The 72,089-nt window shown below is 40.7% G+C and overlaps 1 protein-coding gene across 1 annotated transcript; it reads right to left on the bottom strand.

The window, feature by feature from the left end:
* Positions 1-18,161: 18,161 nt before the first annotated feature.
* On the bottom strand, positions 18,162-57,045 carry PIK3CB (phosphatidylinositol-4,5-bisphosphate 3-kinase catalytic subunit beta). Its single transcript, XM_010223055.2, has 22 exons — positions 56,846-57,045; positions 52,740-52,965; positions 50,988-51,211; positions 47,470-47,652; positions 47,032-47,202; positions 46,379-46,456; positions 42,944-43,195; positions 42,273-42,369; positions 41,248-41,378; positions 40,924-40,977; positions 38,838-39,026; positions 34,931-35,052; positions 33,691-33,834; positions 32,669-32,768; positions 30,436-30,614; positions 29,640-29,749; positions 29,322-29,400; positions 22,003-22,170; positions 21,508-21,631; positions 20,073-20,218; positions 19,614-19,746; positions 18,162-18,800 (listed from the first exon to the last, which is right to left on the bottom strand). Exons 1-22 carry the CDS (start codon positions 56,996-56,998, stop codon positions 18,663-18,665), a joined length of 3,201 nt encoding a protein of 1,066 aa, XP_010221357.1. The 5' UTR covers positions 56,999-57,045; the 3' UTR covers positions 18,162-18,662.
* Positions 57,046-72,089: the final 15,044 nt, after the last annotated feature.

Here is a 72,089-nt window from a genome sequence, read left to right as displayed (position 1 = left end):
CAAATGCAATGAATGTGCTGCTGCAAAGGTCTTTGCTTCAACTGGAATCTCCTTTTCTGCTGGAGCCATTCTGTTATGAAGATGAAATACAAGACCTTATGCTGTTTTACTTACATTAAGTAATTGCAAACTGACATGAAAAATGCACAGTTCAGTGCCAACTTGCCAATATATTCTTCCTTTCTCTCCTCATCTCCTAGTCTCCCTTAGTGCTAAGACAGGATTGCATCAAAATGTTAAGTGACTTGAGACATTTTTTGTATTTATATCATCTAGTAAACAAAGTTGCTGAAAAATGTCACTGTGTGATCCTGGTGTATGTGTGGGAGACATCACCACAGTTGTCAGCGAGTCGCTGCACAGCTCCTGGTTGGGAAGAAGATGACAAAGGCTCCAGCACGAGGCTTTTAGAGCCAGGTGGGATCTCTGGGGATGTCCAGACTGCCGAGGGCTTGCAGGGAGGCAGCCCCTGACTCATCCCAGCGACACCGTCTCAACACCAGCTCGCCCAGGCCCTGCTCACAGCGAGGCCCAGCAGCTGCTCTGCTGCCAGCTCCAACCTGCCCCACGCACGGCGTCCTCGGCTGTCGCCTTGTGATGGGAACCAAGGCCCACGTGCACATGGCCTGGCCCTGCAGCCTGCACCAAGAGCCAGCCTAGCTCATCGGGCCTGCAGCACCCATCACCCCCAACCTCACCCGGGGGTTCATAAACAAGGGCTTGTTTATGCAGGCTCCACTCGATGCCTGTTGAGGCATTTTTACCAATTGGCAAGTCCATGGCTTCAGAATCACAGAGAGCAACAAGTGATGTCCAGGCCATCCCAGCCTTTCTGCCAGTGCTACAAAACAAATGGAGCTGCTTCCCAGCCCCTTTGTGTACAGATCTGCATGTGCTCTCATATAGTGAAAAATCTGTGAAACCACCAAACTAATCCTTCTTCCCTTTGCAGGTCCATCCCAGAGTGGATGAAAAGTTGAAACCTTGAATGTCTGCAAAGGAGTTAGATGTTAATGTCACTGACTTCAACACGCTCGTTTTTGGTGTTGACTGACCTTTCCAAGTCCACAGCACTGCCTCCTCATAAACGTGAATTGTCAGCTATTTGATGCTTCCAAAACAAAAGCTAACTAAATGCACCGTGACAGCGTTCAGCTTAATAATGTCACTAGCCTTCATGTGGAGAACAGTGCAACAGATTAGAATGCACTCAAAAATATTCTTGAAACCATGTGGTTTTGATCTTCCAAATCATCACCATTTTCCATTCTGCAAAATTCCCATTTTCTGGAAGAGTTTCCTATTGACCCAGGGACGCTGAGGCCAGCAGGTGTAAGTTGCCACCTCATACATTACATTTATTTCTCATTTACTGTAAGATAGAAAGATTTGTCCTTTTCTGTATATTTCTCATTAAATTCTGCATCTGAAGAGATGAAGGAGCTTGGTCAGGTATTTTGACCACGTGGTCAGGACTTCCATCCCAATTGCTTGACCCAGTGTGGCAGCTGTGCTCTAACTGCACCGCACTCGCAGGGGCACAGACACATCTGTTTTGAGCAGTTACTAATTGACACAAAAAAACATAAGGTTGTCACAAATCAGCAGTTAAAACAAAGTATCTTGTGACCCTTTTGTGGTTGTTCAAAGGATAATGGAAAACCATTTCAAGGGCTCAAGTGCAGCACCAGGGAAAAGGCAGTTGCATCATTAAAACGCACCAGCCTAGTTAATTGCTGGTAATGGCTACGAACGCTGACAGCAGAAAGCACTGAATGACGCTAGGCAGGAGGATATTCTCTCTGTAAGCCACAAATACCTAACATCAGCAGGTCAGTCAATTTGTACTTATGTTGGACAATTTGTACTGCTCCTTGCAGGGCACACTTGGATAAGGCTGTCCCCAAGAGCCTTCCACACACTCAGGTCCCCACAGGGTGGCAGAAGGGTGGTGGAATAGGGGGCAGAAACAGGCCAGACACATCTCCTTGAGCTTTGCCTCCTCATCCTAGAAACGTTCTGTACCTATACGAGTGTGGATTTGCCTGCTGCTCTCCTGCCTAAACATCCGTTTTTCCAACAAGAGCTGAATCCTGTGCTTGCGTAAATAGCCTCTAAAATGTGGCAATGCACCTGTGACAGCCTGATTCAGCTTCCACCACAGCGCTCGGAGTGTCCCATAAGTCATTCTGCAGCTAGAGCTTGGAGGTCAGCACGAACAAGGTACAGCTGATGCACAGCAGAATGCATCAGCACTAAGTCACAAACAAAAGGACTGCTCAGCTAAATGTGTTTGCAGGTCACCTACCTTACATCAGCCTATTTTCAAGAATTTTTCTAAAGAAACATAATAACTTGGTCTGTTCTTGTCACAGACAACTCCCAACTCTGGGACTATTTTCTTTGCTAAGGTCATAAAGACATCAGTCTGATCTTTCTTCTGAATGTGCATCATCCAAATTCCCAAGAAGTTCTCCAGCCTACTCAGGCCCTCCTTATTTCTAAAGGCAAGGGACTGTACCAGGAATAACACTTAAGGTGAGCTGGAAGCCTTTACTTCTGATGCAACACGTGAAGAAGGTCCCTGACTGCACGGCACCGCAAAGGGCAAACCAAGGCGAGCAAGCAGCAAACCAAACACACGCCTGGATGTCTCCAAGCTGCAGGTTAAACAACAGTTCCTCAAGTCTAAGTTCAAGGCTGTCCTTATGTAGTGCTGCAAGCCTTAAAGGCTCACGAGCAGCAGCCAGGGCAGGAAAGGCAGCCCTACCTTCTCTTTCAATCTCCTCTCTTTGTTGATCAGCAAAAGCTCCTTGACAAGTTTCATAAAATCACACCCCCACAAGGCAGGCACAGGCCGGGCTCTAACAGCAGGAGTCCAGAGCCACTCGCTCCTTCCAGGGAAGCCGAAAGGAAATTCGGCACAGACAGGTTCTTCACAGCTGCCCGGCGCCATTCCCTCAGGAGCGGCTCCGGGCTGCGCTGAGCCGGGCCCAGGGCTCCCCGGGCAGCGCTGCCCAGCGCGGGATGCAGCCAGGCAGCTCTGCCCCGGGAGAGCCGCGTGCCTGGCCCTGCCGCTTCCCTCCCCGAGGCTGGACACGGGAGGGCTCATCTGGACCGGGTTAATGCAATCAAAGGCACCCTGCTGTCTGGTCGCCGACCTGCCTGTAAACAGCAGATGACATGATGCCGTGAGCCTCTACTATGCATAATTACCCCGTGAGATGCGACCAGTGTAACACAAACAAAAGCACACGCTTCACCTGCCACTGCTGGCCTATTTTCCACAGCTAAACAAAGCTTGCAAGCACCTCTGTTTGGAGCGCCACTCCCTTCTCACCTCCCTTCATTGCTCCTTGTATTTCTCTCCAAGTAAGTTTGGGCTCCTTTCCCTTACACATGGAAACCCTTCCCAGCCGCACAGGAAACAACCCTTCCTTTAGATCCCTCTTACATCCCTTTCTCATCATTTAACCTTTCTGTACCCAACTCTTACCTGCTCACACCACGGTGAAAGAACATGAGAAGGGTGCCAGTGCTCCCAAAGCCCACAGAGGAGGACAAGAGGCAACGTTGTCTCTACAGAGTTTTTGGAGCTCACTAGCAATTACTTTCATAGTCCAGTGGTCTACGCTGTAGCTGCTGCTACACGTTGGTGGCCAGGCTAGATTCCCTCTGGTGTGCTTACTAATCCCATAGCTGCTGGGACTAGATATTCCTGCTGAAGCTCCAGAAGAGTTTTCCTTACAAGAGTTGGCAATGAAACAGAAGCCAACTGACACTTCCAAATTACAAGGACTCCATCTGACAAGGGGCTTATCTGTCTTGGCTTTGTTTTTACTATCAAACTCCAAGTCTTTATCACCAAAATAAGCAAACATTGCTTTCCCTTTTTTTTCTAAAGCCTGCATCAGAACTCTGATGCAAGTCATCCACAGAAAAAGTCAGATCAAGTCCTATTAGCATCAGATCACCTCTTCTGCTATTAATTACAACCAGCTTTATGAAAAAGGACAAGATGGAAACACACGAGGGTTAAGTTAAACACTGCCTTGTGTTTGAACAGTTGGATCCTGCAATACGGCAAAACTCGATACTAATCACTGAAGAACATTTCATACACAAATACGAGTATTTGATACTATTCTCTGGCTCTTGCTATGCACACACCAAGGCACAGCAACCAAAACATACAATGAATTGGCTCTTGCCAAATAAAGTTCAGTGCCTACATAAGGCATCTTCCTTCATGTGCTGATTTGACTTCTGAACAGCTTTCTGCTTTAAAAACGTTTTCAGCCCTCTACTTAAGAAACATTTTAGACAGCACGGACTAAAGCTTATTTGCTAAAATGTGACATAGGAAACTGCACTGAAGAGCCAACTTCCAGAATGCGTGACTGCAGATTGTATTTTCAGGAGCTCCTTAGAAGGGCTTGTTGCAAACACTGAATAGATTTTGAAAAACGGTTCTACTGCCCACCTTGTCCGAACGACCAGAGCTCTGGCTCCTCCTGCACCGCACGGTACCCGCGGGTACCGGCTCCGCGACACGCACCCGAGCAGCAGCTTTAGCTGTTTTCGCTGCCTATCCCTTAGGAGCTGCTGGGAATGAGTGATGAATCCGGATGAGGATAAAATCATGCCTACCCGAACTGCCCAACCCTGCTGTGGAAGACCAGGGGCGAGATGGCTCCCACTTCCCTTGCAGGTCCCCAGCCCAAGGGGGGACGCGCGACTCTGGGGACTCTGCCACTGCCTAGTGGAGAGCGTTGACGGTTAACGTGGAGCTCCGGGACTTGCTAACCCGTTAACGCGGGGCTGCAGGACCCGGAGGAGCCGTTCCAGGGATGCAGAGCAGCAGCAGCGCGAGGCGGCGCCGGGCGGCAGGAGCGCAGGGCGCGACCCGCGCGCTGCCTCAGGCCGCCTCAGACCTGTTGCTCCCGGAGCGGCGGCCCGCGCGCCCCTTCCCCCCGCGCCGGCCCCACTCACATGTCCGCGCTCCCGGCGTCCGCGCTCCCGGCGTCCGCGCTCCCGGCGTCCGCGCTCCCGGCGTCCGCGCTCCCGGCGTCCGCGCTCCCGGCGTCCGCGCTCCCGGCGTCCGCGCTCCCGGCGTCCGCCGCGGGCACTGCGCGGCGCTCTGCGCGCGGGGGCGGGCGCGCTGCCCAACACGCCTGCGCGGCGCCCCCTCCCCTCCCCGCCGCGCCGCCCGCGGCCCCGAGGGAAACGGGCGCGCGGGGAGGCCGGGGGCGCCGCTGCCCCCTCCGCCGCCCCGGGCCGCGCTCCCGGCCCCCGCGCGCAGCACGGCCGCCCCTGGGGCACAACGGGCTCCCGCCGCTCGCGCCGAGCCCACCACAGAGTCACGGCAGGGGCCACAGGGGAGCAAAGTCGACCCGGCTGCTGGCTGAAGAAGGAGAAACTCATCTCGCTGCCCCACACCGCTGCCCTGCTCCACCCCGCACGGCCACCACTTCCAAGGACAGCTTACACAAGCCTTTGAAGAACCGGTATTATCCGCTGTGCTTCCCAGGTGCTGGGAAAGCAAGGAAGTGAACATTTGCTCCCAAGAGCCACAAGCAGAGGTCTCTGAGCAGACTGAGCAAAGCACCACAGACAGTTGCTGAACTTCACATCTGGTGAGGGTTTTAGTGGAAAGAGAAAGCGAGCAGGGAACATCAGGATGCCTGCAGCAGTGGTACAGGGAACATGGCCTGATTTGGCTCCTGGTGCCCAACCACGAGCTCCCAAGGGCAGCTGCACCCTCAGGAACCGTGGGACACTCTTGGAACAAGTCCGTGCTGACAGCCTGCCCAGCCAGGCCCAGGCTCTTCCCCCCATCTCCACTCTCCATTAGTTTGTTTGCTGCATTAAATACCGCTATATCTACTACTGCTGAAGGCTTGGCCTGCCCATGTCTTATACAGGAACTGCTTATTTACATGAATAACCATGTCTCAGGGCAGGGCTTTCAGCCTTGGTTTTCTAGACCCGGCCTCATGCCCCAGGCCCTGGCTATGACATACAGTGGTCACACCTGTAGCACCCTCGTCCTGAGAAACTTTCCCCAGTGTAAAAAACAGTTCAAACTGTGCTGTCTCTGTGAAAAGCTGAGTTTGAGCAAATTGATACAGTCCAGTGAAAAGCAATTTTGGCAGGATTTCTGTCCAGCTTTAAGCTTGATCCCTCCTCAGACCTGTCAGCTCAGCACTTCTCAACTCTTAAACTCTTCCACTGTTCTTTCCTCCTGAGGAGAGTTTACTTTTTGGATGCTTTAGATAACGAAACAATTAACGGTTACGTGATATCCCAGTATCAACCCATGCTTTTAGGCTTAAGACCAATACTAGGACCACCAGACACATCATTTTCCAACTCCTAAGATGCGAAGCCTGTTTGGGGCTGTGGAGGTGAAAGACCAGGAGCTCCTGGTACACGAGGACCTGCTGTCTGCATCTTCTTACCCCCTTCTACTGCCTCCCTTCAAATTGCTCCTATATGGAGTGCAGAGCAAGCAACTATTGAGACTACACAACAAAGCCAGAAAAGGTAAAAAACAATTCTCCGTAAAACACTAAACCCAATCATAGAATCACAAAATGCTTAAGGTAGGAAGGGGCCTCTAGAGCTCATCTAGTCCAACCCCCCTGCAGCCTTCTCTTCTCCAGGCTGAACAGGCCCAGCTCCCTCAGCCTCTCCTCATAGGGCAGATGTTCCAGGCCCCTGATCATCCTTGTAGCCCTGCGCTGGACTCTCTCCAGCAGCTCCACATCCCTCTTGTACTGTGGAGCCCAGAACTGGACACAATACTCCAGATGTGGCCTCACCAGGGCTGAGTAGAGGGGCAGGATCACCTCCCTCGACCTGCTGGAGATGCTGCTCTTAACGTACCCCAGGATCCCATTGGCCTTCTTGGCCACGAGGGCACACTGCTGCCTCATGGTCAACTTGTCATCCACCATGACACCCAGGTCTTTCTCTGCAGAGCTGCTCTCCAGAAGGTCAGTCCCCAGCCTGTACTGGTGTCTGGGGTTATTCCTCCCCAGGTGCAGGACCTTGCACTTGGCCTTGCTGAATTTCATGAGGTTTCTCACCGCCCAGTTGTCCAGTCTGTCCAGGTCCCTCTGGATGGCAGCGCAGCCCTCTGGGGTATCGGCTACTCCTCCCAGTTTGGTATCATCAGCAAACTTGCTGAGGGAGCACTCTGTGCCTTCATCCAGGTCATTGATGAATAAATTGAACAGGACTGGACCAAGGACTGACCCCTGGGGGACCCCGCTAGCTACAGACCTCTAACTAGACTCTGCACCGCTGATCACCACTCTCTGGGCCCTGCCATCCAGCCAGTTCCTAATCCATCTCACTGTCCACTCATCTATCCCACACTTCCGGAGCTTGCCCAGGAGGATGTTGTGAGGGACGGTGTCAAAAGCCTTGGTGAAGTCGAGACAGACGACATCCACCGCTCTCCTCTCATCTATCCAGCTGGTCATTCCATCCAGAAGGCTATCAAGGTTATGTAAAGTGTAAAACAGTTTTAATAGACAAACAGTTTTTGAGGGTTGGCTGTAGGGCTGGGAGGACATAGGTTTCATTTCAACCCTTGACTTCATCTTCTTATGTTATTAATGCAAAGAAAACTCTACCTAGACCGTCTACTCCTTTTTTTCCATTCCTCAAGTAGTTTGACATAAAAAAGGTTGCAGCAGCAAGGCTGTACTCTGGATAAAGGTAAATGTGTCAAAAACTACTAAATTAAACACTATTTGACTAATATTTTAGAAGCAGTTAAAGAGGCAAACTAAAGTGTAATGCACAACACTTTTATCTGTTCCAGCAGAGTTGCTCGTGTGAGCTTACTGCATCGCATCACGTAGCCACCACTGTCCTGCTCCTGGTAGCGAGGAGCACTTAAAACCCAACTGGACACATCACTGCACCGTGGCCTTACTTGCTGGAGAAGACATTCCCACCAGCTGATGGAGGCATTATCACCCCAACACAGGCAGGCTTGTGATCCTGGAGAAAACCCACTGCTGAGCTGCGGGACATTTTCCTTGAGCCCTCCTTTCCCTTGAAAGGGATTGCAGCTTGTCTTTATAGGCTACCAAAGCCTTCCAGTGCACAAAGTGATGCAGAGACATCCTGTGGTGACAAAAAGAACATGATCAGAATTAGTCCAAGCAGCTTAAACTCCTACATACCTTTAAAAAAACAAAACAAAAACAAAGAATAACAAAAGCAGAGCAGCCTCAGCAAAGCTGGGTCTTGGGGATCCAGAGAAGCCTGGCACAGACTTTCACAGCTTGCTAGTCATGTCATTTCCTCAATCCAGACCACCTTTCCCCTCATGCATCCTTTGCACGACAGTCCCTGGCACAGGCTTTGCTCCTTGTTCCGCTTCTTTTACCTCAGGGAATCTCAGCTGGGCACTGCTGCAATTGGAGACACGGCTGCAAAGAGGGTCTCTTTCTGGGAAGAAGTTTCTTGCCTTTTAAGCCTGCCTGGGTAGCCGAAATGGTCAGTCTCACTTCTTGCTTTTTTTCCCCACGCATGGCTCATTTTTGGTGCTGTGATCATATTTGCAAATATGGCAGCAGTTACAGAGGGACCAAGAGGCTGCTCCTGCAGTTCAGGGATAAAGGCTTCTTTGCCAGGCACCAGTGCTGATCACTGTTGACACATGAAGTCCTGCACGTAACTCACCTTCCTTCTGATTAACTAGAGACAACCTAGACACAGCACTGCAGTGCCCCTAAGGGCTGTCCATCATGTGATGGGATCTTCAGCTGTTTCATCTGAAGGAAAATCTTCTCCCAGATTTTCAAGTAGGATCCCTGTATTAAAGAGTCACTGTTGATGCAATAAAGGAAATCTTGGGACTAGCTCTGCTATAAGATACTTTAACTCACAAAAAAATAAGCACCACTTAAGTATTGATTGAAAATAATAGTAGTAAAATTTCACAAGATTTAAGCAGGGAAGAAAAAAAAACAAGATAAAGAAAACAATTATTCATATTACCAGGTACTCAAATCTTCAGATCAGTCAACACATTTAAGCAAATACTTCAAGTAGAGAAGAAATTTCCTTGACACTAGAATCACTAGAATCAATTGCACTAGACACTGAAGTGAAGCTGCACAAGTACATCTATAAAACACAAATTAAAGAGGATATGATACATAACCAAGGCAGTTTTTATTGCCTAACAGACTTTAGAAAAAACCTCTTTTGTGCATCTTCTGCTCCCAATCAGCAATTTCCATATACTTACATCTGTACTTTCAGTGTTACATATTCCTCTCTTGATCTTTCACACAAGAGGAATTGATACTGAAGGATCCCGCGGGGAGCAGCCTTTGAAGCTCACTTCTGAAAGGTGAGGTGCATTCCTGCCTCCTCGGCTGCTGCTTTTCATTAGCCAAGATGCATCTGTTCTGCAAAGCTTACTCACCTCAACATTAATGCACACCCAAAACGGGCCTCGAACTTGCAGATTTTGTCATAAATAGACAAAACTGCAGGCTGGTCTTAATTTTGATGTGTGTCACTTCTATTCAAAACTTTTGTTCATTCTTCAATAGTTAAGTAATTCCTCAGTGACTGCTCCCTCATGTGGGTCAGGGAACTGTCTGCAATCTTCCATTAAAAAGTGTTTTCTTTTATGGGAGAAGTCGATGCAACTTAGGTTCTCCTAGAATGCTTGGTGTCTCCTTACTAAGCACAAGCAGTGAGAGTGGGTCGCACTTGGTTCCTTCCAGGCATTTTCATCTTTTCGTTAATATCTATCCAAACACACTTTGGGAAAAAATTGCAGCGCAGGGAAAGACTGTTTTACAGTGCAATCCCATGAAGAATTTGCATAGCAAGATCCTACCTCCTGTGCATCTTCTGTAAGAATGTATTGAGGAGAAGTGTACTCACAAGACTGGTTTGAAGGCAGGGGGATGAGATGTGGATGAAACCAGAAGAGTACACAGTTCAGAACGGTTGCTACATTAGCTTTGAATCCTGCAAAATATATTTCTTTGGCTTGTTTTAGAGGATGGTTCGTGGAATATATTTTGAACAAGAAATAAGCAGAAAGGGACCAAGTGCTTCCAGTGGTCAGGCAGGGATGAACACTACCCTCCAAGTCAATCCACCAAAAGTTAATGCAATTACTAACTATCAAACGTAGTGCAGAGAGACTAATTCAATCAGCGAGGCCAAAGGGATAATGCTTGGAGACAGAGCAACACAACGCGGAAATGCAGACTAATCAACTGCTTTATCACAAGAAAGAGGAAACAATTTCCAAGCTTTAACTAAAATCTCCCAGTAGGTTCTTCATCTTCTGGGGTTTCTGGCTTTTGCCTTATGATGTTTGTTCCATCTCACATTTGTTTGACTGCTTCTGTTCTCTGCACACAACAGTTTCATTGGCTCCTGGTTCTTTTCTTTCATCAAATGAGCCTCCTCCTTTCTGTTTTTTCAGCAATTAGCCTAATCATGAAAGAGCGCATGTAGAAGAAAATATTTATTATATTTAATGTCCAAGCCTACTTTCCCTAATTATGTGGAGCACAGAGTAAGAACACGCAGAGTCCGTTTGTGGCTGCAGGATTTTTCCAAGCAGGTATTTGCTCCAGCTGATCAAAAGCGGCTGCCCAGGGATCTCTCCTAAGCCTCCTGCTTAACCAGGAATATCCAGGTTTGTAGGGAAAGAGATCCCAACTTTACCCCGTGGAGAGCAGTAAAGGAGACACCATTCTGAAAAGCTGCTCAGACTGGTGCTCTCACCTAAGCAGGTGCTGCTGTTATGACAGACAAGATGAGCTGGCACCCAGCAAAGAGAGACCTTAAAGAGGAAAGCAAAGGAGACGGGAAGCACAGCAGGAAGAAGCGCGAGCGGCTACTGAAGAAAAGGTTTTCTGCACTGAGTCTCTTCGCTGGGTCTCCCAAGAATAAACTGTAAGTACAGCTGATATTTTGTGTATATTTAAGAGCCATACCCTTTTTGCCTCTGCAGGTTTATCCCTGTCACTGACAAGGAAACCATTATGGGATAGTTCAACAACTTGACCTAAAAATTAGCGAGCCACTGCTAGATGCATGTGTGAAATTCAGATCTCTTGACCTTGCACATCTACATTTTTTTTTCTTTTAGCAGTTTCCCAATGTTTCCTCCCACCAATCCAGGGGACGGACTGGTGGGAGCAGCAGTGTCCCTATACTCGTGTGTAGTCACTAACCCTGTCCGTCGGGACAGACCAGGACAGTGTTGCCAGCATTACGGCTCTAACATTTGCATTACACCAGTATCCCTAGTGCCACGGTACAGCACCGTGTTGAGAATGGATGGGCAGCACCCAAAATCAATGTTGAACTAGCCCATTTTTTGAGCCACATGGTAATTTTTGCTTATTTTCTGTAATGGTACCTTTTATACTTACTACGTTTCAGACAAGCATGTAATGCAAAACTCTTCCTTTTTTTTTCCCCCCTCCACCAAAGCAAGTAAAGAGGGCAAACTGAGCTTGGGATTCCTGCTTGGCCCATGCGTTAGCATCAAGGTAGCTTTGCATTCTCACAGGGCTTGGAATTCTCTGTTTAGGTCTGCATGTTGTTAGTATATGCACCATGCAAAAATTCGGGCTTATTTTGAAAAAGTCTCCTCCCTTAGTCACCACCAAAGCTGTTTTCTATGCAGATGTCCTACAAGAAGTCTGTCTCGGGCAATTAGCACAAAATTACCATCTTAGCAGGAAGCACATGCACATCTTAGCTAACTACATTACACTTGATATCTACGGCAGCCGGTGACAAGCTCGACCCAGACTGAGGGTCACTAGCCAGGAATGACACTGAGACACAGATTTGGCTCCCAGCGACACCCATCCCGGTGCAGAGTAATGGGCACCAGGCACTTTGCTCTGGAATTTATGCTGCTGTGCTGGAGGAAACTGGATTGGAAACGAAGGCAAAGACCATGCACAGAGTTAGTGAATTAGAGCTGTTCGTGAGGTTTCCCCTTTCTCCATCATGTCACTGGAGCACCATTCGGGATGCAGACAATCTAAATCATACTTGCCAGGCTTTGCTCTTTATTTGGAAGCAAGATATAAGGATTTTCCTCAGCTTTATATATAAAACAAAACAAATAAAACCCAGTAATATAGCAGCCTTCTCCCATGGACCTCTCCTGCTGGTGGAAACAGAGTGAGACTTCAGACTTTACCGGATAGATTTCTACAGAGACATTGTACAGTAGGGTTTTTAAGAACATTCAGATGGTCAGGGTCTATGCAGTCTTGGCAGTGCAATTCAGCACTGATTTGACAGCTCTTACAGGCAAACATCCAGATCCCAGTCTTGACTTTTAAGAACTATTCAACTTTTTTTTTTTTTTTTTTAATGTACAGTTTGAACAGTGTTTTTTTTTTCCCCCCAGTCTTTCCATCCCTCTTCAAAATCAGAGTAAAACTGTGCTCATCTAGTAGCCAGCATAACTCTAGCGCACAAGAGTGCAAGAAGAATGTTTGTGATGGTGTAGGTGAACCCTGCTAGGTCTGAAGCCTGCAGTTTAGATATATTCATGCAAGCATCTAGCACTTAAATGTCACGAGCATCCTCAGGAAGGCTGCACAAGAACGAACTGAATTGAAATCTCCTATCTACCTATCTGGCTTAGGAGTTTTTACTGTTTTGTATTAACTCCGGCTTCCCAAACTGAGAGCTGGTCACTGCTGCCACAGCATCTGACTGACAGTGACAGTCACTCTGGTTTTTCTGTCCACCCCTGTTCCCTGCAGGTGACCATACACTGCACTTGCTCCAAGCGTATCACAGACAAAGTCTCACGGAGGGCTCATGAGACACCAATTGCTTCTGCTCATCTCATTCAACTAGAGAATTTATAGGTTAAACTTGTCACCTTTCTTTCTGTTGATGGTTCTAGCCCTCAGGGAAGGAGTCAGATTTTTGAAGACAAGAGAAGATATTTACACAGGAAAGGTTCCAAAAAGCTGAAGCCAGCACGAGAAGAAATATGCTCATTAAGGCAGCCCCACTCTGGAAAGATGTGTCCACGATGTGAAATCCTGGTTTGCCGCAAATGCGAGACCCTGCATTCCGAAAGCAGCTTCATTGCCCACAGCCTGCTCGATCACTACGACAGAGGAGAACGTGTCAGCTCTGGGACCTGGAGCACAAAAAGCCACCAAGGGCACAGAAGTCATTAAAGACTTTTTTGTTGTTACCTGAGTGCACCCCAAATCCTCAAGCTCTGTCTATCATCTGCACCCCTGTACGCAGTGCTGACCACTATAACCTTAACTGCAGTTCATGTTTACTGTATGTTGCACATGTATATTCGCTAATTTAACTAATACAACTCTGCAAACCAAGATTCATAAGTATCAGCTAAGTTTTCAGCTCCTAAGAGCAGGAATGGCTCCAGCTACAGCTTCAAGGAGTTTTCCTTTTTCTCTAATGGAACTACATTATTTGTGCTGCAAGAGAATCTTAAATGTGGAGCCAGGGGATGCATTACACTTGGTTGTGTAGGTATATTCTAATGTTGTCTGTGGTCCAGAATATTAAAGTTTTTATTTTTAAACTAACTTGAGTGTGCAAATTGATTGGGAAAGGTGGGGTATCTAAACGCTGCCCTAGCCATACTATTTGCAGAACATTCACATTCTCTTCAGGAATTTCTTAACTTCTATAGACATTCAGCATCTAACTTATTACTCTGCATGTCTCCCTAAGAGAAGCAGTAATGACAGCAGCTCACCAAAGCCTCCTTCAGGTTTAAGATCCATGAATTGCAAAACTAACTAAAAGGGGATTCCCATTTAAGCATGCTAGTAGAAGAGCCACCTTGGGACATCTGCCCCTGCCCCCTGCCCATGGAGGGACAGACCCAGCAGCCATGAGGACAGCAGCAAAGCCACTAGCCAACATACAGCTGTAGGCAGAGGTGGCACTAGAGGGATGCTCCAAACTCTGTCACAGCCCTAGAGGCCACGGGTGGAGGAAGGCGCTGGATGAGCCCGGAGCCGGGAGCAGGCGTCTCTCCCACGGGAAAGCAGGACCGAGCTCCTTGCCTGGCGCGGGCGGGCACGCTCAGGCAGTGCTGCCAGGGCACAGCCTGGCAGGTGGGATAAGCACGAGCAAGTCTTGCCTGGGACTCGGAAGCAGCAACCAACCAAGCCCTCGTCCCTCGCCTCTGCAGGGTTCGGTGCTCCCGGGCACCCTCAGTGAGAGGAACACAGGCTTCTAAGGCCAAAACATAGACCCTATGAGCATCCTTGCAATACAAGGGTTATTATCCCTCCAAAACCATGTTTCCATGGTGCCCAATTATCATTTCCGCTCATTTGCTTCATAAAAGCCAAATGGTGCCTAGTAAATTAGAATTAACCTTTTATGTTTCTCTGAAACTGCAATACCAGCAGTGTGATCTTTTACAGACTTCCCAAGAGTAAACTTCACAATTATTCATGGAATAATGTGCTCATCCAAATCCCAATTTGTCAAGCAGTTCCAGAGAAAACTTTTCTCCAATTAATTGCCTGAGAGAAACCCAAGCAAGAGGCTGGAGGTATGAAGGACTGACTCACCACAACAGCATCTCTCTAAATTTGATAGCGCAATAGAATAAAATCTGTTGAAGAGGTGAGCTAGCTTGAGCCAGATGTTCTAGAGGTGGCATAACAAGACAATTTATGCCAGCATCTGCCTGGTAGCACTTCCCTTGTGTTTTATTAGAGGACAGATGGTAAATATGTAGTGCTAAGTTTCTGAAGTAGGTTATTAAGTTGGAAAGGCATCTAAGAATAGTAGTATGCAAACCTAACTCATTGCAAGGAAACACTTTCTCTGATTTCCGCCATCAGTGATTACTATTTTGCCACAGTATTTGAAGAACAGACAGTAATAAGAGCAGTGTAAATAAATTCCCTAGACAACACTGGGAAACATACCTTCTTCTTGATTGTTACAAGTCAGACACAGCAATTTTTATAATGCACTGTGGTAGCATAAGCAGTATGGTCCTCAAGTTTGTTCCATAGTACGAAATGTTAAAATTATCACGTATTTCCTGTTTTAGCTATTAAAATCTTGGATGACATTCCATCTTCCTAAGGCCACATTCATTCCTTACACCCACAAAGTTTTAAATGTAAAAATGCCTCAACCTCCCACGAATTGAAGAATACAGCTCTGCTGACTCTGCAGTGCCTGAAAGCAACTGATATTTAGCTGTGCTCCATACACGATCCACACGTGGGCAGCAGGTTATTCATGCTGTTCCCACAGGACATGCTCAAGAGATTTTGCACCTTCACAATTAAAACGAGTTTCCTAAGAAAAGGCAAAGCTAGCTTTCTGCCCAGAGAAAGCAAGAGATCAAAGATCTGCAGTTCCTAGGTCCACTTAAATTTCTTGGTATCCATTATGATTTTACTGTGACTCTTTTGCAGAGATATTGCAGTTACAGAAACAATTTCACTACTAACCTTACCCTCAGGGTACATCTACCGATGATGAGTGTGGTGGCCTGGTCAGGCAGTTCAACCTCTGCTTTGCCTTTAGGCTGGCTTTTACCTACCTGGTCAGCCCAGCCAGACAAGGCCCATGTGCTACAGAAACGCACACATGTGTCTGCTGTGAGCACAGGACTTCCACTTCAGTTTTAAAGTCATCTCAGACAAAATTATATTAATATAATCACAGAATCATTAAGGTTGGAAGGGACCTTTAGAGATCATCTAGTCCAACCGGATGCAACTTCTTATCCAAGCAGCACCCTGACATAAAATTGCAGTGTTTGTGTATTATATTTATATAATGCACTGTAAAAGGGTAAAATAGAAATGCTGGTTACATACTTGGAAGATTTAGGCTTGAAGTCATTCTTAAGGAATAACTGGAAAGCTGTGATCATAGTCTAATATGTAAAGAATCTGTACTAGTTAATTATCTGTTTTCAATAACTCTAAGAAATTAAAGAAGATTTGGCTCTATAATATTCTTAGTGAGCTCAGTCATGGACATTCATTGGAACATCAATGATCAACACCCAACTGCCACCTAAAATTATGATAAAAGCAATAAAAGATAAAGGGAAGCAACTGCTCTGATGAGGCACAAATCAGTAAGAGCTTTTTCCTTGAAAAGCAAGGATACAACAAGGCATCGAAGGCCAGCAGTTGTCCTCATTTGTCACAAAACAAATAGCAAGAGCTAAGACAAGCAAACCCATTAAGTAACCAAAAAGAGTGAGACAGACAACTATATATAATATACACTGCGTACATCCAATTTCCAGTGACGCCATCTGAAAGTGTTTTATATCTTATCTGTTAACTTGTGGTTAATTTTTTCTACAGTTGTATAAAATCATCCTTTTCAAAGCTTTCGTATTATTTAAAAAGATTGTTTTTACTCACTGTAATCATGATCCTCTGGTATCTTCTGGATTCTGCAAACCATCTGAAATAACAGCTCTGAAGAAAGAAAAACATTATCTCAGCACAACTTAAGTTACCTTTTTAACACTATAACTCAGTGCTGGTTCATAAGTACAGAATAACTAATGGACTGATACTATAAAATTTCCAGCTTTCTCTTCTTGGACAACTACTTGGTGGGGGACAGACTGTCTTTCCTGTTACTTTTTCCCCAAAAAGTTTTGCTTCTTTCAAACACCTGCAAGCTACAAGAGGTAGTACAAATCACAGACCTGGGGAAAATGGTCATCTACTAATATAACTGAGCAAACCTCTACACCACTTTAAATTGAAGCGACGTTTCCCAAGATGACTTGAGTTACCTGCTTAGCACAAGGTTCTTCCTTGAAAAGCCAACCTGGAAAAAGAATCTTGCTGGGTCTGTATCCCCTGAGTGATGTGAAGTCCATGTGAATTCAGTTTCCATGAAGAAAAACCACTACGTGCTGTAAGCAGAGCATATGAGAACTTTCGCAGTTGAGAACTGTGAAGTAGCTTCCTTGTACCCTTCCTCCCATTTGCTTCTAAAAATTAGGGACATGGAACACTTTAAATGCTACTACATCATTAACAAGGTAACACAATTAAAGGACTTGTTCCTTTTACAATATTCTAGAAGCAGAGGTCTTTCAGACAGATAAACCCCAGGAGTGAGCACAGGAAAATCAAAATAGTGTGCATATTGCTATCTTGGTGCCAGATAAGCCTTTGATCTTCCAAAGACACCAAAAACAAAACAAAACAAAAAAAAAAAACCACACTCAGAACAAAGTAAAACCACCTTTAATTAAATTCCTACATAAAACAAAATTTCTATGTAAAACAACAGTTTAGTCAAAAGGTAAATATATATGTTCCATTTTCTTTCAGATATCAACAAGAATTGAGAGCTACCAGTGTTCTTTGGAGAACAAGCAGTAGTTAAAGTCTGTTTTGCTGATGTTCAGAAACAGTATGTTACATCTTTTAACCAGCAGTTCCTATTGCACGTAACAAATTTGCTCTCCATTTAAGCACCTAAAGGCCTGGTACCTCACAGAATAAATTAAAACAAATCCAGTTTCTTCAGCAACCGCATTAAACAGAGTTATCTTTGTAAAGTAATATTATTGCAAATTTTAATAAATACAGAAAGAAAAGTTTAATGAGTTCTCATTGGTGTCTTATGGCTAGATCTTTTTCTATAAACACTCACTTTCCCAAACACTTCTGTTTTTGGTACACGTGCTCTAATAATCACTATGTGCAATAATATTTGTGTAAAATTTCCCACACGTATTCATAACTCAGTAGATCTGCATGGCACAACTAATCTGAGATACGAATTTTCACGTCAGGCTTTAAGGAGCTCCTCGCTGGACACCAAACACATCTGCCTCTTATGGGAGCTGACAACAAAGCCCTAGAGGCTGAAGGGGAAAACATTTCCTCGCAGGGGTTTTTGGACGTGTATGGAATTTGCCTAACTTCCCTCTGACTAAAGGGCATGTGTTGGATGTCGGGGAAACAAAATTGGGCAATTCTGAGCACTTGCACGCTGCATTATTTTGGAAGACATCCCCCCTGCTCCTATTTCACCCATACCTGTCTACTCTTCTTTTGGCAGCAGTGTAAGACATTAAGCAGCTCCCTGTAGTACAACGATACTGTGGTTGCTATTTACAGTAGAATTAATGCCTCTGTGCCAGTATGGCAGAATTCATATGAAAAATACACACAATATGGCCATTATTAGCTAGATTAGGATATGAAGAAAAATTTTTACTCTTCTTTCAAGTCCCAATTTTGAAACAAAAAAATGAGTCTTTCAAAGGTCTTTAAACCTCTTGAGTGTGTTAGAGTATATTACCCTAACATGTAAAACAAATATTTACACCTCCTGAAAAGTACCAAATAATTTTCAAAAATGCCTAGTAGCTCTCAGCGTGCAAAGTCAGCAGGAACTGATTATCCAGGATGTTTACTATCTGTATGGAAAGTCTTGGGATCAAGCATTCACAAGCAGAATGCAAAAGAATCAGGCATTATTTCAGGCCATCTCTTTGTGTTGTTCTTTTGTTGTCTTTCTTATTTTAAATAAGTTTTGTTGGTCCAGGTTACAGATCCCTTTTAAAAAACACTTATCAAGGTAACATTCAGATTAGTGCAATTCCCAAATGTCTTCTAGGATCTGTAATCTTTTCGAACAGTGTGAGCCATCCAATTCACTTTAGTAGTCCAACTTTCCCGGAGCGCTTCATCAAACTTTTGCTTAAATTGTTTTAGTGCTTCTTCTTCACTTTTTCCTAAGGCGAGAGAGTCCTAAGACAGCAAGAAAACAAATACTATTAGAAATTTTAAACCCACAGTTACTGCTGCCTTCTAGATCTTAACACAAATCACACTGTGCTTTTTTCTATTTTGGGTCTTTTTCCTATTATTCATTTATGAATACATTAGCAGTAGCTTCTGGGTTTAAAGATAAAACTGAAAAGGAAAGCAGATGAATCAGAGGTTGTTTTGAAATTGTTTTTTAGTCACCAGCTAACATTTACTGAAAACACTGAGATGAACATGCTAACAGTCTGCAGTTCAGCAGCCTGTAATGATGAGCAAAATGACACATACAGATGATAACTCTTCAGATTAAGGTAATCTGAAGACGGTCTCTGGCAAATTTTTCCATGAGTTGCTCAAGTCGCAACATTCTATCCTGCTCTCTTGGTCCAAAAACCTCACTAGATCTTTCACTTGCCATGAAGCTGTTAATCCACAGATTGCTTTTTACGACTTATTTCTGGATCCAAATTAAGCAAACCATTTTCTTCCTTACAGCTCTGTGCTCCTGCATTGAGCTGTCAGGTAAAACACCCCTGGACCAACTACACATAAGATGCAGGAACACTGCACTCCTTAAAAGATGGTTGAGAGGAAGGCACATTTAGAGCTTCCTTTGATACCTAGGACAGAGTACTGACTTAGCTCTACAGTGCTGAAAAAGAAATCCTTTAGACCTACATGGAAATCCTGGGACAACTAGCCTAGGGCAACAAATAAACTTTATTTCCCTTTGACTCGGAATTCACATTCTGGATAAAACATGATGTTCTGAAGGGCTATAAATCTTATTTTTACCTTGAGATACTGAATGTCCTTGACAGAAGTTAGCTCTGGAAGCCCTGCAGTTAACATCAGTGCAAACAGTGTAATAAATAGGTTCCCATGTTTCCGCAGAATCAAGTAAGCATCTTCGCAACACTGCCGGAACCTTTAAAAGCAATGACAAAACACACACAAGGGGCACAAGGCATGAGAAACTACACAACCAACATAAATATATCCAGCCACTTCCCAACCTGTTGATTAAGTCTAGTGCTTCAGCTTGCTTGAACAATATTCTGTGGAGTCCCTCCCCAGAAAGGAGTTTATGAGGTACAAAGGCATTTGGCTCTATCTCAGGTACGAAATTAGAAAGTATTGTAAACATACATTAGCACACTTGACGCATATAGAAGAGAGCAACGAAAGCAGACTTGGAAATAAAAGATAAACTCAGTTACAAAAGAAAAAAAAAAAAAGGTAAATAATACTCACCGACCAAATTTTTCTGTGTTCCCTGTTTTTCCTTGTTGAATGACATGAATGAAATCATAGGTGAGAATGAAAGGTACCCGTTCCCTTTTAATTCCAAATTTGGACTTGAAGTTTCCAAGAATATGCCCAAAATCTATATGAAAGAGCTAAAAAGCAGATGTGAATATTAGTTTCTCCAGTGAAGTATTTCTCTCTTATAAAATAAAAAACTTTTACAGATATTATTTTATTTATTTATTTATTTTATCAACAGCAGCTAATTCTTAACACTACTAGTTTCAGCAGGTGCTTGCACAAGATGCAACTCTTTGGAAGTATGTTTACAATGTTTCAAAATGTATTTTTTTAAGTCAGGGAAAAGATCCAGGCTTTTATGAGTAACTGCTGCTACAAAGCAAGGTGGAAAAGCAAACCTCACTTTCAAATTTGTCTACCAACAGACATCATACTGGTAACATGAGACCAAAAAAACCCTGAGCCCACCGCTGAGCTTGTAAGGCTCAATATCACAATATCCAAAGGCTTCCTCTAAAGTCACAAGCAAAGCTAGTAGGAGTTCCTGTTAATCTCAAGGAATCTGCGACAGTTCCCTCATTTCAGAATCAGAGAGAAAGGCATATTAACCTTTTTTTTCCAGTAGGTAAAAACTTAACTGACAAAAGAACAGTGACATGGATAAGAAGATGGCAAGCAAATCTAACTACATATAAATATATATATACACACACACATATACATACATATATTTGCATTTTTTAATAACCTAGTCAGGAAGCATTTTATGGGCAAAATAATTTCACTAATATCTGACAAATAAAATGAAAAGAAACAATTAAAAGGAAAATATATTACCTTAGTTCCAGGTTTTGAGTCACAAAGCTAAATTGTTACCAAGTCAGTTGCCTACTTAAAGCTCTGCAGAGCTGAGAGTAGAGCCTGTCTTTAGGGAAACAGTGCTGTTCCAAACTGCAATTCATACAGAGGTTCAACCCTTTCAGGATCTCAGCTTATGAGTTTTACCCAATTAATCAGAGCACTACCAGGCCTTTGGGATGGTCTGAAACAGTAGGTTTTATAGAACCACCTCATCTATCTAATATCCTAATCTGCAACAGTCTATTAATTTGAAATGCTTCTTATAAACAATATTAAACCTAATAATACAGATACATATAGTGCAACCAATAAAGTCTATTATATACAAAAGTCTAAGAGCCTAAGCTACACCTCTTATGAAACACATTTTTGTTATTCTTTCCACTGGTCTCTTGGATTTCAATCTTCTATTTACTGAGAACTGAAGCCAATTTTAAGGGCAGTTTTTTCAAACTAACTTAGATTTAGATTTGATTTTACTGAGACACAAAAAAAAAAAAACCCCAAAAAAAACACCACAAGATATTATAGTTATTTTAGTGACTAACAGGTTTTTTACCTGACCATTTTTTCTGACCATGATATTGTCACTGTGTCTGTCACCGATCCCCAGAACATAAGTAGCTACACAGTAGCCAGCACAAGACAGAGTGAATTCTTCAATGGCTCGATCCAAGTCCTCTCTAAAAATACAAAGACAAAAATTGGTGCAGATTATTGGTTATCCATCTCATGTCTTGACATGAAAAAAACATGTTGTTTGCTTGAACCAGAAGCCCACTGGGGTGTTGAAAAAAAACTTATTTGAGAGAAAATAATAATAAAATGAATATAACAAAGAAATAATAATATAAAAATAGACATGGAATTATGAGGGAAATGAAAATATTAGAGACAATAGCATCAAGACATGAGACCTGTTTAGTTTTCTAGAGTCCTTCAGCATTTAGGGCTGGGTTATTGTTTAAATTCCACGGGCAATCTGAACCTGAGCAAGACTGCACATGCCTCAAGCACCAGGGAAATTTGTACAGGTAAGTATTGCATTAATTACCCTAAATTGTATTCCTTCAGCCAGTTTAAGAGAGCATCCTTGTTGAAGGCAGCAGCAGCAGCAACATTGCTACTATTTAACTGAATGTCAGCAATGGTTTCTGAACTAGAAACAGCCTCAATAAGGCCAGAGTGATCTCCAGTTGCTAAACAACCATATGGCAATATCCTGAAACAAAACAGAGAATAACATTAAACGCAAAAACAATAGGACTGTTTCTTTGCATATCAGTATTGTGAGAGGCCTGGATATTCATGTTAAGTTAAACACTAAGCTCTCAAATGCCAGCACACACAAATTGCTCTCAAACGTAATACAACAGCAATCATTTGAAAATACCTGCTTTTCCAATTCCATAAAAATATACAAACAAATTGGGCAACAATTATTTTTGACTTTTACTTGTAATGTGGTAAGAGAGACTATAGAGGGAGCTATTTCTTTTCATTTGTTAATTTACCAGCCAAATGGGCAGTAAAGTTTCACTTGTGTTCATTCTAGAAATAGATTGTGTAAATGGAAAGCAGAGTCCTTTATGTTTTCTCCTATTTCAGTGAAAAAAATCCCAGAAACTGCTTAAGTATATATCTAAAAATAATACTTTCCAATAGTTCATAGTTTTAAACAGTTGTGCAATGAAAAACAGCGATGAAAAACAGCAATGTACCTTAACTGATTTTTAAGAATTTTGTTATTTATACACTATTCTTAGTAAAAATATTTACAACAATATAACTGCACTAACATAATGAAAGAAAAATAAGACAAACATCAAGGAGAGAGATATCTGTATAGATAGGTATATTATTTTTCTAAGGCAGTTCTTTCAGTTTCTGAAGAGGAAAAAACATCACTTGGCAGAGGGTGAGGGGGGAAACCAGTGCTGAGCCTCCACACAACATCTCACTTCAGATGTCTAGAAAGCAAGATGGAATTTAGATTTCACATCTTGCTCTATATAACGGAAACTTAACCTCTTCAGAGGTGCTGCGTCAGAAGATGCAGCCTTTGCACCTGCACTAGACCCGACCTTCTGTTTATGGGTTCCCTGCATTAAGAAGCAGTTGCCCACATAAATCTGATGGGGGGATATAAGCGATAGGCCAGGACAAACTAACTTACAAGGCTGCATAAAAATTTGTAGGGCACAGTAAAGGTGTGGGTATACACAGATAGACAGGAGGAGGAAAGACAACTGACAGTACAGCGTCAGTACAACTGACTGACCTGCACCAGCATTTCGGTGTTTTATACATACTCTGTATCATATTTGTTGGGTACTCCTTCACTGACATAGTCAACTGCTCCAAACTCTGAGGAGGTAAAAATCTAGATGCCATTAATGACAACTTTTTGACTTAACAACTATTAGATAAATGAACATTTTCTCCACAGTGATGACACATTTCTTAGCACACCATTGGAGTGGTTTAAATACTAGTAAGTATATAGTTGGGGTCCTTTTAAATGGCCAAGTACATTGAAAACTGGATTCAGTGGGTTATTTAGAGAACATGCACTAAAGAACGAAAAAAAAAATCTGTTTCCATCCTCATCTATTTCCCAACTGAAATGGCAGCTCCCTAGGCCAAGGGGTCTCGCCACGGCCACAGGAGCCCCGGCAGGGCCTGGAGCAGCGCTGGTACAAGGAAGCACTGCCCATCCTTATCACGACAGGACAAACGTGAGCGGAGCAGGGCCAGGCTAAAGGGCACGCTGGCCCCCTTCCACGGCCCCGCACGCCACCCTGCGCGCGGCCCCGCCGGGCGCGCGGCCAAGAGCTTCCCCTTCGCAAGGCAGCGACGATGAAAAGCCTCCCGGCCCTGGGGACTGTGTGCTTACAACTGCAGGAAAAAACATCCTTGTCAGGGAGACAGTTTGACAGGAGTCAAGTTAGGGACAAATCCTCGGGGGCCTTTCCATCTCATCCTGGTCCTTCTGACTTCAACATCTGTCACTGGGACACGCTCCCTGCTTTTTGGTGCCATTCAAAGACCCCTGACACATATTCAGACTTCACACACATATTAAGGCAGGTGGAAATTAAAATTCAGACTGCCAGTCAAATTACAAAGAACCTCCTCTACCTGTGCCAAAAGTAACTGAGTGCTGAATACTTTTACAACAGTTTACCACAGTAAACATCACTTGACATAGATCAAATTTCTCAAATCTGTCAAACTTTTTTTTTTTAATGTTGCTTTTTTACTTTACTGATTTCTCTCCTTGAGCCCAGCTGCAATAAAGCTAAAGCAATGGAAGCATCCCTTGCTACAAGGGTTACTCTCCTAAGAGCTGCAACACCACAGACCCACAAAACTTGCTTGTCAAAACAGATGTTATGATCCTCTGATGTGACATATTCTTTACATTTAAACATTTCCCATAAAATAATGGAAAGTTATGTCACCTACTATGACTAGGCACACATGATTTCAGACAGTGAGTTTTTTCAAGCAATAAGAGCTTAAGTTGTATCTCTTGAGGGGATTTGATTCTCAAAGTCTTATTTTGTCAGTTGGTAGATGCAATCTCAATATAAATACTGTTTAGCTGAAACTTTTCTTCTATAATTGCTCATATTTAAACTAATCATCATCCAAAAAACAAAAACAAAAAACAAACAAACAAACAAAAAGCAAGCTCCCACCACCTCAAGATAGATGTTTTGCCACAAGCAACCTGAGGAAGTTCGATTCCACATTGTTACTAACTTCCTAGGCCAAGTATTTCCTGCTGAATTTAAGGGTAACAGTTTGTCCTAGAAACAAACAGGTAGGTTCTTTTTCTCTTTAAGTACTGGATTACTGAAGCATGTGGGTTTTGTGCTTTTATAATTGCTCTCTGGTAACTGACTGACTAATGTCTAGGGTGACTCCAATTCTGACTCTAGCCTTTTCAGGATAGTGTTGGTGGTTCGTGGCCATCTGATGGGTGGTTTGCACCGAGAAGCTGATGCTCCTGCACCTGATGTTTTATTCGATTACACGCTGCATAGGTCAGATCCTGTGAGAGCCCAGGGCAAGGATCTGCTGGAGCAGGTTCTTGCTGCCCCCTGCACACAGGTATTGCCCTCTCCTCTGATCTTGTTCCAATATCCAACCACTTGTGCACACCAAAATCTATACAGCAGAACACAGCACGCACGAATGAGACCAGTGTATCCAGGGGATTGATTAGCTGGCCATCACAAAAAATTTCCTCCCTACTTCTTTGGCTTTGCACACGTCAAGGACATTTGGTGCCTGTTTCCCTCTATAGCAGAGGAATCTCACCGGAACACTGTTCTTGTGTTAGAATCCTACCGTAAGACAAACTGGCTAAGATTTCATTTAAAAATTTTGCTAAAAACAACACCCGTGGATTGCAGTGGATTGTAGTGCAGTTAGAAGGAAACAGATCCTATCTCGGACTCCCTGATGGCAGCGTAATTAGTTCCCACTTGATCCCTGCTTCACAGAAGCTGCAGATCTACTGTAGCAAGATATTCCCAATTGGAGGATCTTCTCAGAGAAGCTGACGTAAACAGTTACGCTTCTTATGGTGGAGAAGCGAAGTAGAAGTCCTGTTTTTACTAGCACAGGTATATCAAGCATTCGGTATTGGAAAAAAAAAAAAAGTTGAAAGACATGGACCCCATTATGCATCCACAAAAGGAAGAAAGGGAAATGGGTTTCAGTATAATCTAAGCTGTGAAAGGCTGGCGAGAGGGAATGACTCCCATTTTGGAACAGATGACTGAAGTTGTATTTTTCAGGAAAACAGAACTAATCAATGCTACCTTTTCTCCTGACACTGAAGTCGCCTTCCCAAATGAAGGGAAGCAACGCAACAAGCCCCCACTCATGTGCAGTGCAACCCAACTGCAGTAATTCACAGATTTTTAGACAACTCTTCTTTAGATGCATGAGGATCACAGCCTTATCCCTTCTAGCTAGATCCTCGTGCTTCAGGTGCTGGGAGAGCTTCTTGCCCAGCTCTGTTGCCATTTTGGGCTGACTTGTTACTATCTTTTGGATCTATGTAGAACTGCAGCCCTGCCTTAATCTAAATTTTGTTCTACAGTCGTATTTAAGAAAAGATGAATGGAAGGAAAAATGTTCCCAAGTTAATAAGGAAATGAAAGAGGCCAACTATAGCAGTTAAATTCTCACTAGGAACTGCCGTTTTCTCCTGTTTTGTTCTTGAGAAAGCTTAAGGAAAATTGTGGGACACAATAGCCACTTTTTGGTTTCTCTTTGTTGAGTTAAAAAAATAAAAAATAAAAAAAGCATTAGTCAGGGAAAGCATATTTAATAACTCCCATGCAGCATTCCTGTTTGCCAGGCACAGTGTGTGGGCCTGGCCGGAACCACAAGCTGCACTTTGGGGAAGGCAGCAACCAAAAGAATGCCTCGTGCGGGATTCCTCGGCTGCCAGAGGTTGTCCTTGCCCCGAAATGCTGCATCGGTCTCCTCGTAGTCTTTTTATAATGACATAAATTATCTAAGTTCCCTCAAATCGACGTTCAACTTAACTGCAACCGAACATTTAGCTACCTCTTAGCAAACGTACACTTCCAGAAGCAATTTATTATTCACATTCTTACTATATTCCATACTTCGTTAGAAGGAATCTTTCTGTGAGTAGCATTTTTTCCTGATGGATAGCTAGTTTATAATTTTCTTATCTGTGTGGGCTGATGTTATGTGTCTTGTGAAACTAACACTATTACACTTCAACCAAATTTGAAAAGATAAGCTCCAGAAGCCAACTGAAACATCTCCAAAAAATGAGATGAGTACTACTAGCCTTATAAACAACACTAAAGTTGCAAAGCACAAAGGATTAGCGCTCTGTGTGGCACAAGCGCACAAGACTGCCTTTATAGCCTACAAATGCTTGATTAAAAAATGTGAATTCCACCATTTCTTTAGAACTGTATTTCTAAAGAAAATTAGACTTGAGAATTGTATTAGGCAAAAATTGTGCACAGACTGGGGAAAAGCTCCCTTCTTGATAGAGGTTGCATTAAAATGTTGAACGCTGCCTGATGCTATTACTTTTTCCAAAACTTCAGTATTCCTACAAAGGAGTCATGCTTATGCTAGCATATAAAGAAAGCTGTTTTGCAAGAGATTTTGGAGAACAGAAAGCTATTTCTGGCTGAAAATTGTTTTCTGATATCCAAGTATTGTTTCAGCAAGGAAAGAATGCTAAGTGGGACTTAAGAAACACATTAAAGACGCTCACATTGACTGTAGGTCTTTAGCAGTAAATTGAAATGAGGACTACTCACAGCAGAGGGAAAAGAAGTGGCTATCTGATAAAGTAGCTAGTTCACTGCTGCTTGTCCAGCGGATTAAAAAACGACTAGCCTCCACAGCAGAACACATACCCCTGAGGCTTAACAAAGGAACTAAGAAATGAAAACCCCACAACCTTCTTCATGATTATCTAACATGTTCACAAACACTGCAAATTCCTATGCTGGCAGTAGCTTGGAAAAGTTAGCTGCTTCATTTTGAAAGAACTGGTTTTGCAGAAGCAGCAGTGCAAATGAGAAGACTCTTACTGAACTGAGTACTTTTGCCCTGAGAGAATTATTAGATAATGAGTTTCCATTCCTACTATGAGTTTACATTCTCACACGGCGTGCTCTGAGGAAGCAGAAATGGAAGCTTCTGCTTAAAAACAAAATCTCGCAGATCACACCAATACCATGAAAGTCTCCGTACTACTAAATACTAGGATTCTCTTACACTTCTCCTCCACTGATTTTTGTAAGAGTTGGCTTATAAATACATTACTTAACTGGCACCTGAAAGTATTTTCTCAGTCTGTCACAAACAAAAACCTATTTGACCATGGCAAACCTCAGCAGTGAGGCAAAAGAAAAAATATAAGAATTATGAAAAAGAAAACAGTTAAACCAATATAGAAGTGTGGAACACAGCAGCCTGTAGTAATTAATGAAATTATCAGGTGGCAGGCATATTTTGGGAGATGGTGATAAAAATCTTGCTGAAGCCAAGTAAGGACATCTGCTACTCTTCCCCCTTCCTCAAATCAAGTCATTTTAACATAGGCAATGAGGCTGGTCGGGCATGATTTACAATGCTGATTACTCCAGCATCATCTCCATCTTGCTGCAGCCCTCCTAGGGCAGGAGCATAAGCAGCTCTCCTGCTCTCATTTTCATGAAGCCCTTCTGTTTTTAATATGCAGAAGGCAGACATTTCTCTATTAAATTTTCCTAGAAATAGATATCAAGCATGAAATTTATTTGGACTGGAATACATTCCCTTGTGCCCATGGCTGCAAAAACCATATTTTTGCATGAAAGAAAAGACGAGTAGGGTTGAAGAGGCAAAAGAAAAAAGGAAAAAAAGATTCTGATTGCTTGGGTCGTCCACAAATCTGGTAGCTCTCAATCTGACAGTAAATTCTATTATGAGGAATCTCAAATCTCCCAAACCTAGTTCCAGTGCCCATTATCTTCCGCACTTCCTCCACCCCCAAATCTACCAATAGTTAAAATTTTCTGATTGCTTGAGAGGATTGGCCTATTAGAGCTACGTACTACAGAATCTAGACCAGGAATTCAGCAGCTATCTTCTGGGCAGTAGTGCTCAAGCATCAGACTATGAAATGTCTTTGCACAAATGCTTCTTCATTGGCTGGCAGATTGGTACTCCACGAGGATGTGTATTAGAACCTAGAGGAGGACTGAATTCCCTTGATTGCTAATTGAACTCCCATTTGTGCTTATGGCAGAAAAACCAACACCAGTTAACAGATAAGTTTCTTACATGAGGAGCTGATAGAACCCCTCATTTGGGAAAGATCACTCTCAACACTACAAAAGTCAAAGCCTGCCTGCACCCTTAACTCAAAAATTTTATCTTTACCTCATATAAGCCTTCTTATCTGGATGACTTTCAAAAGAAGAAAATGGTATACCAGAAATAACAGTGCAGTTTATAATAAGTGTGATGACTTATATGCACCATAAGAGATATGATGCACCAGGACAAACATCCTGTTTGTACAATAAATAAAATCCCCAATGTTTCAATTCACATCTTCCACTATTTCTTTTCAAGGTTAAATTCTTTTGTAATGTGGGCCATTTGCAAACTGCACTGCAAAGAGAAGCCACGTGATGAGTTAAGGTAACTTCTCTCCAGCCTGTTCACCTTGGCAATGGAAATTTTGTGCATCACTACATAAGTTTAGAAAGACAAGAGTTAGGAAGAGGGATTTAAAAAGCAGAAAAGCTTTCCTGGTAGAAGTGGATTCTCCTTCCAAATAAACAAGCCCTGAGAAGAGACCCTTACCGGAGATCCAGACCAGCTTCTTTCCAAAGTACATCCATCAAGCGCAGTATTTGGAGTGTTAACATGTCCTGCCGGAGATCTGTAATTAAAAGTTGAAAACATTACATCAATTCCTGATTTTACTGTAGGGAAACTGTCTACTGTCTTTATCAGTCTACCTGAACAATAAAGTGTATGCTTTGGAAGCCAAACGGGAGAAAATTTGCTCATCGGTGCTAGAATAATGCATGATTAAACGATGCTAACACAGAGCAACAGAGCATAAGTGTGAGAATTTAAGAGGAGAAGGAAAACTATTGAATTGTTGACATTTCTTACCATCACCATTTTTAAAGATGATCCCTACAAGATCTCCCCCAAACATTTTATTGTTGTACACTATCCACAGAGGTTTCATTTTAGAATCCATGTATTTACATTTTTCGACACTATAAGAAAACATAACACAGATTTTAGTCAAATAAAAATAACTCAACAGCATTAAACATTGTTCAAAGCAGAATAGAAAATGCAGTACTTCCAGTTTGGAGGTACATAAATGTTATTTCTGCTTTTGTTGTGCTACTGTGCTCTCAGTGCTTATCAAGTAACGAACATACTTGTTATATATCAGATGAATTATAGACACCATGATGACTGGCATACATTCATCTTAAATCTAAACTAAGCATGCATTATTTTCAGAGAAAATATATAATCTTCCTCACATCCTGTTGCACCTATTTTTAGAGTTTTATGTTTAAGTGCTGTTATTTTTTTTTTTTTGGGGGGGTGGGGAGCAGTACTTATTGTTGTGAAAACAGAAACCAAGAACACCGTCTAAGTCACTTTAGGCTTTTATTTAAAAGTATGTTTTTTTATGAGAGCATTAAGTATAAGGCAAACTGCAAATATCTTCAGTCTGAACCTATATCTTAACCTTAATAAGCTGAAGATCTGCTCAGACAGCTGACAAGATACCCAATAAACTTTCTCTCACCCTAGAAAAGGCATCTTGTTAACACATCTGCTAAACAATACAGTCAAAAGACATTAGAGCATATGTACCTTCTGATTTACTATTTCCCTAAAAAGGCTACTGTGAGCTGTATTGATTCAATTACTCCTAACTTACTGTAATTCTGAAAGTATAACAGAAGGATTCAGAGGAGACTGGAGGTCAGAAAGTGCTTCCCTGTATGCATTTTGTTTCAAACACGTGTGCATTGCATCTTTTCCTTTTGCTTTGCTTTGTTTCATGGCATTCAGCTTAATGAGACTATTTAAAGTCTTCATTTTATTAAGGGCTTCCACCTGAAAGAGATTATTTTTAAAAGTTATCCCACACAACAGGATGCACAAAATCCCATTTCAAAACAAATCTTAAAGTAGTTAACCAAGGCATCAAATAATCTTACTAAAGTACTCATGCCTAGAAGTCTTACACTTTTAAGCAGTAATCATAAAAATAAGTACAATAAATTCATGTCACTTTTGAAAGTCAGACTTAATATTATCCAAAAGTATATGAAATCTTTTCATGTACAAAACATTTATACAAATTCCTTCTTCAAAATACAAAGTCCTTTTTTGGCCACATACAAAATCAACAGAGCACCTAACATAGGTGTTACTATTCATACTGAAGTCAGCTCTCCTCAGTAAGCTCAGAAACTCTAATCAATTAGGCCATTCATAATCATAACGTATTATCTAAGCTATACTTTCTCAATGTGTAATAAGGCAATTATTTACAGGAATATAGGTGGGTTTAGCCCTTTCTTTCCCCTTTTCCTGTTTTGAAAAGTTCTTACTGGTACACAGCATGAAAGAAAACAACCAAACTAGCTGCACACACATAAACAGACATAACATTAGCACAGCAAAGCCCCTTGGCAACAAACCTACTGCACACACAAACATCATCTCTATCATTTCTACATTGCATCTACATAAGATAGTTGTTAGCTGATTATAAAATAGTCGTAAGTCATACTTAAAGGAGCCACTGTTAATATGCTCAGGAGGATGCATTTTCTCTCTCACACAGTATCAATGTAATACTTGCAAATATTGATTTCTATACAAGGAAGCTTCAGTCCATCTTGCAAGGTGCTGAGTCCAAACCTACCGCTTTTACAGACAGCCTGAACCGTGTCAGGCAGGATGCTGGGGAAATTGAATGCAGTTTGATTGTGAAAGCGAGGCAGGGGAGCCCTGCCAGGTCAGCCATCTGTCCAAACCCAGCGCGCTCTGCTCTTGCACTATTCTAGGAGCTGTACAAACACCACTCACAAGGGAACAAAATGGAACCTGTGCTGTGCAAACAGGAACTTTTTGAAGTATTTCTACTTTGAATTTCTTCCGTGTTTTCACAGTTGGGAATTTTTTTGCCCCTTCTTTGATTCTAGTGACATTTGTTTCCTGTGAAGTGCACAAAAACTTTACTGACCTCAGGTCTATTACTTAAAGCATTTCATCACCTCATCTTTTCACGATTCTGACAATACTAACAAGCACACTTCTGTAAGAGACATCTCTCCAATGCCCCACGAGTTGCAGTAGCGAAGAGCCAAGTGGTACGTTCCTCTCCTGTTCCCTGAGGCACAGTTTCAATACAGGCAGTGACAGAACTGCCATAAACTGTCAGATACCACACAACAGCTGTATTTTTTTTTTGTGGCTTTATTTTAGCTGATATAGGAAATTGATTAATTTGAGAGCTCTTTTCATGGATTTTATTGTAGCAACTACATTTGCTAAAACTGTATTAGAGCCTTCAGAAGAAGATTTTTGAGCGTGTCTATTAATGACCCGCCAATACATTTACGTACTAGTGTGTATTGAAAAGCAAACCACTCTCCTCTTCCCTTTGACTGACACATCTACATTAGCACTAAAATAAATATTTGCTTTACTTCAACACCTTGACTTTCAGGGAATACTACATTACAGCACAAACTCAGTTTGTGTGCATCACCACTTTTTAACAAAAACTAAAGCTATAGGGAGTAATCCTGCAGTCACCTAGCTGAAGTTTATATTAAACAAGTAACAGGTTCTCTTAAACGAGCTGTTCTTGATGAAAAGGAAAAAAAAATAGCTTTAAGGGTCCTTCTTTCAGCAGTTCTGCAGATAGCCCTGCCCCGAGCACCCGTTTCCTGCCTACTTGTGCATCAGTCCTGCTCTCCAAGGCCCAGCAGAGCTGACTGCTTCTGTGCCACAGGCGGCTCCATTACTGCAGCCAGTTCCTTCTCCCTCCTTTCCTTTTCCTCCCCTCACACCTAACTTTGTTCAGGGAAACAGGATCATTATCTGAGTTACAAACTTGGCTACGTGAAGCCTGCGAGGCCAGGGGGAGTCCCTACCTGCTTGGCAAGCACCTTCATGTGCGCAACGCTTCCTCGGCAGTAAGCTTCCAGGATCAACCCAAACTGCACCGAAACAGCAGGGATATGAACCTCTGACCTGGGGGAACAAAGCAGGACAAAAGCTGCTCATTTGCATCATTTTACAAATTTGTATTCTTTAAGACATTAACATGGAAAAAAATTACTGAAAACTAAACACCTCATTGTCAGTTAGATAAAAGGCAAATTTAATAAAAAATAATGTAACATTTATGGACCACAAGAAAGGCCTAGTTTCAATGCATACCACTTCTTTCGAGATTTAGAACTGCTCTAGAAGCAACGGTCTTCAGGGGGAGTGATGGGATTTGTTTTCAGGAACCCCTTTCACTGCAAAAATTCATACTGATAAGCTAAAAATGATGATATTGGGAGGCAGGGCTCTGTTAAACTGTGTAATCTCAATATTCATAAGGGGAAAAAAATAGTTTCCTGAGGAAGAATAACTTGAAACAAGCCTCTGTACATCACAGTAAATGCTAGTCATGCATTTTTGTATAGCACTTAGTCTTTTAATTTGAAAACATTAAAACAAGCAGTTGCATTTTGTGTGCAGAATCAAGCTATAGCCCATGCCACGAGGCATCTGCCATTCATGGATTGGGTCCTTAAAAGGTAGCAACTACTCACTGAGCTGACTCCATTTTCTGTTACTCTCTCAATATGTATTTTTTCTCCCCAGTGAGAAGTATGCATTTTGTCTTCACACTGCATGCACAGCTGAAAACATCAAGATTAAATTCACACACAACTAATCAGTTAGGTAGGGCTGAAGGCACTTTGGAATACTTCCTTCAGACAAAGGATGGCAAAATACAACATTATATTTTTAATTACAGGCTTCCTTTGATCTATAAAAGCCAAATGTAAAGGAATCCAAGAAGTAAGATTGCAACCATTTTTTTATAGGCAAAAAACTGCCCACTGCAGCTCCAACACAGCATGACAGGTTTAGCAAGAGGGAATGGAGGAAGTCTTACCTTAGATGCCAAAACAACATCTGCCCTATCCTCCTATTAGCGAGGGCTCTCTCTAGGAGGAATCTGGAGAGCGCACAGTCCAGGAAAGGTTCATATTTCAGGACTTGCACGAGTTGAAGAAGATACTGGGAGAGCTCTTCATCACTAGAACGAGGCACATCAGGCCAGTTAGTAACATAGGACTTAGATGAATGACTTGCTAGGAACCCACAGGCACAGGACAAATCCAACTATAACAGACCTAGTTTCAATAGCCAAAGTGTCACAGTCTTTTACTCACATGGCAAAGAAAAATAATGCACAGCTGAGTGCAAAATTGCCAGGCAGGTTGGTTTATCAGTCAGTTTTGCCTCTGACAGAACCCTACGACCATCACACCTTAAAGGAAAGGATCCCCAAAGTGTCCCCTTTAGATTGCAGTTTTTATCAGCTGGCTTCAGCAGACTTTTTAAAAAAACTCAGAAATCAATTTTTTGATACTCACTTGAAGATAATTTTGCTTCAGAGATGGAACTAAGAATACTAATTCCAGATGGAACAATTCAACATTATTAGGCTAGCCCAACAGCTAAATTACTTGTTTACATTTGGAAGAAGTCAAAATATTTTTTTTTCCAAAAAACCTAGCCTTGACCATAAAAAAATTAATCATTAAACTATTCACCATAGGGAATTTAGAATTCAAGGACAGGAAATAAGCAGTAATACTGCAAATGATAAGGTTAAACAAACCTTGCCTCAGGTTACAGTGAATGGCAAAATTATATATGATAAAGTAAGAACTGCAGATAGCAAAGCCTACCCTAAAGAACAAATAGTTCTCTCATTTTATCATCGCAAGCTAAAGCTTACATTTCTATTAAATGATGCAGATAAGAGCTGACAGTGAGTGAAGGGTGGTTGGGTGGCAGTTGTTCTATTACCTGATTCCTGTAATATTTTATCCCTTCATTATGAAAATATTCACACAGTCCTGCCTTCCCTTTGGCCAGAAAAGGTGAGAATAGACAAACCCTCTCCAAGAAAAAATACATGGTTTGTGTCCTCCTAATAGTATGGAACAGCAGAATAACACAGTTTTATTTGGCTGCCATTTTACTTATCTAGAAAAGATGCTTTACTTGGGCACCTGTATGTGGCAGGCAGCCTGCTGAAACCTTTCTCCTTCGGGTCCTTTTCTTGTTGACAAACGGAATTATGTTTTGCCCCCAACAATTCCTGAACTAAAGCACATACTCACCTCATTTGCTTTAAACAACTCACTGCATATTCTCTCACATACTGGTCTGGGTAATTGAAATCCAACAGCTCTAATGCTTCTCTAGGCAGAAGTTTGGGCCATATCTGAAGAAGAGCCTGAAGCTTTTATTAAAAAGAAAAATATTAGGTTACACATTAAGTAACTACTAAGAAAGCAACAAGCATAGCTGCATTTGGACAAAGCACTCATACTAACAGAAGGAGATTATCAACTTACCAAAAAAAAAGTCTCATTTCTGATCAAGTTACTTGCCCTTTAAATTTATCCACGTTGTTTTGGCAATGGGTCTTATTTACATTTAGTCAGAAAAATTCATTTCTTCATACACAGACATGGTGCACAGTAAACAAAAATTAGGTAACCCCACATGCAAATGTTTTATAAACAGTTTCAATAAAATTTAAAGAATGTTTTGTTAAAGCTTTCATGAATATACATAACATATATAATATATGTAAATATTTTGGTAATGTTCTTTTTTTTTTTTTTTTTTTCAAAAAAAATTGTAAAGAGTTTTGTTTAGAGAAGTCTTTACCAAAAATATTTAGCCTCCTTAACTGGTACGGCCTTTTCCCATATGCACTATGAATAGCTATTGGGTTAAACTGCAGAAAGGGTTATTCGATTTAGATATGAAATAAATCCTAACGTTCAAAAACAGGAATGTGCTGGAAGATACACTCGTGTATTTTTTTCAGATTACTAAGAATAAAAATATGCAAAGGTCTCACAAGACCGAATTATTAACAAAGTTACCCACTAAGGAGATATCTGTACATAGGTACATATATGTGTATGTATATATACACATACAAGTATCCAGGCATATTTAATAACATAGTCCTATGACTGAAAGCAGTACACAAAGAGAAAATCAACAAGTCTGCGTGTGCAAACATAGTATCAATAGTGCAAGATCTTTCTTCTTTAAGTAGTAGTCATAATTCACTATAAAAACCTCCTTTCCTACAAATTTGATAATGTATTTTTACTTAACTGACAAAAATCTAACATCTGAATGATTAAAATGACCTTAGTAGTTTTATCCCAAGTTGGTAGCCCTTTTACACTCATAGTGAAAATCTCCAATTTCTGCTCTATGTCACAATGCAACTAATATTTCCAATTCAAGTATGAGAAACATATAAGTTCTTAATATTAGGCTGTATTTACTATGCAGTTTCATAATGCCGTTTAAACACTAAAGGGACCAAATTCTAAACTGCTTCATCTGTGCAGTTTTGTGAACTTCAGAAGAAAAAGGTACAAATCAACCAAACTGCAAATCCAGTAGCCATGCTAAAATTCCAGAAAGAGACAAAAGAATCAGTGCAACTGTCTTCATGAGCCAACACTTATTGAAGCAACACAGGCAGGATTCATCAAGATATGAAAGATGTTTCTGAATATAGATGTCCTCTTCCAAGGAAATATGCACTTAAAACCTATTTAATCCGAAGCATGGAAGGATCAGTGACACCAGTCCTTATGTCAAGAAGCACTATAGCCACCAGCACCTACGTATCACGGAGTATTAGTCCTCAAAACCTACAAACAAAAAACCCTTGACAGACAATACCATAAAACAGATGCTGAAACTGCAAACAGCAATCATGCTTGCCAGAGGCAGAATAAGAAGCTTCAAAACAAACAGAGCAGGACTCCTAGACAACCCACTTGAATTCAGGTCCAGAAAAAAATACAGAAATATTCTGTAAATGATGGGTTATAACAATCAACTCATCAGTTTCTGGGGCATGGCATGGCATGCCACAAAGTAGGCAATGAACTCTGAAAGTCAGTCTAGGGCATGAACATTCATCATGAAGCATATCTGAAGGGACAAATCTCATTCTGACTGCACCACCACTCAATTGCTAAAATTACTTCAGAGATGATTGAAAGGAGAAATCGTTAGGTGATGCGACCTGTGAGAGGCTAAGAAAATCTCCCAAATATGCACTGCTCTGTTCACATCCTGCCTTGGAGCTTTTATTACGAGAAAACTGCAGCCCAACTGGCTGCACATCCCTCATCCCTGCACATGTCTAGCTAGTACTCAATATATTGAATATGAACAGGAGGTAAAGCATAAATCATATCAGCTTGGAAATCCATTTAAAAAAACTGCTGTCTTTCCTCACCAGGAAAAGTTAATGGAAGTACTTCAATGACTTGGGCATGTTTCAGAATTGAGATAACCTATCACTAGTGCCCAAAATCATATTCAAGCACACCACACTACTGTCTGGTCACAAAGAAACAGAAAAACAGGCCTTGCAGAGAGCACCTAGGAATAAGCAACGTGGCTATTTTCAGCCATTAATTTTGATAAAATTATTTATACAATTGCATCGATATTCCCAAATTTAAAGCACTTTTTAAACTGTAAATTATCTATATTTGACATCAGTTTTCAAAAAATTTTTTTCAAAGGCCCCAGTAACAGATTTAACATTTTTAAACGACAAATACCTGCTTATATTTTTACAATTCAAACTTCTGGATAACTTAATAATAAACAAAAAAATTCAGAAGCACATACAAGAATTCATTAAGAACAAGGGAATTCTTGCATATGAAAAACCCGAGAGAGAAACATGTGTTTCATTAGCGTAGTGCTCGTTGCACTGACACAGATGAAAATCCAGTTATTTTGCAAGTTCTCAGAGTGTCTAATTGGGGGGATGGATTTAGTAGAACCTCCTATCCTGGAGGCAAAAACGACGAGTGAGTCTGAGCAATCACAAAGATCCTATGATGAATAGATGGAAGTTAGGGTTTTCACCAAGTGGTTTCCTTTTCTTCCAAAAAAGGTCAGAATAATAATCAAGAACACGGATGTATGTTATGAACCTTAATCTTGCACAGTAATTGCTTTTTAGCTTAAACTTCACAAAATAGCTTTCCTTCCAAATAAGCAGTGGAAGAAATTATTATAAAAATGTCCAAATCACTTTCTCACAACAACCCAACTATTATCTCAGTCTAACAATCTGCACACACTTGTGCCTCATTTCCAAGCGCAGCAGTGTCAGGGTGGGCAGACGAAGCACAAGGTCTGGATTCACCCCTACAGTCGGTTCCGTGTCCGTTGGTACCATCCACATTTGTACAGCTTGGCTCAGCTTGCTGTGTGCACAGAGTCAAAACTTCCAATACAAATACACAAACCTGACTTTTAAGTCAGTCTATCAAGCAGCAGCAGCTTCCCATACATTTCATTTTTGATAATCCCAAAAAGCATTTCAGATGTGGATTCTATTTGGGTCAAGGCAAAAAAAAAAAAAAATACAGACACACCAGACACCATACAGCATAACAAAACACCCTTGCACAGCTAGCTAGCAAACTGGCACTATAAATGTAACCTTGTTTCACAATTAACTCAAAGCCCTTAATTACTTGCACAGGCTCTTCAAGGGGGACCTACTTGGTCAGACTGCCTCCCTGAGGAGTACGAGGCCCCTGCTCTCCCTAGTGTGCACTGCAGCTCTTGCAAAATCAGCTGCTTCAAGGAGGTTTAATTACCCAATTCAAGACAGGGATTTGAATGGCCTTGGAGCAGTTTAACCAAACTTTATTTCAGGATTTTCGAATCAGCCTGTATGAGTAATTTACAGGCTTTTCACATCATTCAAAGGATCTCAGAACTTTGTTTTTGTTTTTTTTTTTTGTTTTTTAGAGTAAGCTCTTGCTTACAAGTCCATACTACAGAAGTTGCACAACCTTATTTTATAAGCCAAAATTCACTGCACCATTTCAAGATTTCTATGATTGGCTAGGAAACAATAAATAAAATAAAGCACACACACACTCTTCCTCCCAATTTCCTCATGCTTTGACTGCAGCATTCCTCTCCCACCCTCTTCATCATTTCCCTTACCTGAGCAACATCTTCAAGCTTGTTCCACTTCAGGGAGAGCAGCAGTTTGGGCAGTGATTGTGGGAAACTCTCGCGACAGTCATACCGCAACGTCCAAATAAGGTCCATTTCATTTTCACAGAGTTGAGATAAGGGATCTCTTTCCATTATTTCTTTCAGCACAACATAAAACTTCTTACCACCTCGACCCTGGAAAAGGAGAAATGCGGAACATCTCAAGACATTTCGTAAGATTCTAACATTTACCTCAAATACTACAAATTCTGTAAAAGAAAAAACATCACACCAAAGTCCAGGCACACAGGGGAATGCCTATTATACCTTTCTGTCCTATCATAGATTTCTAATAAAGTCAAGCTCAGCGTACAGAAGTTTCTGAAAAAATACCTAGCTGTTAGAGTTTATGACACTAGATGGCAATATTTCCATTTTCCAACTCCAGATGGGGAATTTATTCAGAATCTACTTTCTCCTTTTGGTTTTCAATTAAGCAAATTTTCTTCGTGTACATACACAGCAAGTTCCCCCTCCAGTCAAACGCCAAAAGATACTTCTCCAGCACTAAACAAATGGAAATATATTTGCTACTCGCACAAGCACATTTTTCATCTTCTAATCCAGACCTGTCTTTTCCAGACATGATTTTGGTTGCTTTCCTCTCTGAAATGTTAATAGCACTGATTCTATAAATCTGATTACATGAATGAATCTTTATTTAAGAATCACACTGGCTTACTTCCACTCGTACTCTTGTACAGAATACGAGGCCAGAAATATAAAGAGATAACCAAAATGAGAATTCCAAAAGGCACTGAAACATAACAGGAGCTGCTGCTTCTGAATAATGATGTAGTAATTAGTTTCAATATGTATTTTGGAAACAATACATTAATCTAAAGCTGCCCTTATCTTCAAAAAGGCTAAAGAAGTTTCTGACTAATTTTTACAAGTTCAGGAGAAATGGCAGCACAAGTCACTTGGGTCTGAAAGCAGCAGCACACAGCACATGGACATCACATACTGCACAGGTTCAGCTGACCAACTAAACACAATTTAAGTTTAGCTCCTTCCAGGAAGGATGGGGCCCTGAGCCATGCGCTGTGCCGAAATCATTTCAGTAAAAATTATCATATAAAAATACCTCATGCTAGTAGAACAGATAGTTTTAAGCCTTTCCCTCTTTTTTTTTTTAAGCTTTCCTTTTTTTTTTTTTTTTTTTTTAATTAAGACTAACCCTTTAGCTAGTACTAAACAAATGAAATGGTTGTTTGGTAAACTAAATACACACCCATTATTCCTACTTCAAAATAAACAGTAAACAGTCATAAAAATAATGTGATCCTTGTGTCTGAGAACACTAAGTTTTTAAATGAGAAGTCACAATACTAAGCTGACAATCTGCTATGCAAGAATTCCAGTTATTTGTAAAGTCAGTTGTTCATAACAAAAGTCCTGGTGAGCCTTCCCTCTTCCTGAGCACTTTAACCACTACTGACTAACATATTTTTCAAGAAACTTCTTTTACTTGATGTATAATGCAGTTATTACTGTTGCTCCTATTGTGCTTTCACTATCTTTAGCCATGTTTGCAGTGTTCTATATAATTTTACAATATTTTCCCAAATATAAAAATATTAAAGAAAACACCACCAAATTTTATAGATCATCTCCAAAATTGTCTTCAACTCAGAACCACCTGTTTTCTCGGGATCATAAAATTATCAAATTTAAGAAACGTCCTGTTTGAGAATAATGACCATATTTCTAAGCATTTATTTGGAAACATCTGACCATCAAGGATACCACCATAAAATTGATAATACAGAGCTCTGTCCCTGCAAATATTTTACACAAGCTGGGAACGCTTCCCAGTTCCAGCACTAATGGAAATCCGAGCTGTGTCCCTAACGCACCCCATGCAACCCTCCTGTGGAGGGAACCAACTCACACACTCAGGAGGTTCACAGGAACCAACTCGCACACTCAGAGCAAGTTAGTCAACTATTACACTAATTTCTTTATAGATGCATGCAGAACATATAAAAGGCAGCTAATGCTGCAGCTGGAGCTCTCAGCAGCTGCTTACCGCCATTGCAGCGTTGTCACTGCTTTTTGCAATCTCCGCTGCCTTTTCAAGTATCTGTAAAAGATATTTTTAAATATGTCAGCTCTAAACTCAAACCTGGCTTCACCAAATAGATAAATACTAAAGAATTGAGCCAGTTAAAGAATTACTGCTATTTTAGACAATTTAGAACACTATTAAACTGACATTGACAATATTACATGGCCCAGGTTTCAACAACTGCAGTATGTTAGCTAGAAGGCAGGAAACAAAGAATTCAGGGAAAAGGTAGTGTTGCAAGACAAGAGTCAGCAGCTTGACAACAGCAGCAGTTTAGTACCTTACCTTATCAAAGGGAGGGTAATTAATAGGCTGTTTTGAATATTCTTGAAATCTAATGTGCAAAGCTGTTGCATTTTCAGTGTAAGGGTTAGTCTGGACTGTTCCCATTGGATTTAACATTTCTTCAAGTTCATCTAAAATATTAGAAAAAATAATATTACAGAACAGGAATCTACATAAAGTAAAAAAAAAAATCCAAAAAGGCCAAGATGAAATAAGAAACTGCTTCCTGCACAAAACATACAGAAGCATATTTTGCTACACAGAGCACATTCTCCACTATGCACTGAATTTCAGGCATAGACTACCCGCCCCGTCTCCCCCAACATGCTCAGATATGTTGGATTCTCATCCTATGAGAAAGATTTTCTCTTTCCTAAAGAAACACAAAATCAACAGAAGCCAAGATATCTCCATACTAAGCCAAGCCCCTAATGCAGTTTCAATCACAGTGAGGAGTTCAGTTTCTGTCAATCAGCACACATTACCCCTATATCAAACAGTATGAAACAAAAGGGGTTTTAAGCCAGATTTCTTTCATCACTATATACAGCCAGGCTGGCATGGTATTTCTTGTGGATGGATGCGGTGTGATGTGTGTATTTCAGGCAGTTTCAGCAAGCCATCTAAATCAGAATTGAGTGAAACCTTAAAACAATTCTAATAACCTGGGCTTTTTTGCTGACTTAAGATACTATTAAATATCCAAGAGCTTATCTATTTGTCAGAGACTTTTTTGCATGCAAAAACAAGCAATAAATCCAAAAAGGCATCTTAAAGAGGACATTATTCAGTTTTCATGCAATTTTCTAATGGATGAAAATTTTATAAGACTATTCCCAAACAGACCCTTATGACATAATAACTGACTTTTACAAAAAAGATTAAGGCTGCATACATTAACCCACATAACACAAAGAAAATGATGACAGAATTTGGATGTTGAAATTAAATATTTCATTATCTTATATTACTCTTCTTTGGCCTCATTAGTAATTCAATTCTGAGTCTTCCAAGTTAAACTTTACCAGGAAATGACGACCAGCTGTGCAGTATGAGCTCTCCGTTCTTCAACTGGCCTTTATAATCAAATACCATGGTATTTACCCAGGCTACAGGATAGTGCTGTGAACAGAAATAATTTTTGAAATGGAAACTAAAATTCCACTAAATATTAGAATGCAGCAACTACTACAAAATCAGTAAAATTAAGAGCTTAAAAAAAAAAAAAAACTAGTTCCATCTTCCAGAAAAAACAAAACACAGAAATAGTTTTCAGTACATGCTCACATCCCAGTGAAAAAGAGAACTTAGTTTTAAGGGTGTCACACCACAGTGGCACACTACAAATACATGTTTCCCTGAATAAAAGCCTACATGCTCATTTTTTAATCTTTCAAAAACCCTACCGTATCTAGAGTTCAGAACAAAACTAACCTAAAAAAATAACTAGAATAACTAAAATGCAATTCTTTTCTAAATACAGTCATTTGCCAACAGGCTTACTAGCAAGCATCCGAAAAGAATAAGGTTTTTTTTTTTTGTCCTGAAACATGTGACTCTTTGTACAGGCATTCTTTATAAATACCATTTTTTTCTATTTTCACTCTTGAACACTAACATGAGTACATAAGACTTCTGAATACTCAGCTCAATATAATTCAGAGGTAAACTCAAGAAAAACTATTAAAATAATCACCACTTTTCCTGCTTTCCTAATGGTCTGGTATTTGGGTGGATTCATTGTCTTGGTTGACTTTTTGGTTTTCACTTTATCCATCACAGCATAAACTGCAAAGCAGAGCCTGGCCATTCTTGGTAGATCACAGACATTTATTTCAAACTCGAGTGTTTCATTCCAAACATGGTCACTTCTCCCAGATATTTCTGTGCTTACAATTGTTTTACAAAGGAGCTCTGTCCCATGGAAAAGACCAGCCCTAACATGAACCTGCAATAAAGAAATAAGAGGGAAAATATGTAAAGATTTTCACAAAAAAAAATATTTGAAGGCTTCCGCAAAGCCTACCCACAGAACCTGGAGAATTCTGCACAGAAAACTCTGCAGAACTTATAGATATACATCTTTAAGCAGTATTTTAAACTTAAAAACAAACAGTAAATTTCAGTTTGTAAAATAAACCAAACCAATTCATTTTTGAAAACAACTGATTTGTTGTTCTGTTCTTCATGTTCTTGACCAGGAATAAATTAATTGTACACATTAAAATTAAATGGCCTATCTACTACATGAATATGGAAGAGTTAGCACTATTCCAAAACTGTTTCTTTTCTCATGTCATCATGAGAATGAGGCAGTCTGAAAAATAAGAACTGTCTAAATGTTATTGTAAATTAAAAGTTTTAATTAATAAACAATATTTTAAATAAACTGTAAATTGTAAATTTTTAAAATAAAATATAATTATAAATTGAAAGAAATATCTTTCTATAGAAGTTCTATATCATAGAAAATTCTTTCTGTAGAAAAATGTAGCAAAATGTGTACTGAGATATTCAGCTTATTCAACGTTAAAAAAAAAAAAAAAAAACGTGGCTTTTGCCTTATTCCCTGCAGAGCACTAACTGAAAATAACTCCCATCAAATCTGTGCTAACTTTATCTAAAATCTGCCTAGAAAATAGGAAGGGAGGGTTCACATGTCAAACCACTCCATCTTTCTTGTTTCATGGCTGAATCATTTAAACATCCTCTCTGCTCCCATCTTACACTCCTCTCCCCATCACCCAAATATTTCAGAGACACCCAGAAATTGTAGACTCTGCTTTAACTTACATTTAATGTCCTTGAGTTGCAGAGAATTAAAAGCATGGTAATAAGAACAATAACCTCAGTAAACGTAAGAAGGTCCAAACACTAATAATGTTGCTCACGTACAAATTCTTTTATAATTTTAAAGCTTCCCTAGTAAACTTGCCAAACACGCCACTCCCTTTGACTGCAGTTGCATATGAGGAAAAATATTTTATATTCATTTCTAAAACCAAAGGTCAGCCACACTTACTTGAACTTAAAATTCAGTTTGTCCTAAATTTGGGCAAGACTTCAGGGGCTTGTGTATGTGTGGGAGGGTGGAGGTTGAAGGTTTTTTTTTTTTTTTTTTTTTTTTGCCTGTTACAATCGAATCATTTAAAGCATTAAGTCTACAGCACTTCAAAATCAGATTTAATAGCACTAAACTGAGATTTTCGATCATGTCCTGATTTTACTGAGCAGCAAATTCAGGAAAATGCTGACAGAGTTGGACCCAAAATGCTTCCAACTCACTGAAGATGCCTATTAATAGGAATCTGCAAAGTATGGCTGGGCATAAGATACAAGACGTTCCCTAGAGATTTGCACAAAGAATTCTGACATTTTATCTCAAATAACATTCGATTTCCTTATGAAGTCAGGAAGGGAAAAAGCATTTTCTGTCACCATGCTCTTAGTGCACATAATTCCCAGGAATTCTGTTTGGCCTAAGCACCCACAAGGTGATGAGACTGCTAACCTGGACTACAAAAACAAGGAGCAGGAAAGGACGGAGAGCAGCGAAGTGGCAGCTATTGGCATTACAGGTCAGTGCTACCAAGGGGCTCACTTCTGCATTCCGGCTTAATAACAGATGTACACAGAAAACTGCATGTTTCTAAGCTTCTGCATTCTTGAAAAGCATCAACGAGAGGAATGACACATGGGCAGAGCACTATTCATGTGGCAAACGTTTTGTTTCCTCCTGCAAACCCTGCATTTATGAATCTGCTGGTGGCTTCAGCAAAAACGCATGAATCTTGGCTGGGTCCAAAGCACAATGAAAGCGAAAGAACAAGGGCAGTGAGTCACACAGAACGAGGACGGAAACAACTGTGTTCTCAACAGTGACACATCAGTGACAGTGCAGAGAAACAAGCACGAGCTCCCAAGGTTATGCACCCTTTTTTGTAGGTGGGTAACCATAGGACTGCCAGTTTTCAAGATTAATTAAAAATACTATATGCCATAAAGACCAACACTAAGGAATAGACAAGTTGTGCTGCTCCTCAAGTGTAAAATTCTCTTTTTTTTAAAGGCATAGTGAAACTAATTGTAGCTCCATTTTTGTACATACGAAAAAAATCACCACTACACAAAGAAACCCATGACAGTTACTCCACCCACCCTCCTCCACTCCCCTTTAAAAGCCACAGGACTCGACAGAAAGTCAAGAAAACCTAACACAAACAGCTAAATAACAGCTAAGACACAGGAAAAGCACCCACCTATTTCCACACTCGTTGACTCATGTAGTAAATTTGTGACTATTATTCATTTAGCTGTAACAATACAGTATCCCCTAACACATAAGAAGGTGGCACCAATAATTCTCAAAGAAAAAAACACCAAATAAATATGACGACAGCCAACTTCAATGGCTAATTTTGAACTTCTTTCCTATCTAGATGACTATTTACTTAATTGTCTGCCAAACAAAATAAAGGAAAAGAATGTTGTTCTATTTCAAGGGCCTTTCTAAGGTCTTAAAAGTAATTGTGCAATAAATTTCCATGTGTTAACAACTTGTGGTCTGTAATACAGACAGAAGCCCAGCCATGTACATTTTAGAGGAAGTGATAGTACTATTTTGTGTTCAGTATGTTTAGAAAACAAACAACAGACAACAAAAGCATGTAATCCATGCAGAGACACATAAAAGACATTTTGGACTACACTTTGTGTGTGGCAAATTTACCCTATGTTCCATTAAAAATGATTTTATATTTAAACAACATTTGTTGGCTGTTTATAGCATAAATCTCAAATAGGCCTTTTTTTCCACGACAACATGACTACTTAGACACTATCTTAAAAAATCACATATCACATTAGCAAAATATGAATATAAAGGAACAATTGTACATATTTATAAAGATATATATAGTGTGTATGCATAATATAAAATACAATATACTGTCTGCGATAACTAATAGCACATAATACTCAACTGCAGATATATAAACAAGACTCACACCTGGGACTAGTTGAAATGCCTACAGTTTTTCTGAATTAAAACCTGCAGGATGAGTTCAACAAATACTGCAGAATTACTGGATAATGAACAGAATATCTTCTCAAACTAGGTGTTATTACTTACTTTGGCATTTTCTTCTGTGTTTAGTTTATAACCCTTCAACAGCAGAATCTTGAATGGGTTGCAAATATCCCAAACACTCTGAGAAGTGAAACAAAAGAATATTTACTCTTAATCAATGTAACATACTGAAACCTATTTTCCAAGCTAAGCATCTTAGCAAAAGTCATCAATACAAGTTAAATAAAAGCATGATTATTTAAAAATGAGGAGATCTTTTAAAAAAGGTTATCATAACTACTAGAACATACTAAGTGTGCTAAATGGAAATAGATTAGGAAAAAATGCACATCTGAAAATATGAAGACAAAATAAGAAAATACACTGAGTAATATCTGCTGTCAATTAGAAACAGCTCCAAATACACTACTCCGTTTGAATAAATGTCTACCCTTTGCAACAAAAACTGTTCCATAGACCGAAGTGTCACGAAGGAGACATCACCCTACTAAGGGCCACGTTAGCCGGATGCCGTGACAGGAGCTCCCATCCTCCCGTTCCCCCGCGAGCCTCCCGGCCAGCGAGGAGAGCCCCGCGCGGACGCGCTGGAGCCCACGCTGGAAAACAGAAGTGGTAGCACAAGTCCAGGCACTGCTGGTTGATATTCAACAGTCACTGTTCCCTCTGAGCGTTCGAGATTCTCCAGATCAACTTACAGTTGTTGTTCTTGTTTTTTTTGGTGGCAGAGGAAGAGGAAGGTTGGATGATTTTCGGTTTGCAGCAGCTTCTATCGCAATCATCTCCTGCTCACACATTTTCTTTATGGTGCAACACTCGACCAGAGTCAGCTGAGGAAGAGTCCTGTTCATCACACAATTGCGGATGTACTAAAAACACATGCAAAATACTTTTTGTAAAGTAACTGCATATTCCTGCAGCAAAAAATCAAGCATATACTGTAAATACACCAAATAAGTGGCATGCATGCTATATTTCATGACTGAATACACAGGGGAGCAATTAGCAGACAGGAAGCATGACTGCTCAGCAGGGTTTCTGCCCAGAGACACATAGAGCAAGAAAAAACTATAGCCAAGGCAGCAGGGAGTAACTGTGACACTGAGGAATGGGGAAAACCCAAGGGTTTTATGTACCTGAAATTGAATTAAGGGGTGGTCACCAAAAACATATTCCAGTCTTCCACTAACTTGCAACACATAGTCAGCAGGATCAACTTCCTCATCATCTTTTCCATGGATAGTCAAACGTTTTCGGATTGCCAGCTCATTCAGCTTGATGGGATTCATGTTAGGAGACACCTGAAAACTAAATACATCCTAACAAAACACAAACGGGAATATTGAATATCCATACTCTGAATCAGACATCCAAGGCTTAAATTATAGCATGCACAATGAATGAAATACTTCAGTTTTCTAAAGTATCTACATAAATTAGAAATTAAATAATTCAGATTATTTTGTAAACTTTTTGTAGTGTATTTGTTAAATGTCAAAAGCAAAGGGGTTTCTACAAAACGCTTCACCACCCCACAGTTATGCAAGCTGAAGCTACCTTGACCTGAATGTTCTTGTTTTTATCACCATCCAGATCAGAGCGCTCAATTTTGCCACTCAGGCAGAAATACGTTACAGTACTGAAAAGTGTGCACAGAAGTTAATCTCTGCAAACAGAGCAGCAGCCATCCCCCAAAAAAATGACAAAACTGTCCACCCCTAAGGATCTATACTGCTTACAGGAGCATCAACTAGCCCCAGATCCCAATAAGCAAACCTAAGATGTTCCACAGAATGACAGGACAGGTGAGGTTGGAAGGGACTCCTGGAGATCATTTACTCCAACGCCTCTGATCAACCAGGGTCACCTGCAGCAGGTTGCTCAGGACCTTGTCCAGATGCTTTTGTAACATAGTTCAATATTTTCATATTATTTCTGAAGTTTATAAAACAACACATAGCAGGAGCGTATTTGGGGAGTTTCTAATAAAATGAAGTCATGTTTATTTCAATTTTTCCACCTTTGAACCAGTTTAATTCTTGATTTGGGATTATGCAAGCATTCAGCTAAGCTGCAAGACTTGTTTCACATGGATAAAATCAAGGATTAGTTTCTAATCATCTTACCATAAACTAGCATTTTGAATGTAACAAGACATAATTCAGGATCCAATTTGCATATGCTCATGTGTGTGTTTTAAGTCCTGAGATATCAGAGATTTAGGCACATAAAATCCTTACATGTAGGGCTGGTCACAATTAATTATAAAAAACAACTGTTTCAGTAGCTTTTAAGAGAGCCCCCTTGAATTCTGAGCTTCAGAAGACTGAATTATAACTTTGCATTTTACAGTGTGAAGGGAAGAGAAGACACGTATGAATTTTTTCCACAGTCATTAGTGGTATTAAATGTGTTGATTATGTTTTTCTTTCTGGCCACTACTAAATCATCCTCTTTCTACCTACAACAACAGTAAGAGGGGGGCAGGGGGAAAGCTTCAGGAAGCAAAGCAGTAGAAACTGCTGATGTGATTTTATACTCAGTTGCACCATTTTAGTGGGAGAGCTGGAGGGAAAGGGGCAGCAGCCAGTACTGCTGGCATACTGAACGCAACGTTTTTAAAGAAAAATTTTGGTCAGATCTTTTAGAAGCTATTTACACACTTCCAGAGGTGTTTTATTTTGATTCTGCTCTGAAAAGGTAAGCTAACAAGTCAGTGGGTTTTTTGTTGTCTTTTTTAATATGAAATAAAGTTTTAATTCAATTAAAATTCCCAAGTAAACGAGATAGGGGACACTATCTCCCACATTATGTTCCACACACATTTATTTTGCAAAGGTTCATTCAGCTTTTTTTTTTATTTAAACATTCACACACTGCTGAACACATAGGAATTCTAAAAGCTATTATTTCAAAAGGTGAAAGGTGCTCTTGCTGCGTTCTTCTGCCTCATGCTTTATTTATACAAAAGTTTATTGGTCAGCAGCCAAGCTGCTCAAATGGAAAAGCACAATCATAAATTCAGGCAAAATTAATTCCGTATTTCCTCAGTTTCAAAACTGCATAGCTCAGAACAGCTTCCTCCTTTGGAAACACTGCCAAGCCGTGGCGGTTCCTCTTGTCCTACCACAGCGATACTGAGCAGTCAGGCAGTGACACACTCTCCTCCCAGAGCAGCCCGGGGACGGACACCTCTTCCCCTCGTTCATGGCCCATGGAGCGGTTCCCTCCTCCTGCTCCCTGGGCCACCGGGCAGCTTGCACCGTTCACCATGAAGTCCAGGCAACAAGCGTTTATGTCTCCTGCTCCAAGGACCCAGTACGCCCCAAACTCTTCTCATTTACTTCTGCTGTTACGATATTTAGCACTAAGTGCAGTAGCAAAGTCTGGAGCCAAGTTCTTGCACTCAAGACGCTCATATTTGAACTGATCAAGATTTGAATGTCTAACAGAGGCAGCAGAAGCACCTGAAGCTTTTCCCATGTCAGCAGTTTGGGCTATTAAGATAGCAGGCAAGTACATTCTGCACCAGCAAGAACTTTCCCAGCCAAGCATGCAGGCAACTTCAGCTGGTGCTGCTCCCAGGCCTCATTCATCCTTCATGCAGCATCTCCAGTGTAAGAGATGCTTTTACTAGAGATGCCTTTTTTTTTTTTTTAGTTAATAAAGATGCTGTCAGTAATCAGTAAATCAGCTATCAGTAATAACATAGGTTTGTAAATAAAATTGGTTGAATCATCAACACCTCACAACTGGGCCAAAACATATACCAAACGTAGTCAGACACATTACACACTTGTGAGAGGCTAAGTATTCCCATTCTGATCCCTCACTGTTATTACAGAGGACTACAGTGTAAACAGGGGCATGAGGAATGCTGGACTCAAGCAGAATCACAGAACTTCATTTTCAGAAAAATAAAATAAAATTGTTATTCTAGGTGGAAATTGAAGTTTCCTCCTTCCTTTAAAAATAAGCTATGAGGTTTGTTTACTCAACTACTAGATCCAAAAGGATAATTCTAAGTTTCAGCTAGTATTTTGTTTGCCTATATGCAGTTGAGAGACTAGTAACTTCTTTTTAAAAAACATATTTCTCAACTTAAATATTATCAGATTAACCCCATGGACATTCAGCAATGAATTCCAAAAAAGAGCTGTGTTGAATACATTGCCTCCTAATCCCTGGCAAAGTAATGCAGCAAAAACTGGCCCAAAACAGTTCTACCAAATTCCAATTACATTTTACACTTAAATGAAAAAGAAATAATTTAGAAAATAGTTACATAGTTAAGAAAACACATAAAATAGAACAATATTTTTTCTACTCCGGTTACACTGCTCTTGCTACATTCCCATTAGTAGTGAACATAAATATACACAAACTATATGGTTGCTGTCACATTATATACTGCATTATATAGCAGATTAGCACTGCCCTTCATCAGTTAATGTAATTTGACCTTAGAAGTTCAGTTCACTGCTGTGAACTCCTCATTTCCTTTTACAAGTCAAGCACTCTAGTAAAAGAATTTGCATTTTAAAAGCACATATCAAAACACTAATGCCCTACTTCATTTAAATCGTTATCCCTCACATGCTAACTCACACCAGAATCAAGAACAACCAGTTAAATGAGGAATAATCCCTCCTACCTGGCAGTTATCAAAATGAATGGCAACTACGAGATTCCCACTGTAGAGCTTATCTTGGAAGCTCTCCTGGATGACGGGCTCCTGTTCTGGAGGGTAAGTGTGCTTTAACCAGTCCATCCAGGAGAGACCCACAAGCGACCGAATCTTCTCCTCACTGACTTGTCGCATTTTAGCTCGGAAGTCGTTCACTTCAGGGTCTTGTAAGGCATCAAATTCATGGAGACCTAAGAAAATTCAGTCAAAAATACGAATAACTGGATAAACACTGCCCATCTATTCCCACTGCACTCAAGCCTTTGTTTTCTTGAAGCTGCTCAAGTCATTTTCTTCATGAATCATCCCCATCTAAAAGGGGTGGTCACAAGCGAGCTGGGTTCTACTTTGCCTTGTGCATCAGTGGAGTTTTAAGTTTTTGCCATACAATTTGGGATTAGCGTTTAGCTTGAAGAGCAAAAACCAATGTATCTTTTAGGAAACATTAAACAGAAAAGCCAACCTCATGCTGATTTCAAGAGAAAGGCTAAATCTTCCCCTAAAACAACACACACAAGTAAAGCATGCATGGGATGGAGGCTTTACAAGCTATCCAGCCTGGAATGCATTTTTCCCACTGCCAAAGCACAGAACAGAGGCTAAATAAAGCAGCCCCCTGCACAGCCATCATGAGTAAAATATTTATCCAAGAAGGGGGATCTCTTGGAACCTGTCAGTCCCAGGTGTGAATGGTTCAAGTGGCCACCAGCTCCATTGTCAGTGCTCACAAACAGGCAGTCCGGGCCCGGCTGCGACCTAAACAAACCCTGCAGTCTGCACAATGTCCCTGTCTGACAATGGGACATTGTTTTGGTGCAAGGGGGAATGACCTCAGAGCACCCGGCCAGGCCTCATTGTGTAACTGAGGCAGAGATTTTATAGCTGAAAATTCTGAAATAGCATCAAGCACACGCCACTGAAACCTTTAAAAATAGCATTGCATTGTTAGCTGAAAATCACTGCCACGACTGAAAGCAAAAACAAGAACTCAGAAGCCACGTATACCAAAACCAGAAGAATTCTAGTTTCTTCTGCATACTGAGTTTGCTGTTAAGCTTCTTAAGATAAAACTTTTCACGCTATTACGCTTTCCTTTACTTAGCATTAAAAAAAAAATCCTGCTATCGAATAAGATAAAATTTGTCCTCAAATTGTAACATTAATGCAATAGTGTATTATAAGATAAAGTGAAGTAACCACTCCTTTTAAAATCCTTCATATTTTGATAATGCCATAGCACAAGAACTTTATTTTGCCATCCCAGTTCACTGGGGAGGGAAAAACAGTATTAAGTAATTATAACCACCTTAAAATTGCTTTAACTGTTATAGAAGCATATTGTCCAAGGAACTTGTCAACCTCACATTACAGAGCGGTTCTGAACTGGGATTTCATTTCCAGTCAGATACACACACTTTTTAAATTTTTTTTTTTTTTTTTGCTTGTAATGGCTCTACCAGACATGGTTCTCTGCTCAATTATTTTGTTTTCTTTTCAAAATTACCTTCCATCAACTTTCAAATGCTTCACCTTGATGCAATAAATAGTAAGTAAATTCTTTTAAGTTATATCAGGATTACTTTAAAAACGGGAAGTTTCAGAAAACAGGATCGAAAATATTTCCTTTAATGCTTTTCTACTCTTACCTATGCAATTAAGAGGCTAAAGCAAAAAAACAAGCCCTCCTCTTTTTCAAAAAATGAAAGAAAATGTAATTACCTTTGCCTATAAGGACACCTATTTTGGAATCCAACTTTTCTCCTGGATCGCAGTTCCTTGTCACTAGTTTAAGGACGGGAAGAAAGGGTCTAACATCACAAAGTCTCCGAGTTTCATCTTCTAGCTCTTCATGCACAGCAGTCTGATTCACACATGAGAACATGTAAGAGTCGATCTCCATGAGGAGATGGAAGAGCGGGTATGCATGTGCTTGCTTCCATAACAGCTGCAAAAAACAGACCCAGCAATGAAGGCAACATCAAAGTTCCTTTATGTCTCCCCAAGAATTTTAAAATCAAATGGCTTAAGTGTAAAATGTTTGCTATATTCTCTATCCAGCCCCACAGTCTCCTAGCAAAACAAACTCTCAAGACACTGGCACCTTGTTTTTGTTCTTATGTATTACCTCAATCTCAGTCAGGATGAGCAATTTAAATAGAAGTCCTCATCAGAAAGCCTCTAGGAGTTTCAAGTAACAGAACCATCAGATGAGTAATCTCTTTACATAATCTGTAGTGGTGCATCTCATCAGTAAGGAATACTACTTACGTAACACATGGAATAGTTGTACTTAGAAAGGATGTTAAAGAAAAATCCCACATACCTGCTGCCAGTGACTAAAAAGTATCAGTTCTTATTTGAATGAATAGAATGAATCTTTATTTTTGTAAACTCACTTTAATGTTCTTTTTTTTCCTTACAAAACTCAAATTTTAGTTCTGCAGGTCCCAAATGCCCAGTTTGCCTGCATTTAGTTTAAAAGAGTTTTATGTCAAATCAAAACAAGGCACAAATTTCCAGAGAGTATTTTATTTTTGTTAATGCTACAGCCATACACTTAAAATGGCTCTAACACTAACACTTAACCCACATACTTAAAATAACCTGAAAGCCCTCAAATAGCTCTTTATTCTGAAAACCACACACAAATACAAATGCAGGTAGAAACTCTTGCGGCTCTTGCAGATACACGTAGGCTTGTGGTTAGTACAATTTGGACTCAGCTACTTTTTCCAATTTGTTCATGATTTTGTTGTTGTGATGTAAACGCAAACAAGCCCCCGAAGGGTGGTTTTGTTCATCACTGCAATACTGTCAAGAAACTCACTTGAGATGAAGATTGGAACCCACTCCTGAATAAAGAAATCCCCTGTATGGACATAACCTTTTACGAACACAATCATGACATGCTTCCAGCGGGAATTATTTTAAGTATTTGAGTACACGAAACTTCCTGAGTACATGAAACTTGTTTGTTGGATCACTGCAATTATTAGAGGCACTCTCATGTCTTTTAAAATATAAGTGGTTCACTTGATAAAAAAATATTTTATCACCTACAAAAATTTCATCTTACAATTTAAAACTACTACTGATATGAAGAAAAACCCCCTATAAATACACAGCGATGGAATATGTTGTACATGTTTAGCAAGCACTGCAGTGACCTACCACCTTTATTGCAAGTCTGCCAGCTCCAGGCACAGATTAACCTGCAGCTTTAATGCCTTCCAATGGCCATTATCTGATGGCAGCTCTGCAGATTGTCACCAATTACTTCCTTAGGCCCCAAAAAAGGGGCTGAACGACTGCATTAGATCTCCTCCAGATCAGCGCATCCTGTACACAGCAGAGGTTTCTCCCCCTTCCACCCCACCTGCATTAGTGATGGTCCATTAATGTTTTTAAGCCTAGAGGCTAATGAATTAACAACCTAAACTGCATTTTCCCCTAAAACCATCTTTCTTGGTTCTTGTAGCTAGAGTCTTGGCTTTCCTATGCTCCATCTCCACCAGAATGTTTAACAAGCCCAGAGGCAGAATTTTCATACAAAATCTCACATCAAAGTGATCAAAGTCACTTACAACTCTTCAGGAAAACAGGTGCCAAAGTGTGTGTGTGTGTGTATATATATATTTTTAAAAGAAACACTTTAGGTTCTTACAGAACAAAAATGGCAGTGCTTTTGGGGCACACTGTACGTAAGTGACCAACCAGCATAAGCTTGTAAGAATTCTTTGTCAGGCACGTAATAAATAAATAAATCATATTGTTAAACTTTATGCAAATATTTTTTGCATGTTAGCAGGAATAATAAGGCTTTTTCCATTTATTTCTTATCACTTTATTACCGAGTGGCATACCCAATAACAAGCTTTATCTTCTCTGCATATCAAAAGAATTTGGATATAAAGTAGTTTGCTTCAAGATGTACAATAAAATCCTACACATAGGCAGGCAGATACTTATTACATCATGTAAAAAAAAAATTCCTTGGATTAAGGACTAAATTTGAACTTCTCAGCTGCCAGGACCTACACATGCTACGTATTACAACAGGCCTAAAAATCTCTTAACAGAAATTTGTACTCAGGAAGGAATAACAAGGATTTATATTCCTAAATTAAAGCAGACAGGAAAGGAACAGCAAAGAACCTGCAACTCATTCTGATGAAAGAGAGAAAGAGGAGTTTTTTTTTCCTGAATGGCACTTTTCATGAAAAAAAGAAAAAAGAAAAAAAGAAAAAAAGTGAGGATGAATGCAAGGATGACAATACAGATTTTCTGCCAGGAGAAAGCAAAATGGGACCAGACTGAAAAAGCAAGACAAATCTAAAAGCTAAGTGAACTCTGTTAACACTGGCTTCATATTACCTACCTACAATAACCATCTCCTAACGAAAGGATGTTAGACAGTTTTAGGAGAGCCTATTTTATGGTCACCAACTTCTGCATCCGAGAAGCTTTAGCACTACGAGGATTTTCAATATTTACAAGTTTGGAAGACTTTCTTTTACTCTTTTAAATACTTTTACAAGCCAAAAGCTGTCTCACACACTGTTCAGAAAGGAAAGGTGGGCTCTTGCTAGCAATGCCAGGAAGCCTCTTTGGGATCCTAGGCAAAATTCCATACCTTGCCTACACTAGCCACTGCTCCACATAATTCATCACAGAGGCAAATGATTTTAGAACCAACAACTGTGAAAATATATGATAAAATCTGAAAAAATCTTTCTTCAAATACAGCAAAGGGTCATTCAGAAAGCTTATAAAGCACTAATTCAGCTGGGGCCCCTCTGCTGTGACAGGCTTTCGGAATAGGAATATATATAAATTTATCCTTCAGTCTTGACTGGAAGCCTTCAAAGGTGCCTGTTTAGCCTCATCAATTGAACTTCCATTATCTTCACTGTCAAAGCAGCTTAAATTCAGACCAGAATTTTACGTGCAATTCAGGTCAGTGTTGCAGTCCGTGAGCATTAGGAGCAATGAGAGTGCAGAATATTGGTTACCATTATTCTAGGTTATCCTCTAACTGGGTATTCAAAATACTCCAAAACCAAGAACAGACCCGACCCACTGTTCTAATTTAAAGAACAAAACATCTTAGAACTTTAGAAATCAAATTTTATTAATTCCATCCTTTTACAATTATGCAAGATATTGCCTGGACAAACTATGTGAAAAGCTGTCCTTCAAAATACAGAATCCACAATATCACATCCCCCCAAAATTGAAGCCATTTTAAATAAAGAATAAAAGAGAGCTGCTCTTTTAAACACCGGAACATTAAAGAAAAATGTTTTGAGAATAAACAGAAGTATTTCATACTTCATTACTGAAAAACAAAAGAAACCCCCCCAAGCACCTAGCACTCTTTTTAAAGTGGTGCCCTAACAAGCAACTTGTACATAAACTTCCAAAAAGTGGCACAGATAGTTCTCAGAATATCCGTCTTTAGATTCTGCTTCTTCTAGTAGACACAAAATATGTAGCTTTTGTATTTAAAATCAATTTGGACACTGTCTCTCCTGTTTCATATTAATCAGAGAAACATTAAATACACATGTAGAATATATTATTGATGCATTAAAAGATTTATTATGTAGCTGAAGTGCATCTTTCAGAAAGAAGCTATTCTGAATCTCACTGTTATGCTCCCAGATACACCAAGACATAATGTTATACATGCCCATCTTGAAAAATTATTTTGATACATTCACTCAAATTTATCACCTGCTTTTCATAAAGGCACATCAAAACTGGTAACAGAATTCAAATTGATTAGAACTTAACTTGTAATTTAATTGTCCATTTGGTTTTACCTGCTTAATATGAGATATGGTGGCATCTCGAGGGACATCGAGGTTGATGTAGATTCCAGTGGGCAATAGGAAGTCCACAGATATGGAGCCATCAGCACCAATCTGTGAATCCACTGCCCAGATGTCAAGGCTGTCTGTCACTGCAGGAGGCATTATGGAATCTCAACAATATCATAGCCACATGACCTTGGGGAAAAAGAATAAAATCCAAATTCAGTATGTTTAACCTTCTATAATTAAACACACATTTTAAAAGTCTTTGGAAAGTTCACGTAAGCCTCCTTGTGCAGCTCCACTCGCACGTCTGGGGTCTCAGATGTCAGTATTGCAAACAGGTATATAAAGTTTCAGTCATTACCTCTATATAGCATAGCAATAATACTTGTCTGGGCACAGTACTTCTGTTTAGGTGTATATATGATTAAGAAAAACAAACAAACAAAAAGCTGAGGCAACCCAATACATCAGCCAAACTATTTCTGTTTCAAATAATAGTCAGAAACTTCTATAGGAACCATTAAAACTTCCAGATGAACACAAAACAATCAAAACAATTTGTGAGAAGACAGATCATCTGCTATGCATTCTATAAAGTTAAACATATAGGCAACACATCTACAAATAAAGGTTTTCAAAGCAATTTGGAATTCTTTTCACAGAGCACAAAAGCCCACAGTTGCACACACAGCTAAAGCCCAGCAGACCAACTACATGATTTTTCACAAAGGGGCATCATTCTCCTTGCTCTAGAGCTTCTTCCACCCCTCTTAAAAAAAAAAAATCCAATAACTTCCTTTAGAAAAACTCAAAACACTATAGGCCAACATTGTGATATGCAGCAGCTAATGCTTCATTTATGAAAAGCTAAATTTGCTTGACAGTGCAATTTCACATAAATTGAACTCAAATTTATGTGCAACTCACATAAATTTAAAACTCAATTAAAACTGGAAGTCCTTTAAATCAAATCATCCACTGTCATATAAATCATCATCATCTTTACTGACAACAGGGACACAGAAGTGGTGCCTTGGCAAAGTTTCTTCTGCCCAATACTCAGAGCCTGCATTGGAAAAAGTAAATAAATCAATAAAGATAGGGCAAAGCTGAGCACGCCTACAATGAACAACATATGCCAGTAGCACAAAAAACCTAAAACTTATTATAGTTAAGCAAACTATTAATATTTTGTAAACATTAGAATAAAGTCTGTTGAGGGGCAACTAGTTTACTGGGTTTTTTTGTTGTTGTTGTTTAAGAAATAGAACCATTGAAATTGCCATGTTAAAATATCCTAAATACTCAGAGCTGCTCTTTGCCCCCACAGCTGTGGGGCTAGCAGCTTGCCAGGGAAAAGCTGCCCTACATGAGCCAGGTGATTTCCAAGCCTTTCCCTTCAGCCTTACAGAAGGTGTCAGCACCCAAACGCGGCTGCTGACAACCTGCTACCACACCAAAGATGTGGCTGCTCTTTAGTATTGTGCTTGTACTGGATAAAACAGCAGCAGTACAAAAGGCTGTAACTTTCAGAACATAGAGGCACGTAATAAAAAAACTCTACGCAATAAAGAAAAAGTTGGGAGCTCCTGTTATCATCACTATTGAATAACACATTGTTTTCATTGGCTTCTGATTTACAATAAACCCCCTCTGTTGCATCAGGATGAACCAAAACAAGAAAGTTGTTTTTTTTTTTTTCTCCTTTGGTGGGTGGGATAGGGTAGAATAGAGCTGGTGACAAGAACAAGCCAGGCAGGAAAATGTTTGATTTTGATTATCAGATCTTTACAAATCCTTCTCTTCACTCATCAATGGGTGTGAAAAGTTGAGCACTGAGACTGGTATCTTAATTTCTGTTGTAAACAAACCAACCCTAATCTGTCATATAACACAGAGCACACTACCAGCATAACGTGGCATTTGCTTGGAAAATCTTGAAGAAACAAGTAGTTAGACACTACAAATCACTATTTTTCGTAAGATATTAACATGTGGTATCATTTGTTCTTGCTCATTCCACTACTTCTCCCCGTAATATCGTGGGTGCTGTTTTGTTGCAGCTGACAACAGCAGTTACAGAAGAGTCACTTGAGCGCTGCAGAACAAAAGCTTTTTCATACTTGCATGCGCACACGCACCAAGCCTGCTCCTCCGGTCACCACTGCGAACACAGCGCTAGGGCCAGCCTGCAGCACGCGTTTAATAGGTGCAGCAGCCGGGAGAGTAAAAATTAACTGCTCCATGTGGTTATTCCAGTCACAGGCACCCTAATTCCTCTTATTTTCCTGTTATTTTGGATTTTTTCTGTAACATTTGCAATTGTTGAAACTGCTTGAGCACTTCCGTGAGTTTAAGGCATTAAGTATGAAGCTGCATAGCTTAGTAGGTAGAAAACACAAAATAGAGTTATAAGTTATTATTAGAAAGTTATTTACAACTGCTCACTTTCAAAACAGACATCAGCCACTCCTTAATCCTATCTGCCTTTTCAGCAAGCAAGGGAAGAGCCGCCAGCCTGAGCGTGCTGGGAAGGAACCCTTGCCCTTCAGGTACTCGATACCCCCTTCCACAGCGACACAGGTCGGGTTTTTTTTGTTGTTGTTGTTTTTTACGGGGAGTGTCTAGTCATGGATGTGGTTTCCACCAGCACCGACGTCACTGGGGTCAAGAGGGAGCAAGTCTTTATACCGTGAACACGAGGCGGCTCCGAGTGACTCACGGGCTGGCCTGTAAACGCGCAGCGGCGCCGACACCGCGAGCGCCCGGGCAGCAACTGCGCCCAGGCAGAGCCATCGGCATCACAGCAGGAGCCGTTCACAACAACTGCCAGCGCGAGGGGGAAAAAACAACAAGCACAATAATAATAAAAAGCTATTTCGGGCTTTCTACCTCATGACTATGCTTGTCTATTGTCCTTGTGGAAGCAACTCCTCATGCAGGAGGAGGAAATCATTAAAAGAGGGCTTAATCTGGCCAATTCAAGTATCTAATCAATTATTATTTAATAGTGCCACAACTCAATCTTAAATGCTCTTCTAAATTACAAACATGTAATTAAGTTAAGAAACTTCCTATAAACGCTAAGTGATCTTTCAGCTATGTACTTCAAATTGTTTTCAAATAATATGTATACATATACATATATATGGCCCCAAATTGCTCTATTTGTTTCTAATATGATGCCAGACCTGAAAAGAGTTACTAAGATACATAGATAGAAAAGAAAAACAGACTGGTAGAACATCTCCAGGAAAAGAAAAAGGAAATCTAACTGCCATCTTTGCACTTACATGTCTAAAGCACACAAGCAAGGAGCCCTGGAGCCAGCTGTATCAAGACAGCCAGCTGCCGTTTTTCCATCCATGGAATTACATACCTTGTACACGAACAGAGCGCTAAGGCTGAAGTGGAACAAGGGGCACTTCAAGTTTTCCTCGCCTGCACAGTGAACCTCCACGCAGGGCCACACAAGGGTTTTTGTGAGGCACCCCAAGGCAGGCTGTGCAACACCGAGCAGCGCCACGCACTGCACTGCGAAGGGGAAGGCTCCGTCCTCCTGTCCCTTCAACCCGCTCTGCGCTGCCCACTCCTGTCTCCAAGCCAGCACACACCAAGCCCCTTCATACACAGCTACACCTGATTATTCAAGCAGAAACCACACAATTTTCTGTCAGGTTATTGAGCTGAATCCAGCCACAAGGGCTCTAACGAATGCCCCAGCTCACAAGGGGGAAGGGAATGGACGCAGGGCCTGCCCCCCTCCTTAGCAGCAGCCTCCACGTTCCAGGCAGCCAAAGAAGCCTCAAGGTGCAAGTTTACAGCTGGTTGCACTGATGCAAGGTCATGCTGCCCTTCCTGCTCAAGATGCTCTTCGGGCCACGTAAGCACCAGGGTAACCCTGCTGTCAGCAGGATGGCACAGCTCTCAGCTCACCTTGGGGCTTTTTTTCCTTCCCCCCCCCAAGCAGAGCAGCTTTCTAAGCAGGCACAGTGCAGGGACACAGAAACCCAGCTGGCAGGAACAGGGCTGCATCAGCCCTTTGGAGTCATTAAACTGCAGTTCCAACCAGGTGTTTTCAGTTGGGAGAGCCACCAGCCCAACAAGAACATCAAATGCCAACAATGAGTACTTAACAGCCACTGAACTGCTGGGTAAAGGCAGAGAGAGGGAATCAAGGGAAACAGACCTTACGCAGAGCAGATGAGGCAGCTGGAATTATTTATTTTGGAGAAGAGGCTCAGGGGAGGCCTTATCGCTATAACGACCTGAAAGAAGACTGCAGTGAGGCAGGGGGCCATCTCCAGAATAGCTTCCGGTAGGACAAGATGAAATGGCCTCAAGTTGCACCGAGGAGGTTCAGGTTAGATATTGGGAAAGATTTCTACACAGAGGACAGGTGAAGCACTGGAGCAGGCTGCCCAGGGCAGTGGTGGAGTGACTGTCCCTGGCAGTGCTGAAGAAATGTGTAGATGAGGCATGCAGGGACATGGTTTAGCAGTCCTTGTGGGGATGGGTGTACGGTTGAACTTGATGATCTTAAAGGTCTTTTCCAACCATAATGACCCCATGAAGTGAACCATACAGCAAGTTAAAGATCACTGATTTCTTCTGAAAATACTCTGTCCTTGTCACTGTTCAGCAACAGACCAAACTGCCCCATCGCAGAAGCAACATAAGCTGATTTTACCTTCATCATGCATTTCTGCAGTATGTAAGGATGTTCTCTCCCCCTGAACACTGCCACCTCTCTGCACTGCAAACACCAGACAAGAAGCATGTGTGTCTGGGCTATACATACAGTGTAGGTACAAAAACCTCCGTACGTACAGTGTACGTAGCCCAAGGAGTTACTGCCTCAAGGCATTAACAACATTCGGCTTATGGAGACTGAATGAATTCTGAAGCTAAAATTCAATTCATAAATTGTAATCCACGTGTAATTCCAACAAAGATACAAAACAGAATTAGTGTATACCAAAAAAATATATAGCTACTTATTTACAAGGAAGAAATGTAGAAAAGTTTGAAGTTCTGAACAGCAGGCTAAAACTAAAAGGAGTTGAATGTTTTTACACCCTTTTATATTGTTTCTCCTCTTTCTGTCATCACCTCTTAATTCTCCATTCAATTTTACTCTTTAAATTGTAATGCAGAGCAAATGCAACTGTCCATTTATTTAGAAAGCTTCTAGCATTCATTCAGCATAACTGTTATAATGTCGACATCATTTAGCTATCTTCTGGGCAGAAAAAAATGTGTTGGTTGAGAGATACTGAAAGAACAAAAAAATTAATACGATAGGCAGAAGAAACAAATGAAGTTTTTGTGCCTTTTTTCCCTTCCCTCTGTACAGCCTTTCTTTCAGCAGCTAAAGGGACATGAAAACTTTCACATAAGTAGTTTGTCATATCAGCAAGATTGGAGGCATTAAAAAGCAGTCACAGATTCACACCATTATTAAGTTATAAAGACTCAATATTAACCTGTGTCATGTAAGTTTTTCTAAAAACAACATGTCGAAGAACAAGCACCAATTCTCAAATTTCAGATTGTGTCATTAAATTAGAAATTGTCCATTACATGTGAACTCGATTCAAATCCTCTATCACTCATCCTTTGAGGTGCATTTTTCTTGTTATTTTAACTGAAAGAATATCAGCATAAAAATCCAGTGCAACACTGATATATTATCAAGAACTATCAAAAAATATTAGTTAAAGAAACTGCAAGGAAGCTAGGAAATATAAACACTCATCAACAAACATCAAATTTTGACACGCTCAGTTATAACTCACATCATTTAATCCTCTGGAAGCCCCACAGCACCACAACACTCAGACAATTCTTTAGAAGATATTTCGTACATTACCTATTCCTGAAACTGGTCATGCTTTCTCAAATGAAATATATTACCTCTAAGGGATACCAAAAGGTTTTTTTGCTGAGTGAGGGGTGAATCCAACACACCCACATCCTTATTTATCAAAGGTTGGTTTCCATATGGAGTAGGTTTCACTTAAGCCACCTCCTTCAAACAAAGGCACCTTTGAAAGCTGCATAAAATATGTTTGGCTCCTCAGGTTAAAGGACATTTGCATTTGTTAAGCTTTAAAATAGTGAAACTGTCAATTAGACACTTGATTTATTCTTCTTTTCATTGAAAATATGAATATTTACATAAAGGACAAAGATATCATGAACTAGCTTGTTTCAATGAAGTAAAAACAAGCGGGCCCTCTTACGCAGGCTTTTACTTTGCTTTATAAAATAAGTTATTACAACTGCTAGGCGCCACATTCCAGGATGGCCACCACTGCAATCAATACAGCTTTTTATTTACTGTGTGCTCTGTCATGTGGCTGTCAAGGGGCTTGAAAAAAAGGTTCTGTAGCAGTGAAAGCAGTGAAAAAGTGCCACCCTATCCAGACACATAAGGATAGTCTTTAAACAATATCTTACTGTCCAGAGCAGACGAGATGACAATCTGACCACAGCAATTTTCTAGGAAACAGCAGCAGCAGAGCACATCGCCTAAGCAGAAGAAACACTGAGCACTTGCACAATATCATCTTTGTAATCATTTTTGTAACTACGTAAACATCTAATACCATAAAAAGAAGGGCAAGCCATGAAGGAAACGTTTGAGAACTCATAAGGCAAAAGAATCTAGCAGCAAAGATACAAAAGCAGTTTGGGTATGTAGGAAGGTTTGTGTTCTATGGAACTTAAAAGATGAAAAAAGAGCAAAAGGAAAACTATCCCTTCATATTTGAAAAACACTTAGGTTTCCTCTAAAGCCCTGATGAAGTCAAACATCTACCGTAGAGCAGCATGCCAGCTGGTGGTTCTGTAAAAGCAGATCCTCTTCTATTCCTTAAACCCCAGCAAGACCACAGTCACTGCCACAGCCAACAGGTCTCTAGGTCCCAATCCACACGGAGGTCCAACTGGCAGCCCGGAGCCCAGCAGCTCTCCCAGCCTCTGCTGGGTTCCCACTGACCAACAAGTTCATCCCCTGACCTATTCCACACCATGCCACTGAACTGCCCATATTCCTACAAAGGGTGGAGCTACTCGGGGTTCTGGCCTTCGACAACTGCATGGCTGGATTTGGGACTATATCACATACAAAAAGATTTACCAACAGCCTGATGGCAAATACTAATGCTTAAATCAGTAAATCTAGGATTTTTTTCACTACAGGAATCCTATAGCTATTTTTGTACAAAGCAAAGATTTTCAGTATTTCAGACATCTATAGCATGGCCTGGGAAGTTATTTTTAAAAATCATGAGTTGCTATAAATATTTCCTAACAGTTCATTTCAACTGCCACATGAGCTGGCCCTACGGAATGGAAAATTAAGTGTCCATTTAGTGAGGATTCCTCTAGAAGTCAGAATAAAAATCACTATTTAATTTTCTAAAAATATCTATCTGCAGAAAGCATGAAATGCTATATTTAAATGTCATTCCCTAAGAATGCTTAGACCAGTAGCTAAAGAGCCATCTCAGTTATCAAGCTGAGATTGTCATTCTCCTCATGAGCTATAGCTGATTTTTTCCCACAGATGACGATAATTGTTTGTATATTTTCCACAGCTCCTGATTATTTTGTCTGTTTATCTGTTTGATATCTCTCCATTACTCTGCTATGGTCATAGCAGTACAGGCACCCCAGCAGAAACCCAAGTGAAGAGCTTTCCACTGGTTGCAATACCAGAGTCAAGACAAGGAATCGCTGTTTCACTGATCCTTCAATGAAGCCAGTTTTCTCCTTTTCCTCCCCAAACCAGCAAACAAGATCCAGCTCAGCCCCACACAGGCACTACCAGCAAAGCTCCCTCGCTGGGTCTCTGCAGCTGCTCCTTCTGCCTTCAATCCCTTTCCCTGCTTTTCTGCATCACCAGAGGCAAAGCTGGGACACAGAACCACTAACCGAGGGTGAAGACAGTTCTTAATACAGGTCAGGATTTCGAATTTCAAGGACATGAAGAGTTGCCCAAAGCCAGTTTCTATCAAGATGCCTCTGTCACACACCCCCCTCCTGGAACTCGTCACGCAGCGCTGGCAGGAACACGGCCCAGCACAGGCCAGACCTCCCCGCGCTCGCACGTCCAGCCCCTCGGCGCAGGGAGGCTGGTGGCAACGCAGGGCCGCGAGGCAGGGCACGGGCTCCCGGGCCTCCCTGCCGCATCGTGGCCTCCCAAAACACCCGCGTGCCCAAGGAGGTGGCTGCGTCGCCCTGCGCAATTACCGCAGCTTCGGAATCACTGCGGGGGAGCCAGGGGAAGGCCCCTCGGCACTGAGGTTCAATTACTCTTACTAAACCATGCCAAGACGTCTGAAGCATATTCATTTCAATTAAAGAGCATGCATGTAAAATACAGAAACTCAGCACTGAAACACACCTCTCCCTCAAACCACACCTCCTAAAATAAAGTTAAATAGAATCTCAGGCTGCCCTCTTCCAAAAAACAAGTAAACAGAACCTCAGGCTGCATATCTGAGCATGAAAATTTTCCTTTTTTTTTTTCTGTTCTGATTTCAAGAAGTCCATATAAGATGCCTGTAAGAAATCTGAAAAAATGCTTTAAGATTTGCTGTTGTAATTTTACTGATTTATACAGCACTAAGCAAACCATATTTTTATCCATTTATCATGCAGGAGTTGTACAGTCAAAACCAAAACAAAAAATCAAAAAAAAAACCCAAAATATTACATCAGTTCTAACTGTGCTTCCTAGTGTCCTTCTTGCCTTCTCAACTGCTCACGGTTATTACTTGTTCCACTGTAAACAAGGAGAAAAGGAGAAATAAATGTTTTGCTTACATTTACAACAGATTTTAAGTGATTAATATTTAATTTCCTTTCAAATTGTAAAGTAGAGCTACATCATCAAGTTTCAACGGCCAATTAAATGTTTCGTTCAGCAAATAAAATTTTAGACCTCTAAATTATGGCCCAGATTAGTTTCTACTACAAAAATGTCTGACCTGAAATTGAGGGTTTTCTATATTTAGATATACGCAGGGAATAGGAGACTCACTTTTCAATTACTGCTGCTAGTTCAATCAAAACCTTTAGGAGACTTATTCTCCAGCACAGATGGGTTTTAAGTATCTAGAAAGAAGACTTTAAGTAATAATAATTACTACTAAAATTAATTAGGAGGTGATTTTTTTTCTCCTTTAAAGATGGCACAGTACAAAATACAAAGCTATCACATAAGCAGACTGCTTGACTGTCATTAATATCAACATCTCGGATTGTTAAAGCTTGAAAGATGCCTTGGTCCAAGGGGAAAAGAAAAATCAAGAAACAGGGACGTCGTCAGACTGGGCATTCTTCTTCATTGGGTCAATTGCTTAGAGCCATTTGGTCTGGAATCAATTTTGACAAGAAATGACTTATCTATTTTCCATTCATACACTTAGTTTGACATTATTTTATGCAGACATTGAAACAGCTACCTATATTTATTTTATGTTGACTATTAAGTGAAAGACTGAGTTCTATATGAAAGAACCAGAGTCAATGGAAGCTTCAGAGCTCAGAATTCAAATACAAGATGAGAACTTTTCAGATTATGTTTACTGGCCACTTGAAATATGGCCCAGATTAGGAACTGATATCAATTTCTATGTACTGATGTAAAATAACATCCTTGCTTAGAAAAAGGCAGCTAACAGACATACCGAATTCTAAATCTATATTTAATTGAACTCTAAATGTAATTTATCTCCTGCCTTTAACACAAAAGTAATCAAAATAAAATGTGTTCTTCTGGCAAATAGAAACACTTCACAAAATTTTCCAAGTAGGAAAAGTTTAGCTTCACTGACCAGCTTTCATAGACATTCTTCTACCCAAATTATTACACTATGCACGCATCCCTTTATTTAAGAAGGGAAGAGTCATTGCCCTTTGACAATGAAAGCAGTAAGTCAAAATACTCTTCTTGTACAGTCGTATTGTTCAGTCCTAATGACCAGAATTTTTCATTCCTAACTAGATATTCAAATATGTATCCAACTTGTATGACTTCTGTGGGATTACATTCACATACCAAGCAGCAGAAGTAAAATCAGTGTCAAACAAAATTATGCAGATTGCCCCCTATTTCCAACCTTTTTTAAAAATTATTTTTCTGGGAGTATGTTCTACCTGCCAAGTTAGAGGCTACTGTAAGCTGGAAGGGCTCTGCCTCCTCTCCATTCAAGCTGTATCACTTGGCAAATTAGAAGTTCCAGTTTGGGGATTGAGGCAGCTAACAGCAAAATGACAGTTGGAGTTCAACCATTGCAAAGTCTGGTAGATTTTCTTGTACATTAAGAAAAAGGGAAAAAAGTCACAGGGAGTGTTTGTTTACTCCTGCTGAAGAATTTAACCACTCAAAAAGGACAATAATTCCCCTGTATGTAGAGCACTGATAGCTATAAGATCAGTGACCACCACCCACTAAGTATAAGAAGTGCTAAACTACAGCCAAAAAACAATCATAATTTCCAATTCCCTGGAAGACAGAGGCCAGGCTTCAAGGTTACACGTAACCCAGCACCTCCAGGGTTACATGTAATCACACCTACACCTGGTCACTCCAGCTCCAACACACACCCACAATACACAGGTGGGAGAATGCACTGGGAGAACCACCCAGTTCCTCCCTCAACTTCCTAACATATAATTTCTACCAACATGGCAAGTGCCTCACAAAGATTCCAGGAGTATCTTTCACCAACTGAGTGAAATGAGTATGCAGTCACTGATTTCTTCAATTTAACCATAACAAAATTCAACAGAATCTAGTAACTAGGCTACTGACCTCACAAGGAATAAATAAACAAACTTCAACACTTACTCCAGAGAGCTTGCTGCTGTTTCAGTCTGACTGGTTAGTGAAGTTGCTTTCAAACATCTTTTTCCTACTACTACTCGTTTCCTTGGAAGGTTCCACAAGATGACCCAAATGTGACCTAAAAAAGCAAACACAAGGTGATGTCATTAACCAAACAATAAATTAACCAGTTCTTAGTTGGTTTACTAACTCCATGATCATTTTTTGCACAGAAATACCTGATTAACCACTCATTTTCATTCCCTTTGATTACTGCAGTACTATATTCATATCACCATTTCATGATTAAACAAACTCTGCATCCTCAAATTGTAACAGGTCAGTGGAAAAAAAGAAAAAATATGGAGAGTGTAATGCCAAATGTAGGTTTGTGAATCATGGAAAACCAGACATGACGACACCGTTGATCCCATGTTGCTATTCAGATTTCAACCTGCAAAACAGCAGGAAAATGGTTCAAGTCTTTGCCAAAATATTCTCCACTTAGCTCTACTTTGCAAACCAAACTCTCAGCAAAACAAAATCAACTCAGTGACCCTCCCCTTGAGAACAAATTAGGGATATTCATTTGCACTGATACTATCTGCATGTTTTTAGGGCAAGCCACAAAGCACAAGACATGGTACCTTCCTCCTCCCATTAACACCTCCTCCTAAAACGCAATAAATAATTCACATGCATCTTGCAGGAGCTCGCATACAGCCCAGACATCTGAAACCAGGCAGTGGGAAAGGCTGGTGGAAGGCCCTTCTCCTGTGCCATGCAGAGCAGAACCTTTCTGGAAAGCAACTGTGAAGCCACTTAATTTTACCAACTATTTTTGCCTCATAACCATTGAAGGAAACTAAGTTACCAACCGATACACAATTTTTGGCAACAGCCTGCTGTGCTTAAGGGTGTGAATTAATGGAAAAGCTTCACGTGATCAAAGCCTAGGAGCCAGCCTAGATCAGGCAACAGCCAAGAAAAGAAAATAGAGGAGAATCAAGGCCTAATGGAGGACAGAACTTGCAAGGGTTGCTCTGCCCAGGAACTTGCCCACGATCAGTGGTCCTGAAAGCACAAACTGCTTACGCAGCACATCTGAAAACCAATGCCCAAGAGCTGAAGGAGGCAGTTGTTTTAACTAAGAGCATAATTCCACAGACTTCTCCATGTTGACAAATTGGGATTGTGCCTCAGGTTCCCACAACTCAATTCATGGGAAATCTATCAGTACCAACGCAGCCAAGAACAGTGTTTCAAAACTGCACATGTGCTACTACTGGCATATATGACATTATTTATCCTAAGTATTTATCCCTGTCTCTGTAGAGCTTGGTAGACCACACCGAAGACTCCAAAACACGACGTGGGAATCACTGGCAAAATGCACTATGCTAGCTTTCTAGTATTAGCGTCGATACGCTTGAATAAACCATGACTTTATTTCTTCCCTGTATTAAACCACCTTCCTATTAAGTTGGTATATGGGAACATGTAACAGACATTGTCAGATTTGTTGAAAACAAAGAAAAACCAAGGCACTAAGCAAAATAAAATGGTCTCAGAAGATAAAGGAGCAGCACTTTCTGCTCTCTGCCCTTTCCTGTCCTGCTCTCTATCTTTGCACCACATAGTCCGAATCATTGAAATGAGAAGGGGCTCCAAATCATTCATTCCCCAACCATTTGCCCCATGCTCACCTGTGAGGCACCAGAAAGGCAAGACGCACTGATATTCCTTGTGTCTTATTCCCAACTTGGGCAGAAGGGATTTACCTGTTTTTGCACAGCAGTTAATGGACTGGTAGTCAACCTGAGAGTCAGCACGTGCATAAAGTCTGAGAAATACTATGGGTCCATGAACTGCACACATTTAGCAACGCAGCACATTTGAGTAGCTGCTGTCAACGCTCATCAATTCACATCTTCCCGCCGTCTGCTGCTTGCCACATTTCTGCTGCCCTCCTGTCCTGTCCTCGTATCGTAGCTTGGGGAATTTCACCTCTGCTGCATTTCAGAGTAGGTACCAACAACACAGTTACTGCTGATCCTCTGCTGCCAGCAGCTCTTTGGGCCTGAAAAAATCCCCTATGTGTTCAAACAAGCTGCTCACTCCTATTTCCAGGTGCAACACCTGTATGGACTCCTGCCTTCAAACATCAAAACCTTTCTTTTCACAAAGCACGAGTGGAAAATTTTTCGAAAGTGCTGACTATGTTATCTAACAGACCAAAGTACAAACTCTGCTGTACTTATTACCTAACATAAAGAGCTAGCAAGAAGCTACAACATAAGAAACATTCATGCATGCCAGGAATGGGAAAAGGATCAGAAAGAAATTCTACTCTGTAGCCACTTGTGAATCACAAGACAGGCTGCAAAACATCTTTTCTATAAATCTTTTTATTATGCCTTTATTACATGAATATGGTGTTTATTCTAACCCTAGAAGTTTTTGTTTTGTTTTTGAAAGAAAGGATCAGATAGCTATGTGGTGGTAATCAAGACTTCTGTAACCACACTGCACATTTTCCGAGACCCTGAGCTCTTTTAAACTCCCCTCTATACTTACATCCGCAGAAATGCTGATGAGCTTCTGAGAAAACATGCCACACAAGGGAGGAAAACATGCAACAAACCATTGCCTAAAGCATGGCACCTAACCTAAACCAAAAACAGTCACAAAACCAGGCAAGGAGGCCACACACCCCCGAAGAGCTGCAGAAATGGCCCAAGACACTGCAGAGCAGTTCCCAGGCTCTGTTGCCAGCCCTATGGCCTTCCCCGCAGGCCAGTTTCTGAACCCATCAGGAGGCTCCCCTGGAGACTCTGTCAGACCCTGCAAGGAGACTGTTTGTAGGAGAGAGCACTCCCGGGCTGCAGCAGGTCAAGGGACTGCATCACACAGCGCAGCAGCTCCTTGGGCATCCTCCTCTTTGCAAACCCATTTCCCACTCTCACTGCCACCAAGGGAGGCATCAGGCTCCAGGCTGAGAGCATTAGCAGATGTTCTGGACAGCTATACAGGGCCCAGCAAACAGCAAGGGTATTTTAGTGCTTCTGGTTCACAGCTTCAGCAACCTCTAAGCTGTCTCAAGCATTTCATGCCCTCAATAGCACCAAGGACCAGACAAGTGCACGTCAAGCTGAATTAGCTCCTGTAGCATCTAATCGGCTGTGAGGAAACTCTGTTTTACTGAGTCTGCAACAAGAAGAGGGTTAAACACCAGAGAAAAACACCAAATACTTTTGAATTAACAAGACATGAATGCTGAAGAAAGGAAAGCAGTGAGGTTTTTTTTCTTTGCTTTCTCAGGCCTAAGTTTCAGCAGTATCAGGCACAAAGGTTTTCAAGAACTTCCTCTGTAAGCAATTCAACTATTATGACTAAAGTCCAGGAATTAAAATAGTAAGAAAAAAAGAAAAACTTCCCACAGTGCACATCTGGTTAAACCACAGCCCCTCAGGCTTCCAGATACCACAAACTGCAACACAAGCCTTGAAAATTAAAACTTCAACTTTGAAAAAATTAATTCCTACACACTGCACTGTCTTGTTTACATGGTGACCTGAGCACTAGAGCTGCACCTGATCATCCTCCTAATTTGCTATGTCCTTTGTCACTTCAACAGGACTAGCCCAGGTCTGACCTTTTAACAGTAGCTCCTCTCAATGACACTGCTATCAAGAGACAAAATATTTTATCAATAATCAACTGCTGTATACACAGCAGTGTTACCTCTGGTGTTCCACACGCAAAGATATTTAGGGGTGTTAAGAGGCAACAGCATCCTGTAAACAAATAAATAAAAATCAAGCCTCGGCCTTTTCTGGTGTTTCACTTAAAAACTAAAAACACAGTTGCTCTGTCAAACCCATTTATCTCATACAAAATCTCTTTAACCAAAACAAAACAAGCATATAGCCACAAGTTCTTTTCACGTAAAAATAGCTACAGAAAGCAAAAAAAAAAAAAAAAAAAAACAAGTAGAGACAGAAAGTGCAGATTACCAAGCTCTAAGGCAAATGAGTTGCACAAAGGAGAGCTAAGTCAGAACTCAAGTCAGTTCACAGCCTGGATCTTTCTTCCTAAAATGCACAAAAAGCATTTGGATGAATAGCTTCAAAAACATTGCCCTACATGTTTTCAAGTTAAACGAACAACAGCTAGAAATACGATTTCCAGTGATCTGAGGCTAACGCAGTTGCGTTTCCTCATTTCACAGTTACTGCGGTGCGCGATTCAGAGCAGGAGCTGCGGACGTGCCCCACCTGAAGCCAGGCGCGCGCTGCCCCGAGCCACCCCCACGGAGCCGCGGCTCTCCTCTCTCTAACCCCTCGCTGCATCTATCTCTACCTAAAACATTTAAAAGAAGTTGTCCTCACACACAGGTAGCTATGA

Source organism: Tinamus guttatus, unplaced genomic scaffold (assembly GCF_059628265.1).
Source record: "Tinamus guttatus ecotype Peru unplaced genomic scaffold, ASM5962826v1 Tinamus_guttatus_pri_ptg000364l, whole genome shotgun sequence".
Taxonomy (NCBI): domain Eukaryota; kingdom Metazoa; phylum Chordata; class Aves; order Tinamiformes; family Tinamidae; genus Tinamus; species Tinamus guttatus.
This window is presented reverse-complemented; position numbering and strand designations above follow the sequence as displayed.

Coding starts and splice junctions, on each gene's coding strand:
- PIK3CB (XM_010223055.2), bottom strand. CDS start 56,998: ATGCCTCCTGCAGTGACAGACAGCCTTGACATCTGGGCAGTGGATTCA. Junction 29,750..30,435: donor GTTATACTTTCAGAATTACA/GTAAGTTAGGAG, acceptor GTTTTCTTATAG/TGTCGAAAAATGTAAATACA. Junction 29,401..29,639: donor CATCTTTAAAAATGGTGATG/GTAAGAAATGTC, acceptor TTTTAATTACAG/ATCTCCGGCAGGACATGTTA.